Source organism: Erythrolamprus reginae, chromosome 2 (genome assembly GCF_031021105.1).
Source record: "Erythrolamprus reginae isolate rEryReg1 chromosome 2, rEryReg1.hap1, whole genome shotgun sequence".
Lineage (NCBI taxonomy): Eukaryota > Metazoa > Chordata > Lepidosauria > Squamata > Dipsadidae > Erythrolamprus > Erythrolamprus reginae.
In genome coordinates, this window is record NC_091951.1 from 319,903,770 (window position 1) to 319,975,858 (window position 72,089).

General features: G+C 38.2%; 1 protein-coding gene across 1 annotated transcript; it reads right to left on the bottom strand.

Annotated features, from left to right (window-relative positions):
• Positions 1-3,318: 3,318 nt before the first annotated feature.
• Positions 3,319-54,762, bottom strand: RNF180 (ring finger protein 180). The gene is given in 9 exon segments (XM_070736905.1): positions 3,319-3,581; positions 14,884-15,009; positions 16,908-17,121; positions 29,792-30,483; positions 30,486-30,642; positions 30,644-30,705; positions 32,341-32,383; positions 52,818-52,866; positions 54,620-54,762. Coding segments are annotated over 9 exon segments (1,686 nt in total). The 3' UTR covers positions 3,319-3,381.
• Positions 54,763-72,089: the final 17,327 nt, after the last annotated feature.

Here is a 72,089-nt window from a genome sequence, read left to right on the forward strand (position 1 = left end):
CAATTATATCATACATTGTCAGCAATACTGTTTTTAATTTGTTTCTAATAAGTGGCAAAATGGTTAAGGCACCATTGTAGAAACCAAGAGTTTTAAGTCCATTTTAGGCATGACATCATCTGGGTGATGTCAAATCAATTGCTGTCTCTTAACCCCCGAAGGAGGCAATGGCAAACCTCTTCCAAAAAATTGCTGTAGGTATCTTCAATCTTTTCTCATAATAATCAGATTGTTGTTCAGAAACTAGCTTGTTGGTTTTCTCAGGATAACAATTATCTTAATTATGCTGGCAGAGCTAGCATACCCTGATCATGCAACTCTTTTTGATTGCCTTGAACAGGCCAGATATAAATAATCTACCCTGTTTTTCCCAAAATAAGACATCCCCTGATAACAAGCTCAATTGGGCTTTTGAGCAAGTGGCAATAAGGCCAAGCGCTTATTTCAGGGTTCAAAAATATATAAGACAGGGTCTTATTTTCAGGGCACATTTGTTCTTTTCATCTAGTTACTCTCTATTGTCTAATTTGACCAGTTCTACCATTTTACTATATTTTCACAAGCATTCATGCATTTCCTGGTCTTCTTTTCAAAGCTGATTTTTTGTAGTAACATTTCCATATCATTTTTAGATATTTAGGTAATTTCTCCTTTTTATAAATATTTGTATTTTTAGGTTAGCATATTGAAAAATAGTGAATTAGTTTTTACCTGCTAGAAGGCAAGTATCCCAACAAGCTATTTTCTCTTCTTAAAGTGAATACTGTAATAACCTTTCTATGTTAGTGCTGCAAAACAGATATGCAATGGGAATTTTACAACAAAATTAAAGTTTGTTGAACTTCTTAATCTTTCAGAGCTTACATATCATTAAATTATTTTCATTTTATATGAAAAGCATCTCCTTCTTAGTTCTCTATGCATAAAAAATGAAAGTTAACACTATATATTTACAAAAAATCTTAGTTTAATTGCTCCAAACATTCAATAACACTCTTAATGGTGATTAAAATTTTAAAGTTACTATGAGCACCATAACATTATAGATAAAAATATACAACCTAGATAAAAAATATTCCAAAAATTAAAGTCTAAGAAGGCTTACTAGGATATCAACAGCATATTCATGATAGTTTACTTAACAAACAGATTTAAGCCTAAATATTTGAGAATTGTATTTACAAAGAATTAAAAGAATACAAAATAAGTTAATACTGTTTCCATTTCTACTGCCAAAATGTCTGGCTTTTCTCAAATTGGAAGTAATATTCCCGGTTATTCAGTAATATATACCTGAATCCATAAGTCATTTCTTGCTATTATAATTTAAGAACTTTTTTTTACTGATTATGATTACTGTATATCATTTCCCCCAAAATAAAACATCTCCTTATAATAAGCTCAATTGGGATTTTGAGTGCATGGTAATAAGGCCAAGCACTTAATTCAGGGTCCAAAAAGTATAAGACCGGTTCTTATTTTGGAGAAAACACGGTGGTACATATCCAATGTTCTGGATTCAGACATTTGAGAAAGTCACTGTATTTATTGGAATCTAGAAATAACTATTTTAGAGATGGGAATTCATAGATAAACTTCATTTACTTAACATCTTGATAGAAAGGTTAAACTGTATCTTTGAAAGTAAATTAGGCCAAGAATTTTAGAGAATTGTTACTTATATATGAAGAATAGCAATTAAGAATATAATTCCAACATTTATCAACTGCAGGTACAATTTTCAATCATTAATACTTTCAAGACTGACACTTGTCATCTCCAACTCCTACAACCAATTCACAATATTCCAAACTGCTAAAAGTATTTCCACAATTTACTTCAATCTGTAAAATATTTTAAAGACAATATATTGCATAATTATACATTACTTAATTGAACTTCATCTTTTACTTTCTGTTCATGTAACTCAAGGCAGCTGGAAATGGTATCACTCTGTAACTTCTGGGGAATGGAGACTGTTTCAGAAGTGGAAAAAAAAGTTGATGACTACTGGAGAAAATCTGGTCCATAATCCTAAACTTAGGCTTTCCCCAAAAGTGTAGTCCTAGTATACCATGTAACGTGGACTCCCACAGATTTTCACTTAATTCTGGTTTTAACTTTTGAGTCAGACTAATCTTGCACCTATCTTTACGTTTCAATCACACACACATGTGATTGCTATGGAGATTAGCAATTTTACTTCTAGGCAGAAGCAAGAACGTAAACAAAACAGACGCTTACTTGAAGAGTTAGCTTTCAATAGGAACATAAAGAAGAATAGTCCATATCCAAGCCAGAGTTCCAAGAGCCAAATCAAGGTTGTTAGTTAGCCAACAAGTCAGAAGTTGAAGGTTTCTTACAAACAGAATTTATAGGAACATCATATAAGAGTCAGGGATCAGACATTTCAGCAACTTGGGTCAAAGGTGCCTCTGAGTTTCTCTTTCTGGCCATCTTTTTTCTCTCTCTTTCCTCCTCATCTTCCCAAATTCGGGGAAAATGGGTTGATGATCACAAAACATTAGATCAAATTTGAATAAAGTGCTCCTTTCTTTTCTTAATTATTCTTAATCAATTATATATAGGTAGAAAATTGAAAATCTGATTTTTGTGTCTTTATTGTCAGTTCTTAATATAAACACTGATGATCAATAAGGCAAACCAATGTGTCTTTTGAGTAATTTGATAGACACCAAATAAAAAGGCAGCTAAATTATATCTGTTGAAAAACTGACCACCATAGGCACTATACATATTTCTCTAACAATTTTTTCCAAAATCATACCCTATATATCTTAAAGTACATATAGTACATTTTACTATTTAAAAAATATCTCATGAAACTCTTGAAATGATTTCAAGAGGTGGAAAGCGGAGACTCAACATGACCATTATATGCAATAAGCACTGATGTAAAGAAAAATACTACACTGAATTCCAAAGTTGATGAGAATTTTTTTTAACTGAATGTAGGCATCTAATATGTGAATTATCTCTACAAAAACCATTAAGTGCGGGGTGATGGTTTGTATATGTATTTTATACATACCAGGTAGCAGTTGAAGTTAATCAGCAAAGTTTCATTGCTTTATATTCTCATGAACCTGCACAAGTTTATGTACAGATTGCAATTATAGACTCAAAGCACCAAGTCATCTTAATAGGTATTAGAAAAAGCAAGCTAACATTTTTAATATGCAAATGTTTTTTCACTTCAAAATATTAAAAAAATAGTAAACCAAAACAGTAAATTATTGTTCTGCAGTTTTATCATTGTTATACAGGAGATTCGAGATTGTATACTATCTGCATTCTTTAATCCAGATTTGTCTATTTCTTTGTCTTGTCGCTCGCATACAAAATAGGAAACAGAAATCCTTAAAAAGGAAAGAAAAAATAGCAAAGAAAACAAAACACGATAAATCCCAAGACCCAGTTGATGGCGTAAATGTAGATTATCACCATGTCCATGTCAAATCGCCATCCACGGCTATCATCCTCAAAGTCCATATAATCCATTCTGTGAGCAGCATGTGGAAAATGCCTTCGTGTAAAGGAGTCTGTACTTTGAAAACCTGCTGAATAAATATAGTAACAATTTGATAAAACAGCTTATGGGAAAAAATGGTTTTATAACCTTTACAAGTATGTATAACCAATACATGGAAATGAAAATGCATAAAGGAAAAGGAAACTTGTGTGGCCCTCAATCTTTTATTCACCAGGGACTGGTTCTGTGGAGAGAGGTTTTTCTATGGATGCAAGGGGGGCATAGTTTTGCATATTGCCTGCATCCGGTTGCTGGCATGCCATGGGCCGGGACCAGTCCATGGACTGGGGCTTGAGGACCCCTGGGTTAATTTATGGTTTCTATAAAACCTTTACTAGAAACCAAGAGTGAAGTAGGAAAGACTTAGAACTTTCAATCAAAAGCCCTATAGCAATAGAGCAATAACAATTAATACTTATTATTATTATTATTATTATTAATAATAATTTATTAGATTTGTATGCCTCCCCTTTCCGAAGACTCGGGGCGGCATTATAGCTTTATATAAAGCCCATAGTGTTTTACAGCAGCGACCCCCAACCTTTTTTGGTTCCATGAACCAGCATTGGCGAGAGCAGTGAGCAGTAGCTGGGGAGATGATTTTGCATGTGCAACCTAGATCTGCTGCTTCACATACTCACCTTCCGTTTGTGCGGCCCAGATCCCTTTATTTCCCTTTATTTAAATGAAAGACTTCATTGTGCAAGTGAAGTGACATCTCAATATATCCACCCATTATATATTTTAATATATATAAATGGTTAACCTTCTCAATAGTACTGATAATATCCTATGCTGTTGCTATTAATTAGCTATAATGAAACCAATTACATGATAATAATTTGCTTCAATCTACAATCCACTTTAGGCTTATTTTCTTGCACCAAATCAGTTTCAGATACCGGTAATTGTGTCTCATTCGCTAAGTTAAATGTATCTTTTGAGAAAAACTCCCTCCTTCAGGGGTGATGCATATCAACATGATGATATCCATATTTAAATTTCTTGGGCCAAGTAAGAGATTCAGTAGAAGTTCTAACCAGGTCCGGATGGTGAAAAATATCTATTCATTTGGCACATCCCAGACAACTGAGAGACTCCATGTGGTTGCAAAGGGACCTTGGTGTCACCCCCCCCCCCCCCCCATGAAGCATACTGCATGGTTCAGTTAAGGTCTTGGTTGTAGTATGGAAAGGAGCCCCTTATCCAATGCCTTTTTACTCAGGATTCAGTTGAGTTATATACTGAGACAAAATAAGTTGAACTTGTGATTGATTACTGGACCAACCATCCTGGACCTCTCAGATCTCTTGGCAGCCTATGATACCATTAACCATTTGGACTGGCTTCAAGGACTGGGAATGGCAAGAACTGTTTTACAGTGATTGTTTATTCTTCCATAGTGGACAGAAGGCCTGATTCTATGCCCCTTCTAAGTGGTTTGAGTCCCTCACTGCTTCACTTTTAGCATCTACATAAATCTTCTTGGTAAGGTCATTTGACAATAGAATGCAATTATCATCAGCATGCTGATTCTGCCCAGTTGAATATTTTCACTCCTGGCTGGGACAGTGATGCTGTTCAGGTACTGATTCAGTGCCTGGAGTTTGTGAGGGCCTGGATGGAGAAGAATGAGCTGTCACTCAGCCCTAACAAGACAAACTTGACAGGTGCGAAAGATCATTCCACACATGAAAGTCCAATTAAATTAATCTATTACTAAAACCCTATGGATAGGAATATTTTAATCAACAACTATCTCCTAATGCAGGTAGATAAATCAATGAAATTCAAGGGGATTGGATTTAGTCCACTTGTAGCTAAATAGGGATTCTAGGCTGCTGTCTGTTTTCACTCTGAACCCTGGTTCTAGTACTCCTTCTGCTACAGGCTTTGGAACTTTAGCCCTTCTCTCCTACACAGAGTTGGTGTGCTATTGTGGGTTATCTAACTGGAGCTTTCTTAAAAATCATGGAAGTTACAACTGGAGCAAAATGTGATGGCACACACAACTCCTCATGTCTCTTGGCTTGCTCAAATTACACTACTTCTGCATGAGCCGTACTGTATTTGTACAGTACAGCTCATGCAGCAGTACCATTTTGTATTACAGGGAGAGGTTGTCTGCAAGATTGTGTCTCCCTGATAATATTTGCCCATCGTATTATGTCAGTTAAGCAGTTAAGGTAAACATGCTTAGATTCTTTCCCTAATATGTTGGGAACCTAGGACATCTGCCTCCTAGTAGCAGTTCCCACCCTGAAAACCTCCCACGGAGATCCAAAACTTCCCTACTCTTCTAGTCTTAAAAATCTGGCTTCTCCCCAAAATAGTGCAATAGGTTTGGATTGGTGTCCAGGGATCGTGACTGTTTATGTATTGGGAAGTGGTTATTTTAGAATGCCAACAATTGGAAAGTTTTTGAGAAGGGGAGCTAATTTTATTGTTTATTTTGTTTTTATTGTTATAGTTGTGACTCACCTAGAATTATGATACATGAGATGGATGACTATATGTCTCATTAAGAAAAAAACAGTTTCAGACTCAACCAAAGAAGACAGAATAACCATTTCTTTAGAAGGCTGTTGACTCTGAGGCTGTGCCATCTTAATATAATAATGGAAGACCAGACTAGCAATTTGGAATTGCTTCTGAACTCATGGCTCCTGCTGAAAAAGCAGATGGAGACCATGGTCAAAAATAACTTCATCTGGCTCCGCTAGGGCAACTACTGTGGTTCTTATTCTCAAAATGAGGCACTGCACAGGCTTGTTCCCTCCAGCTGAATTACTGTAATTTGCTTTATGTGGAGATGCCTATGCAGAGCACCTGGAAACTCAGTTGATACAAAATTTAGCAGCCCATATGCTAGCTGAGAAGCATCCCTGTGATATAATATTTCTGCTGAAGACATTGAACATTGAACATTCTAACATGGTTCCATGTATAATTCAGGATTTAAAATTCACATCCCAATCAAATTCTACTACCCTACTCAGTCTACTTGACCAGAAGATCCCTGTAGAAGATCTCCACCTTCTAAGAAATAAAATGGGAGGGTACTCAAAAAAAAAGGCATTCTCTGTGGTGGCTTGCATTTATTGCATTGCTGTTTTGACTAAATTGCTGATGCTTCTAAACTAGCAAGTCTTTGAGACTGAGTTGACTTACAGATTTCTAACACAAATAAAACTATCACTATGCAGTACAATTTCTTTGCCATCTTCCTAAGTCAACATGGAAAGTGGTCTTTCTAACTCTACACCAAAAGAAGAAAAATAGGTCATTCCATCTGCTTGGCTGAGAAACTTCACTTAATACCCTAAAATGTTTTCATTCAGGATGGTTTGAATTTACTAACAAGTGAACTCTTAATATAGAAATAAAGAAAACCAATGGCAGAAAAAGACCCAGTGGTCCACTGAGTCTACCCTTTGAATTTGTGTTTTCTTTTTAATTTATTATTTTTATTTATTATATCCCATTCAAATGATTAAGCTATTCAAATCAACAAAGACATCATATGTAACAATCAATATTTTATTCCAAATTTACCAAATTTAGCTTGATATTATCAGAGTGGTGTTGCTTCGAACATATTTGATATGCTATGTTAATGTAGCTTTTAAGATTTAAATTACAAAGATAAATATGTTTGATTTTATATCCATCTTTTTCCAAGCTCTTAGTGTGTTTCAAATCTGTGCTGATTTACATCCTAAAGCCTCTATAACCTGTTTTTTAATTTGATTTCCGAGAAATGAATTTTGTAGCTACAGCTGAAAACACTTTACTATTTACTGGCCACATAGAAATCCTCTGTATAATATATCCCTAGAGAACTCAAATCAAATTGGCCACAAGTGATTCTTTATTTATTTCTACTCTTACAGAAAATAATACACAATTATGCCAAGAGGCTATTTTTACATCATCATCTTAGAATCTTCTTGTAATCTCTAGTTATATTTTGCTATGTTGCTTCAGCTGAGAAGATTTGAATGAATAAATATAATAGCTGATTTGTATCTCTGTTGGTTTTACTTTAAGCAAATCTACATTAAATTTAACCTAGATTAGACTTTATAATGTAATCATTCTTCATTCAATAGTAATTTTATTACTGTAATTGTTTTTGCTGTAGGAATCTGAGATATCTAATATTGCACTAGTTAATTGCCTGACCTAATTTTTCTCACCTGAGAACACATGGTGTCCATCAAATGAAGAAAACAAACACAATCACAAATCTGAAGTGTAAGTTATAGGCTCACATTTTAAAAAGCTTCAAAATTCTAACACATGCTCTGGGTTTAAGATCTGTGTCATGTAAGCACAGTGAAGCTATTTTGCAATCTCCAGAGGAGTTGAGTCTTGATAGACCTGAATATTAGTGAGTGATACGATAGACCGGAATATTAGTGATCCACCCATGTTTGTGGTTCAAACTATATGATCATGAATAAGCAGAACATTTTTCTTAATTTTATTTTTCATAAATATTTTAATATATTTTAATTGTTTTTTTTACCCTGCATCTTAAAGTTAAGTCATATAATGATCCAATTCAAATCAAGGCTCTACATTTTCAGATTTTGGTATATAAAATCTTATATGCAATGTTGAAATAAAGATTTCCAAAGTGAACTGCATTTACTGAACTGAAAAGAGTTGGGCTTTGCTCCAAGCATAGAACAGAGATTCAATTAACAGTCTGCTCCCATCTTCTTTCCTTCAGCTCCTTTCATTTCCTTGCATTGATTTTTGTAGCATTTAAGAAAGGAACAATTCTACTCTACCCACCCCAGTAAAGAAAATGATAGTCAAAAATCCATTAGATGGCATTAAGGAATGTGATGGAAAATGATAACAACAACAACAACATAGTATTTTTGTTTTACTAAGAACAAAAGAAAGTGAAAGTGCTCTTCAAAGCAAACCAACATTTTAGAACATTCTCAGCAACATCTGCATTTTTCAGTTAAAAAGTATTTTTATCAAGTGAGATTTACCCTTGTATTATAATTGGGCAAAGCAAGTTATATTTAGATGTGAGTATGATGTGATGCTGTGAAAAATCATGTGGAAAACAGTCACTCAAATTCCTTTTAGGCTTTACGTAGCCACAGCTGTTAATGAACATAACTAAAGCTTTATATAAGAAGACAGAAGAAAAAAATAGATAACATCTGAAAGTTCTATTGAGATGAAAATATTAATCAAGCAATTGGTCAATTTTTTTAAAATGAATACTATATGTATGAAATGCAATATTAGCACTAAGAACAGAGAAGCAGACATATAACTGTGCACCTGCTCCACTGCTCTTTATTATTATTATTATTATTATTATTATTATTATTATTATTATTATTATTATTAACTCTCTAAGTTCCCAACTTTGGACTTTTCCATAATCTGTTATCTGATCATTTTTACTTTAGATGCCAGAGATTAAAGTTAATAGTAACTATATGTAAATCATCCTGAATTGTTTTCACTGACCAAGCATTGATAATCTTGTATCTTGGGAAAGAGAATCATTCTACTTGGGACCAAGATAGTGGAGAGAAAGGAGCCAAATTCAGGCCTTCCTCTTGACTGATTTTGTCTCTTCATCTGTCTGTGTACATGCAAAAGATTTTTTTTTTTCATTTTAAGAGTTCCTACCTGGATGGAAGCTGTTTATATTGGAAAGACAATGGCTCAAGGGCAGATCAGACTATATCAAAGAGCAGCGTACCAGAGGCATACCAGTGGCAGAGAAGCATTTGTCATTTTGCTCTGTTCTTTTTCCTGCCCTTGTTTGACTTGTTGCATTTATTATTTCCCAGCATTTTGCAATATCTTGTTAGCTGTGCATGAGGAGCCAGTTTTGTTTGTTTGCATTCTGCCATGCTGTTGTGTTGATAATGGGTTTATTGGTTTTGGAGGCTGATTTTGAGGACTTGTTTTGGGGAAGATGGCTGCTGCTGACCTTTAGAGTGTTGCTGGATGCTAAGGAAGGACTGTTATGGATTGTTGTGGAATGTTTCTGATAGACACTCTTGCTGTCAGGGCATCTGTTGGAATTTTTGTTGGGGATTCTGTTCTTGGATGTCTTTGGTACTCCCTGGTTTCTCCTAAATTTCTGAGTTTCTTCCTTTGAGGAATGGTATGGATGACTCCAAGAAGGCGGGATGTAAGTAGGAAGAACAAATAACGTGATTCTATCTATCTCCATCTGTTTTTAAGCTCCTTGTCTTTGAGTGTTTTGTGAATGGATAGTTGACTCCTGTGGGTAAGGTAAAAGTGGGAAGGGAGCCTTGCTGTAATGTGGGTATATGTTTTGTAGTGGCTGGATATTCTGGTAATGCTGAGAGCTGACATTGGGAAGTTTCTGATCCTAGGTCTTAAAGAGCCTGGTGGGAATGGGTTTCCATGGATGAGGTAGGGAGATGGGCCACAACATCATGGTGGTATCAGGCATGGGGAGTTAAGGCAGGACATTGGAAATTATAATAGATGTAAGAATTTCAGTTTAACCCAATTAAGGGCATATAGAGAAGAAATGTAAAGGATCTCAAAGAGTGAATTCCTGAATGTTTCCCTGAAAATTTTTGGGGCTCCAAAATAAGCACTAGGGCTTATTTTCAGGGGTGCCTTTTTCCCCTTTTAGGGGAAGGTCCTCTTCTGCTTGCTCATGGCTGCAACGGGGCAGGATACTGCACTACGTGCCAATGCAGCCGCCATCAGGCGAGGCAGTGGAGCTGCCCCATGCACCCCACACTGACCTATCTCAGGGCCCCACTGCCAGACCATCCATGCACCAACACCTGTCTCACCTCGTGACGGTGGCTTAAGCAGCCATTCAGCAGGACCCCATGTGGCCCAGTTCTTCTGCTTACTCGCTGCCGCAATGCAGCAGGCAAGCTGAGAGACGGTGGGACAGAGTGGCCGGCCAGCTTTGGGAGGCTTGTCTTCATGTGTGTCAGCTTTCACATGGCCCACAAGGCACATCAGGATCCGCCTGTCTTCCCCAATGCATCTCTACCTCCATCTGCTGCTGGTGCGAAGGCAAGTCTCCTGTGGCCGCCTGCCCGCTGAAGTCCAACTCTTGCATTTTCCGCATCTTATGTGGCATATGCAGATTGCGTACCTCCCCCTGCTTCTGTCTGCTGCTTGGAGGGGTAATCAATTCACCTGTGCTGTGCAGGCTGCGGCTGCTGCCAGACACCATCGGCCTCCATGCCCTCCAATGCTGGCTATGCCCCTCTGATGATGATGACATTAACTAGGGTTTATCTTTTGGGTAGGGCTTATATCAGGCTAGGGTTTATTTTGGGAGGAGATCTTGTTTTCAGGGAAATAGGGTATTACGATAAATACTAGAAATATTAGATGAATAAATATATCTTGCAATGCTTTGGGTAATATGTATAGTATCTATACATCCTTTTTCTAAGTATTTACATTTAGATTACAAATTACTGTACATTAAAACAGAAATTTAATGTGTAATCATCATGGAGATATAGTATGCTTCTTTGTTCCCTACATTTTACTATAGATAGTCTTTGACTTAGGACCATAATGGAACTTGCTCATCATGGTTGTAAATCAAAACAGCCATAAATTGACTCAAAAAAAGGTTCTATTTCACAGATTTTGCTGTCAATTTATTTTAGGATGTCAATTTACATTCAAAAATAATGCTTAATTTTATACTACAGATTATTTCTATTTTCTACTGATTTTTAGAAACAATTATCCAAAAAAGTAAAGAAAAAAATTAAAAAAGAAACTTAATGAGAATACTGTATAGCTATTTTAAAAAATCAAAATGTGTGGAACAATAAAACTTATGTACTCTGAATGTTTTGAAAGTCTAGAAAGGTGAGAAAAGAAATATAATCCATTAAGTTTAAAATATAACCCACAGCGCCTTTGAGATGAATGACCTAAAAGACTTTAGAGACATTATAAATATTTAATCAGATGTAAGAGATACAATTTAGAAAGAATAGATGGCAAGTAATTTCCCAACAAGTATACAACATTACAGAGATACTCTTTAAGGGTTTTGCTTAAAGCAGCCAACTGAATATAACTTGATAGAAGTGCACATAACAATCACCATTTTGAAAAATACCAGGAATTGTTTTAATTATCAATATTTAAACTGGAGAGAAAAAAGGAAAAATGTATTAAGAGTAAAATATAGTTAAAAACTTCACCTAACAGAAAACATGATATATATCCAAGGCAAAAAAGACATATGAATTAATATTACAAGGACATATGAATTAATACTACTACATTACCAATGTTTTCCTAACATTTTTTAACACTGGAAAACTGGTATCTAGCAAAATATCAATTGACAAGACACAAACTATGTCAGAAACTATGAATCTTTTTGGTTAACCCTAATTTTCATTAATCTTGAAGATACATATTGGCACTTCTACAATGTGGTGGTAATATTTTATATTTCCAGTACTTTGAAGTATGGATTTACATTCAAATATATATAAGGAAATGTTTAATAAGGAGGATATATAAATATATATATATATATATATATTCGTAAATTTTCACGGGTATATGTATGTAGATTGTTCTGAGTTCGGGTTTTGCCCTGTGTAATGTTTTGCATGTCTATGCGACGTTTCGGCGAAATCAAGATGGTGAATTACATTACACAGGGCAAAACCCGAACTCAGAACAATCTACATATATATATATATATATATATATATATATATATATATATATATATATATATATGGAAATATATATATATATATATGGAAATGTTTAATAATGCATTCAAATATATATTAGGAAATGTTTAATAAGGAGAAAAATAAGTGTTGAACAGAAAAGGGTATCACAGTCAGTAAGTTGAATGTACTAAGGAAAACATAGTATGTTTCACTTTCAACTGGCTATGAAAAGTCTGCCTTCTAAATCATATATGGCACAAGTTCAGTTTTATTTAATTTTTCTTCCAGTTTTCACAAGGGTGTTTTGAAGCTGGAAAGATTACCCAAACTAACAATTAAAAATATATTGAATCTGAATGAGGAAAGTATAAATGTATTTATATGCCGCTCCGAGTCTCCAGAGAGGGTGCGGCATATAAATCCAAATGAATGAATGAACGAAGGAATGAATGAATGTTAGGATTATAATATTAATATTTGTTGAAGTATTATTTATTTATTTGTTTGTTTGTTTGTCATACAAATGTAGTATTGTATTGTAGCATGTTTAACATAATATAAGTATAAAGTAGAGATAGAAAAGATAAAAAGACATTAGGACAGGAACGGTAGGCACGAAGGTGCACTTATGCATGCCCCTTGTAGACCTCTTAAAAAAGGGGAGAGGTGTATTGTAGATAATGTAAGGTTGAAGATTTTGGGATTCGGAAATTAAATTTGTTTGCAGATGACGCTACAGTGATGTCTGAAACCCCAATTGAAATGATGAAAAGAATAATGATATTGCTCCAGGAATTTAAAGATCAATCTGGACTTAAGGTTAATATAGAGAAATCAGAGATAATATGTTTAAATACTGGCCCTAAAGAGCAAATCGAGATTCAAAAAATATCAGGATTGAAATTAGGTTGTAAAAAAATGAAATATTTGGGAATTTGGTTGTTCAAGAATCCAATAAAAATAGTGACGGCCAATTATAACCTAATATGGAAAAAAAATCCAGAAGCAGATAAAAAATTGGAAGGGTAAAAAGTTAGGAAGAATTGCTAAGATTAGGGCCCTTAAGATGATGATAATACCAAAAATGATGTATTTGTTTCAGGTTCTACCGGGTAGTTTTCCTGAGGCAAAACTAAGAGAATGGGACAACAGATTAAATTTTTGGATTGAAGGAGACAAAAAACCTAGAATAAGGAAGCATTGGCAGTTTTCACAAGAGAAAGAGGGGGGTTGGGGCAGCCCGTGCCTAGTATTATATAGAAATGCATTTCAAATGGAAAGGTTAATGGAGCTACAGTTATGGGGGGGAAAGAAATGGGTAGAGTTAGAAAAGGAAATTAATAACATAAATAATAAAGAATTATTATTTAAAAATTGGAGTAGAACAGAAACTAGTAACTTAAGTGATCCTTTTAAAGCATGTTTAGAAATATGGCTTAAATGGCAGAGGAAAAGTGGAATAAGAGTATCCAGGCTATCAACGCTATATGTATTGAATATAGGGGATGATGTTAACTTAAGTAGAATTATCAAAGTATTAAATAGTAAAGGGATAACGAGAATTGAACAATTATATGAGAAAGATGGAAGAGTCAGTAGAACTCGATTGGAATGGTGGATTGGTAAACAGAAATGGTTGCAGATTAATGCAATAAGCACATATTTAAATAAAAGTGAGAATAAAGAAGCTTTCTTACGAGAAGAAAATTGCTTAGAAAAAATAATAAGAGAAAAGATAAATGAGAGTAAAGCACAAGCCGGTAATATATACAGAATGCTAATGCAGATGGAAGAGGAAGTAACAAAAAGTTTGACAAGATGCTGGCAAGATGATTTACAAATAGATGAAAGGGAAATGAAAGAAATAATAGAAAATATATATAAGATTAAAAATATGAGAGTTAGAGAGATGAGAAGGAAAATTTTACATAAATGGTACTGTACACCAGTACAAATTGCACACTTCCAGGGGAAAGAGAAGGGTAAATGTTGGCATGGGTGCCAGGAAAAGGGAATTTTTATGCATATGCTCTGGGAGTGTGCAGAAATTCAGAAATCCTGGAATGTAGTGCAGAACGAAATTAATAAAATGTTAAACATTAACTGGAGTATTACAAAAGAAATAGCAATTTTAATTAAATATAGGGAACTAGGAGAATTCAAGGAAATTAAAGCCGCAGCATTGGAAAGTGCCCAAGCGGTGATGGTATTAGGTTGGAAAGATTCTACAAAATGGACATTACAAAATTGGTACTGGTATATGGTGGACCACATACATTTTGAAATCATGGAAATAAGATTAAACAATTTCGATGAGAACAAATTGGAGAAGTTGATGGTGCGATGGAATAAGGTAAAAGATTATATGTTAAGTAGAATCTGTGATGTAAATATGAAAAATAAATTGCAATCACTCTTTTAGTAATACTTGATCAAGATAGAGCCAAGGAATAATAGATAAACAATTAAAAAAAATTGAATCCTCTGGTATGGGTGGTGGGGGTGATGGGGTGTGTGTTGTTGTTAGGTGATGGGCACATGCACTGTGCACTGTTATATGTTTGTTTTATGTAAACTTTTAAAAATCAATAAAAATTTTATTAAAAAAAATAATTTACTTACCATCAATAACTCTGAATACTTTTTTGCAACTAGGAAGAGGCGAATTTGATAAATTTGATTTTTGAAAATTTTCCTTTAATTTTGAATATTCCATTGGAAAGAAAGTTTCTGTGGAATTGTTGAGTTCTACAATAAACAAGAAGAAAAAGCATAAACATGTTAGCAATCTTTATTAAATATCGATATCAATTTTCCATTGTTTTTTATATTTGTAAAAACTTAAAAGAGAATCAGTTCTTGAAGATAAGTCTGCTACTTTCCAGAAGTATTTATTATATCCATCAAGATGAATGAGACAATCTAGAGAATCACGTGATGAACTCTTAGATAACCTCTTTTATCTTTTTGAACAGCTGCCAACTGTCCTACTTGACAAATGAGATTTGAAACTTTGGGCTCTTTCAAAAACATTTGCAAAGCAATTTTAAGAGAATTTGTGGGGTTCTCACCAAATTTGGAGAATCTGAAGACTATAAGACTATACAGAGCAGAAGTTACAGTATATTGGCTGGATATAAAGCAATAGGTATTTTTAAAATTACATATGTCAAAAAGAACAGTCAGTTGGACAGATAAGGCCTTCTGCAGTGGGGTCAGTCTAAAGTCCAGTAGGTCCACATCTTTGCCATATTTAAATATTTTTTTATGCATTTCCATTCACCACTCATTTCCCTGATAGAATTCTACGATAGGTTTCACTCATCAACACTCAATTGATGAATGCATTTGATGGAATACTAATGAGAATTTCTTCTATTGAAGAAATTTCTTCTATTGAATATAGTTCGAAGAATGATACAGAGTGTAATTTGTTCTAGGCCCTTCTATTACGCAAAGCCATCTAAAGTGTAAAAATACATAAATAACACTACTTCTCATTTTCATTAACTTTGCAATAAATGAGAAATCTTTATCTCTATCACAATCATAGGTGTAATTACTGTTTCAGTCATAGTTTTATTAAATCTTGTAACTAATGTACTTTTCATTTTATAGAGAAAAAAATTAATATGGAATAAGAAAAAAAATCTTGTTGTCTTTGGCTTTCAATGCCCTCTTTTTTGAGTGGGCAAAGGAAAACCCCAGGAAACTGGATGCCTTGTTAGACAGCTACCCCTCTTGGTCATTAGTGAGTTGAGGGGTTTCCCCTGGACTCTCCTGCGTAAGGGAAGCCATTGGAAAGCCGGAGTGCCTTATTTCTGCATAATTTCTATCAGTAAGGCTCATGGGTGAGAGTCTTCCTGGGCGAACTAGCACCCCTGGGAGAGATCGCGCCAAAGATGGTCCCAAAAAACAATCTCAATAGCGCTGGTAAGGCAATTGTATCTGTGCCCCTTTTAGCGCCGATCAGCTGGGAGGCAGTGATTGACAGCTGCCTGGGAAAGGTGTGAGATTGCTGTAACGGTTAGCCGCCGTGCTGAGGAAAAAAATTTGCAGGCTGGGCAGTTAAAGAGTCAGACGCCAAGGCAAGAGTCCTCTCACAGGAACAGAGAGAGGCTAAAGCATTGGTTTTAAACTTTCTAACTTTGCTCAGTTTTTTGCTGGTCGCTGATTGCTATTAAGGATAGCGGCCAGCCAGAATGGCCTGGGGCAGGAATTCCTCTGCCCTGTCTCTCCCTGAGCCGCCTCTCTACTGACACAGAACGATTTTTTAAAGGGAACTGGGTAAGACTTACAGTTAAGGGAGTAGGAAAATCAGAAAGGTAGGTAGGTTAAAGAAGGATAACAACCAGAAGAGTTGACTTAAAAAAAAATTGAATAAATATATGACATTGCCATTGATGACATTCCCATTGATGACACTAATCACTGAGACAATTATATTTTTAGAAACTTATATCAGCTGGCATCACATTGATTTTGGTTATATTTTGACTGGCTATATATTATTAATATATATTCTGGTATTTGGAATATATTTCATACCGAACATTTTCTTGAAAAGGATAGATATTTTTAATATTAGTACTATTTTGGAAATATAGGCAACAGTTACTGAAATGTATTTTAGGAAGTCTTTTCACCTGATTGAAAAAAAACGTGGGTAATTGCAGTACGGCAGAGAGGACATGGAGTGCTAGTTGGATTATCCTTGGCAAGCATACGTAGGCAAGGTTCGCAGAAAATATGATGACATGGGTAGCACATGTAAGGATTAAAATAGATATCCAAGCAAACTGCACAGAGGTAGCTTTCCTTATCTTTTCTATGTTCATATTCTTCTTTTGTATTCATTGTCTACAATGGAATAAAAATATGAAGCAATGTCAAAAACTATTTTAATTATTCAAATTAAAGATGCAATACATGCTGTAATGTCATTTATGACAATGGAATGCTTATTCTATGTTTATTTTGCAACATATTCTTTGATTTAAAATAATATTACTAAAATAATATGAAAAGTTATATTGTGGCTGAAATAACCAATATTAATAATTGAAAAAATAATAAAACAAAATTACTTGGTTAATCATTATTAACTCTCATGATAAACATACTTTATTATATCATTAAGTTTTAGATATAGTTATACTGTATACTGAAATATGGTTATGTCAAAAAGACTAGAAAAATATAGAGTTTTATCAATATGAATGGATCACTCATTAAATTAAGTAGTTGTTCACTGATGGAAACAAAAAGCTGGAATAAGACTGGACAGGTCCTGATTCACCATGCTATTATTATGTTCTTAAGGCCCATCATTTTGTAAACTAGATATCTATTTCTAGCTTTTTGCTTCATGATCATAATGGTAGCAAGACAGATTTTGAGAAGTTTTAGCTTGTTAAAAGCAGACTAAGAACTTACAATGTTTAGTTCTGGTCTACAATCAGTGATGGATATGGTCAGGTACACAGAACTGGTAGAAAATTTTTTATTTTTTTTATTTTTTTCCTTTCTGGGCTCTGGGTATGTTTTTCCTATCGCAGTAACTGAGGTTGAATGTGTATAATTTTAGAAAAGCTGTGTGTGCATGTGTGTGTGTACGTATAAGTGCAGTTTATATAGTATATTTTTGTGTGCCTGTGTGTAATATGTATGTACACATATGGCATATATATATATATAGAATTAAATAGTAATAGTAAAGAGAAATTGTATCTCTTTGAGGCGAGGAGAGGCCAGGCACCCTAACCCTTGACCTGCGGTGATGTCAAGTTGGCCACCTTTAAGCCAGTCACATGACCTTTAATGATAATAATAATAATTTATTAAATTTATATGCCGCCCATCTCCGCAGACTCCACTCCCGGTCACATGATCATCTAACCACTCCCACCTGGTCACATGGCTGGCAAGCCACACCCACAAAATAAGCCATGCCCACAGTGTGGTAGTAAAAATTTTGTAGCCCTTTACTGTCTACAATTTATATGACACTGTATTATTAGTGATAATCCATACACTTGCATACATTATTAGAGATACAGTGATCCCTCGATTTTCGCGATCTCGATCTTCGCGAAACGCTATATCGCGATTTTTCAAAAAATAATAATTAAAAAATACTCCACGGTTTTCCCCATCTGATGACGTCATACGTCATCACCAAGAGTCACTTCTCTCTCCCTTTCTCTTCCTTTTTCTCTATCCTTTCTACCTCTTACTCTTTCTTTCTCTCCCTTCTTCATTCAATTTTCTCTCCCTCCCTTTCTCTCTCTTTCCTTTCTCTCCCTCCCTCCCTGTGCCTGCCCTGCACCACCCAACAGGGACGGACAGCCCCCGATCGTCGGTTCGTCGCCCCCCCCCACAGAGGGAGATCGGGCTGCGAGGGCAGTGGATCCGCGTCCCCAGCCACCGGCTTGGATTCCCCTCCCGGCGGCATTGGGCTGCCCTGCATCACTCACGCGCTCGACTGCGGTGGCTGCTTTGGCAGGGAAGGAGGAGTTTGGGGAGAAGATGAAGGCAGCGGGCAGCAGCTGAGGCGAAGCGAGGCGAAGGCGGCGAGGAGCGGCGAATCCACCTCCCCAGATTGGGCTGGTGGGGGCGGCAGCCACCGAAGGGAGATCGGGCTGGTGGGGGCGGCGAATCCACCTTCCCAGCCACCGGAGAGAGATCGGGCTGGTGGGGGCGGCGAATCCACCTCCCCAGTCGGGCAGCGGCCGGCCGAGCAAACGGGAGAGCGGCAAGTGAGTGAGCGGCCGGCCGGGCAGGCGGGCGAGCGGCGAGCGGCGGGCGAGCGGGTGCTGGGGGGGGCGGGGGCAGCCGACATTGAAAGCAACCTGTCGGCTTCCGAACTTTCGTCGCTCCCCGGCTCCACCATCTGCGCATGCGCGGCCATGGAAAAAAAAAGGGCGCGCATGCGCAGATGGTGTTTTTACTTCCGCACCGCTATATCGTGAAAAATTGATTATCGCGAGGGGTCTTGGAACGGAACCCTCGCGATAATCGAGAGATCGCTGTATACATATAAAATTTGACAATGCAAAGATAAACAGAAAAAATATTTTTTTTTAAAAGCTCAGACAAGAAAGTGTGAAAATGCATATATAAAGGAAAAAAATATAAAGGAAAAAAGAGAGCAAAAAACTTTCCTTGGTTCAAATAAGTAAAAAAAATGAACATACTGTAAGTTTAACATTTGTATTATTTCCATAATTCCATATATTGTAATAATCAAAACTTTACAATCAACATTTTATTTCTTTTAGTTTCTCATAAAAAAACAAAAATGGTTTCCAAGTAGAAATAAAATTTGTCAAAGCCTTCCGACCCTCCCATAAGATTGTCAATTTCATCATCGCTGACTTGCACTAGCTAAGTCTTCTTCGCCTGACTCTTGTTTCAGTATGGGGAAAATAATAGCTCATTGGGTAAAAAGAATGAAGAGATGTTGTTTTTACTTATAACATCAAGAAACAATGATTCATGTACCCTGGAAAAATGAAAGGATGGAAAATTACAGCAGCATTAGTTGAACACATGGACTCTGTACAACAACAAAAAAAGAGTAAACTGAAGCAGAAGTTCTCAGTTAAAATGTATCTCTATTTAAACTAAAATGATAGCCTTTAGGAAGTTATTTGGATTTCCTGTTTCGCCTATATCACCTAGTAGATAATAGCTTAACTTACATGGCTGTTATAAGGCATACTAAAGAATTGTATATAAATCATTATACAGAATAAATTCCCTAAAGCACTAAAGCTAAGCATTAAACTTGCACATGACTGAATATTCCCACAGGTACCTTGTTAATAGCTAATAGGATTGTTTGGGTCAATCCACACATGCTTAATGCATTGACTGGAAGCATGTCAAGTGGATATGCACTTCACCAAGTCATTGTGATGGTTGAAGGAGCAAGAACTTCACAGGAAGAGAGCCAGAGAATATCTATTGATCTTGAATGATTCTATGAAGCCATTCTACTCCATTCCAAACTTGCATCCTTTATTACTGAGAAGTTCAGGAAAATGAACTTTACAAAGCATCAAATGATTGGAAAGAAGCAAAGTTTTGCCCTAACTTCAAAATGGAAAAAAGACCTTTTCAAGGAATTAGAAACCAGTCCTCTAAAAATTGACAATTGATCAAATGTTGTTATAAATTATTTATTTTTAAATACCCTAGAAACGTGCACCAGTTAATTAGTCTGTAGAGGTTTGATAAAAATTTGTGTCAGATGATTTCCCCCCCAACAGGTAACTTTCTTAGTGGACTGTAAAAATACTAAAGCATTTGCCAAATATTTTCATGTCATTCTGACTGGTTCATTGATTATATGACATCAGGTCAACATTGATTCGTAGTGACCTGATAGATAAACCTTCTCCAGAATGAGAATCAGATAACATGAACTAATAAACATGAGATTCCTATTGTACGGAGAGGGGCAGCATACAAATCTAATAAATAAGTATGTATATTTATTAGGATGATTTGCAGATGTCAAAAATGATACACTTCTCAACAAACAGAAATAAGATTATCATGTTAGATGTCACAGTATTCAATCAAGGGCTGAATACTCCTCAATATTTGCATTAAATTTGGGATAAAAAAGTTTTTTTAAAAATTTGCAGAGATCATAACATTCTGCAGGATAGCTAATATTCTGAAAACAGAAACAACATTCCAAACAATTGCTCACTGGAATGTCTGAATTGAACATTAAATCATGATTTTTTTAAATCCAGCTCTTGTGTTCGAGTATTCATTCCCCCCGTCCAACGCAAATGGATTTTTTTCACAAAACCAAAAAAATAACACTGGTTTGATAACAGAATATGTGAAAAGGATCTTAAAAATTTCAATTTATTACAACCTGACAGAGAATCAGCAATGCTAAAAAGCAAATACGATTTTATGTCTGATCAATAAAGGAATACGGTACCTTCTAAGTCAGAGAAATTAACTGTTTCAAACATTCTTGTTTGATAAGAACTCATCTTTAGTTCTAGATACTTTTTTAAAAATGAGGGAAGCTGGAACAAATATAGAAATGTTTAAAGATGGCTAGAAGATTGGAAATTAATGCTATGGGGGAAAGACTGAAAGGGAATGTTTAGCCTTGCAAAAAGAAAAAAAAGTTGCTAGTGAGCTGTCTGCTTTTTATCATTCCAAAGTGCCTGATTCATTGTAAATAACTTAAGTTTCAGGAAAACAATTTTTGGTTGATTGTGATGAAAACTCATCTGATAAAAGCAGTTCAACAGTAGTACCAATTACCAAAATGATCTTCTCTTTTGATGTGAAACTGATCTTTGGAGGATGTTTTAATTTGGTATTAGGTCTTGGAAGGCAGGGATGTTGGACTCAATAACCTCAATGTCCCCTTTAAAACAGGTAATTTGTATAACATTAAAAAAAATAGTAAAAAACAAAGTTTCATTGAGATTTCAGAATCACGTAATTCTAGGTTAGTAGTGTAACACAAGACTTTTTGATGGGATTATGACCTAGGAAGAAAAGGTTAATTTCTCTGACATTGTGTTCATCAGTATTGAATTATTTCACTTCCAGGTTCCAATGAAACGGTAAACATAGATTCACTCTCAAGTAATATTTCATTGTCCTATGTAATTTGTTCAAAAGAATTCAACAAAATCATCTGTCAACCCTGAAGCAAACCTGGCTGAGGCCATCTTAGAAGCTTCAGGGTTGCCACAAGGCAGCAGACCGGACAGGGAGGGAGGATAATAGATAGAGGGGGTTTGTACTTAAAATAACATTAAAATTAAAGTACTGCATTAAAGTAAGGTAGGTAGGTTAAACATGATAACAGTAATCTAAAGTGATTTACCTTTACGCACACACACACACAAAAAATACATTTAATAATTTTCAAATGCATATATACTTACTGAACTTTATGGAGACATTTCTAAAGATTCATAATTATTATAATTACATAGTAATTAGTAGTATTTTGTTAAGAGCAAATATAAAAATGTTTAAGAAAACATGTTTCAGAAAAGTTGATTAGAATGTATAAATTCCTTTTGCAGCTGTCATATACAAAACATATTAATGTTTTGAGGTAGGCTGGATCAGGAAACATTTTATCACATTAATAACATTTGCTGTTCTATAAAGACTACAGGACAAAATCCTAGAAAGATGAAAACTTTTAAGTTTGAATATATTTTTATCAAACTGACATGATTCATATATTATATTATGTGGCTTTTTAATTGGACCAGTATGAGCAACAGTTTAAAACATGCTGACTTAAATCAATATGATTTCATTTTGCCATAATTTATTGTTTCATTGATTTTAATAGGCTCTTTACATATATAGAAATTTAACATTGCTAACAGTCGCAGGCTTTAAAAGTAAATTTGACATGTTTAACTTAAATTTTCAAAATGTTTGTCAGTAATATTTTACCAATAAAAACAAAACTCTGGTGACGAGAGTAATCTGGGCTCTGGGCTCAAGCTGCTGCTACTCAATGCCAGGTCGGTGCTTAACAAAGCTCTCCTCATCCATGATTTGATCCTGGATGAGGAGGCTGACCTGGTATGTGTGACTGAAACCTGGCTGGGCCCAGAGGGAGGAGTTCCTCTCTCCGAAATCTGCCCAGCCAGGTTTCAGGTATGGGACCAACCGCGACCCCAAGGAAGGGGGGGAGGAGTGGCTATTATAGCCAAGGAGACTTTTTGCCGGTGTGGACTCATTGCTCCTGAGATTGCGGGTTGCAAGTCCCTCTGTGTGAAGTTGGACCTAGGGGTCCAGGTGGGCTTGTTGCTCACGTACCTGCCTCTCAGCTGTGTGTCAACAGCCCTGCCTGTGCTGCTCGAGGAGGTAGCCGGGTTGGCAGTGGAGTTCCCCAGACTTACAGGCTGGGGGGACTTTAATCTGCTATCACTCAGCGAATCCTCTGGGCTGGCACAGGAGTTCATGGCCGCTATGGACCTGACTCAAGTAGTACAGGATCCGACTCCTGAGGGGGGGCACGGACCTGACATGATATTTCTCTCAAAGCAATTGAGTAATGGTCTGAGTTTAAGGGGCTTAGATGTTTTGCCTATGTCATGGTCAGACCATTTTATACTATGGCTTCACTTCGAGGCTCCAATCCTCCCTTGTGTTGTGATTCAGCCTGAGGCTCCTCACGGACCGGCTGGATCTCTGCCGGATCCATGCCCAGAGGAGGAGGACCGTGAACAGGAGGGGGAGGACCAGGCAGACGGGGGAGAGGAACGTCAGGAAGAGGAGGAGGGAGAGCAGCCTGAGACCCCCGGGGGGGGGGGGCTCTCCCCAGCTAGTAGCCTGGATTCATTGGATGAAGACGCACAGGCTATAATAGACATGAGGCAGCGACGAGCAGCTCAAAGACGGGGCCAATTATAAAGGTACAGTATTTCCATCCCTGAATTGGCAACAGCTGGGTTTGGGTGTGGTTCTCCTCAGCAGGGTTGAAAAGGCAGGCCCGCCCTTACAGTCTTGTGGAGAGTTATCAATTGGGAGTCCTGTGACCTTGCTTTGATTCTCGGTGTCTCTGATCTTGGCTTGTGGCCTAGAAGTCTGGAAGACTTGGGGGAGGCGTGGGTTTTATTATCTCCAGCGTTGTTTTTGCCAGCAAGAATCCTGTTTTATTGCCTGGCCTTCGTGAAACCTCTGTGAAGCTTCATAGTGTTCCTGTCTGTAAGAACAGTTTTTGTTACCTGTGTTTGCTTTGAATTATATAAACTGCCTTTGCTTTTTACCAGTGTGTCTGGCTACTCTTTTTGGTTGGTGTTGGCGTCTGGGGGGACCCAGACAGAACACCTTGCAGGGAGGCGGAACCGACTAGGTGGTTCCGCCCCAGGAGCCTGATGGATCCAGAGGGTTTTCAGAGGGCACTTGTGGTTTTACCAGATTCACTCTCCACAGCTCAGCAAAGTCTCTTGCCGTGGTCTGGAATAGGGCTGCAACAGAGGATCTGGACCGAATTGTGCCATTGCGACCACTCTGTGACACTAGACCCCGGAGGGCCCCTTGGTTTACCGAGGAACTCCGGGTGTTGAAATGCCAGAAGATACGTCTATAGAAGCGGTGGAGGAAAAGTAAATCAGAATCTCATTGCATCAGCTGAATCCCGTCTGGCCACTCTGTTTAGGGTGACCCGCTCCCTCCTTAATCAGGGGGGAGTTGGGGAGCCCTTGCAGAGTAGTGCCGAGGAATTTAACTTGTTTTTCGCTGATAAAGTCACTCAGATCCTTGACTCCGATTGGATCGCAGTGTCAGCTGACAACGAGTCAGTCGAGGTGACTGGGGCCCATCCTTATCCATCTGTCTGGGAAGAGTTTGTCCTGCTGACACCTGATGAAGTGGACAAGGCCATTGGAGCTGTGAGTTCCAGCACCTGTTTGCTGGATCCGTGTCCCTCCGTGTCCAGGAGATTGTCAATACTTCTTTGGGGAGGGGGTCACTAAACACGAGGCAACAGGATTGGTTTATTGTTGTTATGATGAAAGAAATGTTTGGAAGGAATATATAAATGGGATATATTTGAGTGCTGCAGAAGACTGAATGCTGTCACACATCCTGTCCGCGCTCACCAAGCCACACCCACTCACCGAGTCATTAAGGCAAACAACCAGTTGTTTAAAAAATTGCAGCCCACCACGGGTCAATACAGAGAATAAAAATATAAAATAGTATTTAGAACTATTTCAATAAATCTACATACCATATTTTTCAGAGTATAAGATGCACCTTTTCCCCTTAAGGGAGGGTGGAAATGTTGGTGCATCTTATACACCGAATGGAGCCATTTTTGCTATCCCAAATCCCTCCCTTCTGGGTGCTGGGAAATGGCAAAAATGCCTGCTTTTGCAGAAAATGGGCTGGGTTTTTTTTTTGTTGCAAAAATGGGGTGGAGAAGGAGTCTGGGGAGCCTGCAGACAGCTCTTGGGAACTGGGGGAAGGCAAAAATGCCCCTGTTTATAAAAATGGCATTTTTGTCATCACCCATCACCCAGGAGTTGCCTGCAGGCTTCCCTTACCCACCCATTTTTTTTGCAAAAAAAAGGGTGAAAAATGCCCCCCCCCCTTTTTTTACAAAAAGTAGGTCTGTTTTTGCCTTCTAATTACTCCATCTAGCATGACTGGAGGAGGAATCCTGGGAGTTGAAGTCCACTAGTCTTATAGCTGTCAAGTGTGAAAAAGCTCTGGGTTAAGGATTAGGAGTGCAAGGTTATTCAAACTTGGCAAGTTTAAGGCTTGTGGACTTCAACTTCCATTCCTGAGCTAGCATGACTGGAGGAGGAATTCTGGGAGTTGAAGTCCACAAGTCTTAAAGCTGTCAAGTTTGAAAAAGTGTACATGGTTGTAAAAAGTATACTGATTTGTAGTAGTAATAATAATAATAATAATAATAATAATAATAATAATAATAATAATAATAATAATTTATTAGATTTGTATGCAGCCCCGCTCCGTGAACAAAAAGTATTCTGCTACACTGGTATTTGATTAAATAATTTATTACTACAGTATTTGGTTCAGAAGACTTTTTTACTTTTTTCCACCTCTAAAATCTAGGTGTGTTTTATACTCTGGTGCATCTCTGAAAAATATGGTATATACCTCAAGCTCATTTGCTTGTAAAGAATGATGCTTAATCAGTAATTTTATGCAACAAGACCACATATAACAAAATTTGGAGTTTTTTTTAAATTTTTGCAAGAGAACTTCTGTTTATTATCATGAGGTTCACTTTCCAAATCTATAATGTAAAATCAGTATATACATTTATTATTGAATATACCATTCATTCCAAAGTAGTTATATAAATTTCACATTTTAAAATTTCATTGAGCATAATACTACTCAGGAAAGAATGTTGGCAGATGGCTCTTCCTTTTGCATTGATACTAATAGTTTCTATGCATCTCTTGTCATCTCATTAATTTACTATAATTTTATCCTCCAATTATTCTTGAATAACCTTTAAATGAGATCTATTTCTGGTGTTTTCATAGTTTCAGATATCTTCATGAATCCATTCATGACAATTTTATGGTCATTAGAATTATTATTTGCTATATAAATTTACTGTCTAGCACAAAAGAAAAGGCAGCTATAGTATATTTTCAAATCCTATATCCATCAAAAACTAGGTTAGCCTAGAATCTCTGATCAACAGAGACTAGTCTTAATAATAGATGACAGCTGTAGTTAAAAAAATGCAAAGCCATCAACTGAATACATTAAAGAGCAGCCATATGCTAAATAAATAAAATCAAAGTGGAAACATAACAAAAATCTAATATTATTGGAAGGGAACCATTTAAGCACTCAAGAGAGTGTCTAAAGTAGAAGAAATAAGATATTACTTTTTAAAAACTTCTCCATTCTTTTCCCTTACATTTTTGCTTTATAATTTCCTTTTTAAGCTAGGATTATCAAAACACCGTATTACAACCATGGGTGTATTTTACATTTCATTACAATGACACTTTTACTTGCAACCCCTGTCCTATTTTTTTTAAAAAAATCAAATAATTTAAATGTCATGAAAACGAATTTCGAAATAGCATGGCAGGAATGAGGACTGCTTTCCTATCATTTATCTTACTAACAATTGCATTAATTCTTCTAACTGCAATTATAGCACTGCTATAATTATCTGTACAGCAGAACCCATTATCACCATTTGGTGGAGAAACATACTTACTAATTGTGTATCCCTTGTCGTTTAATAAGCGATATTGTCATGGACCACATAGCTTTGTAAGTCACCATTTCAAAGAAGGCAAATATTACACACACAGAATATAGACCTGTGAACTCAATAATATACTGTAGTTCATTCTATTGTGACAGTACCTTTGAAAAATCACCATTTTATTTCAAATTTTATTTCGAAAGTAACTCATTGATAATAATGTAAAGCAACAATAAAAAATATAATAGAGGTCCTGTTTTATAACTTCTGTAAATTTCAGCCAATAACTAAATGGTATTGAGAATTTTTGACATCGACTTTTAAGAAACAGAAATGCAATTCCTTGACTAAGATGCTACACATATTTATCATCAACATTTTGGAAATGCAATAAAATCAGTCACAAGAAACAGCAGATGCTGCATTTCTACACCAGGTGTAAGCATTATTATGTTTAAAATCTGTAGCCAACAAATGAAATAGTGCTAAATTTTATTTTATAAAACATTTTGAGCATAATATAGCATATGGCATCTTATTTATTAAAGTTTACAATCTTTTGTTGCTTGGTAGTTTGAGGAAATTTGGTGCCCCCTGTTGTTAGGAAAAAACCCACATTTTTGTTAATATATACCTACCGGTACTTAATAATTCCTTTATTTAAAAAAAATAGTAAACAAAAACAAAAGAAAATGTAACTCAGACATAATTAACTTATAGCATGCTGGCATGCTACATAATAAATGGCAGCATTAGTGGGATATTTTTAAAAAGTATAATTATATTCAGGAAATTAGAAATAACTACCATTGTGTGTTAACATGCTAAAAGGGATTTTTAGAATGGGAGTTTCAGTGTTGCAAATTGGTAGGAATGCTGATGCAACTGCACATATCTTTATATTTTTAAAAAATGTATAACTTCTTAATGTACAGGGTGAATTATACCAATGGTTTAACTAAAAGGATAGAAAAAAGGGGGAATGGAAGAAATTGAATGTTCCAGCATACTACATAGAAGCTAATTTCAGCAGAATAGAAACTACAGGTCCAATAAAAGCAAGATTCTGCAGATGTTATGCTTCTTCAATTCTCACGGTATTTTATCATAAACAAATGAATCATCTTTTTCATTCATTCCTTTCCATTTGTACCAGAAACAAATTTAAACTCTGCATTTGAAACTGACAGACATTTTTCAAAGAAGATATTCAGAAAACAATCATTATTTTCATTCATTCTCCAATATTTTTTCTGCAGTCTCTTATATCCAACAACCTGCCTTCCATTGAGGACCTGTATACTGCACGAGTCAAAAAGAGGACGGGGAAAATATTTACTGACCCCTCACATCCTGGACACAAACTGTTTCAACTCCTACCCTCAAAATGTCGCTACAGAGCACTGCACACCAAGACAACTAGACAAAAGAACAGTTTTCCCCCCCGAAAGCCATCACTCTACTAAACAAATAATTCCCTCAACACTGTCAGACTTTCTACTAAATCTGCACTTCTATTCTACTAGTTTTTCTCATCATTCCTATCACCCATTTCCTCCCATGTTGACTGTATGACTGTAACTTGTTGCTTATATCCTAAGATTTTCATTAATATTGCTTCTTCATTGCTTATTTGACCCCTATGACAATCATTAAGTGTTGTACCACATGATTCTTGACAAATGTATATTTTATTTTATGTACGCTGAGAGCATATGCATCAAGACAAATTCCTTGTGTGTCCAATCACACTTGGCCAATAAAATTCTATTCTATTCTTTTCTATTCTATACATGGTGTCAGGCATTACTTGCGGGACCGCCTTCTGCTGCATGAGTCCCAACGACTGGTTAAGTCCCACAGAGTTGGCCTTCTCCAGGTCCTGTCAACTAGACAATGTCGCTTGGCGAGGCTTAGGGGACAAACCTTCTCTGTGGGGGCCCCAGTCCTAACTTGTATAATTTTTCTCCAACCATATTTAATTTATTTAAACTATTTGTATAGTTGCCCATCTTAAAACAAACTCTGCATGGCTCACAGTCAAGAATCATGCAACACTTTCTTTCATACTTATATCCTGATGTTGGACATTAGTACATAAACTACAGTGTTTGTATCATGACATTTTTGCACTTTTATGCTTTTAATGTTTGTCACTTGCCACCCCTTGTTTTTGTAAGAGTCCATTACAAATAGCTCATCTAAAATTAGAAAGTTAATAACTGTTCTGTTTTTGCAAATACTTTTCAATGTCTATTTTATTTTTCCTGACGTTTTAATTTTATTTTCAGTGAACATGTTGATATTTTCTTAGGTTGGAATTTGTTTGATTTTATTTCTGCTTTTGTTGCCACTGTATCGAGTTCAATTCCTAATGACTGTATGGACAAATGTTTGCTGTGCTCCAAGGACAGACCTATAATTGATACTATTCATCCATTTTACTCCTTGTTGCCATTGTCTTCTAATTTTACAGTTTCTGTTGTGTATTTTAACCCATTTTTACACTTCTACATTTCAGTCAAAATGTTTAAAAAAATACTAAGAAAACTTTGTCTGAAAGAAAGGCTTTACATTGCAGAACAGATACCAAAATATAAATAGAATAGTGAATGTATATTTCATGACAATTGTAGAATAGTTCTATTTAAAAAATGCTGGAAATATTGATTTTTTAAAAAAATTATATAAATAGTTACTAAGTATGAAAGGTTATTTTTAAGTTTATAAGTTCCAAGGAAATTTTCAGAAAGAAAAATTCTTCATCTAATATAATCTATAAATTGTTGTAATACATACCTGGTCTTGCCACCTATGTTTTCTCCCCAAATTGTTCAACTGATTTCTTTTTTTCTTGTACAACTCTTGATCAATAGTTGTGAAGGGCTGAAGAAGATAAAAAGGTATGATATGCAGCTGGAGAGTATTTTCTTTTGCAATATTCTCTGATGAAGGTAAGAACAGCTGTTGATCAGTAACAGCACTCTCAAGATAACTTTTTGAAGCTTTCCAAACAGGATTAAACCCAGTTTCTTCTTGTGCTAATATCCTGTAAGAAGTAACTAAAAAATTCTTTGAATGCTCAGAAGAATCTGATTCAAGTCGGAACTGAAAATAATTATGTACTTTGTTGGATTTCAATGGTAAGTAGTTTTTTGAATTAAAATGCTGTATCTCACATTGCCTAATAAAAACGGGTCTCTCAATTGTGGATATTCCATAAAAAGTAGGAAGCAAGACAAGCCTCTTTCTCAAACTCTGTGTTATTCTATAAAAAGCTTTTACAACGTATCCGTCATTCTGAGCCAGTGAAGCTGAAATACTTGCTTTTAGATTAGACACTTTGAAGCATATTTTTTTATTATTCATCTCAAAGTTAGCTGATCTCAACTCTAGGCAAAGTGCCTCCATTAATCTTCCAGTACTGTCATTACTTTTAGCCTGATATGGAACTCTTTGATTTTCAGCTCTCAGAATTCCACTTGTAGCACACTGTGTATTTCTTTACTAGAATCACAATTGCATTTACAAAGTGACAAGTGCTTTAGTTCTGATTTTGGTAACCTAGTAGCTATCTGGCAGCCAGTTTGTCTTTTACAAAGATGTACATCTGTAAACTGTCCACATAAACATGTTGTATTACTGATAAAAGTTATATTCTCCAAGGCAAGCCTCACAGAATGGGAAGTTCAATTTTCCAGTTGTCCATTTGCCTATGGGAGAAAATAAGCCATTAATTCTTCATAATTCATGAGATAAGAATTGGTCATGAAGTCAATTTTTTTCCAAAAAATATGAAAGACTATATACATATCATTTTATAACTGAAAAAGAGCAAATAATAAAACAACAAAATAAAAAAATCAAACACTTTTGAAAAAGTTCCTTGAGATAAATACATCTTAGAAATGTTCACATTAATGATCCATTTTAAACATTAAAAATATTATCTGATACTACTAAACACATTCATTGTGTTTATTTATATTACATTATATTTATATAAACTATTGGTTATTTTTGAACATTAAACAGAGTTAAAAACATCATAGATATTATAATACAATATACTGTACACTTAATATTACCTGATAAATAAGCTATACCAAAATTGAATAGCTTATGAATTTATATTGCTTTCAATGAAGTATTTCAGAACTTAATAATCTATCAACATAGGGGCTACTGCAGGTCCCTCTCCTTTTGAGTTAGATAGATCATGGACAAGGTAACAGGTCTCCTCAGTGGCAGTCCACAATTTATGTAGAACAATGTTTCTCAGCTTTGGCAACTTTATTATGTGTAGACCTCAACTCCCAGAGTTCACATCCTAAAGTCGCTATGGCTGAGAAATACTTCTGTAGAGATGGCTACATTCCTTTTAGCATTTTACAACCAAGCTAAAGTAAAGTTCTTTCAGCATGTATTCAACCCTTTAATGCTACGAATCATGATTTTGATGATTTTTCATGCAGCTGGATCACCAACAGGATTGCCAATGTCTGATTGCACAACAACAAGAAGAATGTTAAGAATGCCTATTTTTTATCAAAGCTTTAAATTATATTAAATGATTAAATTGAGCTTTTATTTTTTGTTCTGATTTTGGCAAAAGTTCTTTCAAGGGCTCTGTAACACATGTATCTGCTAATGGTAGCAGATACATGTGTTAACCATCAATGGACTTGCTGATTAAGACCAAATGACAAGGGCTAAAATGTTGATAATAGATGTGATAGGGGAAGAAGAGTTTTATTGTATTCAGAGAAAGTAGCAAATTAGTAATGAAATTACCTGTACTTTTTGTGATAAGGGGAAAGTCATTTCTTTAAACATTTTGTATTTTTCCTCCTGCATTTTTCTTTCATTTTTATATTTTTTTAGTTTATATTCTAAACTTTAATAAAATTATTATTTAATGAGACAGGAGGCAGTTTTACAATATCTTTAATGAACCTGAAACCAGAAACAGGCATGGAAAAAAGGAAAGTCTTTGAAACTATCTCTAAATTCAGGAGGAGAATTCAGCCTTAAATTGGTATGCTAAAGGATGTCAATGGACAGATACTCAAAGATAAAAAAATATAAAAGAAGACGACCAGCATCAAGTTGCATAGACTCAATTAAAATAGCAATAAGTAAATCATTAGAAAACCTGAAGCACGAAGCTGGGGACAGATTATCCTAGGGAAAACCTATTAGTGTGGTCACTAAGAGCTGACACCAATTTCATAGTACATAATAATAATAATCAATCACCAAAGCACAGTGGAAATTAGTCTGTATGGAATCTGCATGGAAATACTATGATTCAATATTTTAACTCATAATTAAATTGGGGCTCTTACCTTTTATATTATGCAAATCACCCAATATGGAAAAGCTTGTATGCTCAGGTGCCGTAAATTAGATTTATCCAGGGAGGTAATGGACAATCAAAGTCACTATAAAATAAAATTCAATATATTATTAGCATTGTATATATTTTCAATGTGTACAGTTTAAAAAAATATTTTTACTCCCATAATCCTATTATGGGCTCATTGCATTTTTTATTTCCCCTTTTCACTCTTTGTTCATCCTCAATATTTCTATGCACAAGAAAGTTTATTTTTAATAAAGCTCTATTTTTATACTTCTTCCATACTCTTTCAACAAGCTTAAACAAATGGCTGAGATTAAATGTCTTTTCTTTGCAACATCATCCTAATACTTCAAACAGATTTATTTCTTGCCATTCAGCAAGGAAGGAAATGTAAGTTTCCCATAAGTTACCTGTCAGGTTTTAGACCAAGCCCAAGGCTGATTAGTTTCAGCAAGTACTGACCAAGCCCAAGGTTTCACATTCAGTTCTTCATATCACAATACAAAGCATACTGTTTTACCATTGGATCCAGAGTGGGTTTCTTCTACAGAACCGGTAGTAACTTGGCAGGCTGGATCGCTAGAAACGGCAGCAACCCAGACCTGCCATGCCCCCAAGCCAGTTCTCCCACACAGCAGCTTTTTAAAAGTACTACGCATACATGTGCACATGTGTAGAGCGCATAACACGCATGAACCCCTGTGGTGCATCCCTGAGTAAACCAGCAGCAAAGAAAACCGGAACCCATCCCTGATTAGATTGCAAATTATAAGCACATTTTTAATGTTTTGATATAAACTGTCCTGAAGGGATTACTCTAAACTTTAATTATCCTAAAGGTGCTTTTTCAGGAGTCAACTGGATTTTCTTGTTTTTTCTTTGAAGACAATTAGCTTCTCATCCAAAGAAAGAAAAAAAACAATTAACTCCAGTTGCCTCCTGAAAAAGCACCTTTGGGATAACTATGACCTGGATGGCTGAGAATCTCTGCAGACTTTTAAGTATGATTAATTTTTAATTTATAATAAATTAATTTTATTATAAACAAGATTTATGGGATGATATTTCAGAACCACTGAATTATATCTTTCAAAGATCCTGGAACACCAGTGAACTGCCAAAGGACTGGAAAATAGCTGATGTAGTTCCCATCTTCAAAAAAGGGAAAAAAATATCAAGGAAGCTACAAACCTATCAGCCTGACCTCAATACCAGGGAAGATTCTGAAAAAGATAATCAATCAACAAATCAGTCAACCCCTAGAAGCAAACAAAATAGTAACCAAAAGCCAACATGGATTTGTCAAAAACAGATCATGCCAGACTAATCTTATTACACTCTGATAAAGTGACAAAATTAGTGGACCAAAGGAATACTGTTGACATAATTTACTTGGACTTCAGTAAGGCATTTGATAAAGTAGACCATAACCTAATACTGGATAAAAGTAGAAAAATGTTGGTTAGACAACATCACCACCAGATGGATTCATAATTGATTGACCAACGCACTCAACGTATATGCAGTGGAGTACCTCAAGGCTCTGTTTTAGGCCCAGTTAGAATAGTACATTCAGTTTTGGTTGCCACGATGTAAAAAGATGTTGAGATTCTACAGAGAGTGCGGAGAAAACTACAAAGATGATTAGGGGACTAGAGCTAAAATATATGAAGAAAGGTTGCAGGAACTGGGTATGTCTGGTTTAATGAAAAGGAGGACTAGGGGAAATATGATAGCAGTGATCCAATATCTCAGGAGCTGCCACAAACAAGAGGAAGTGAAGCTATTCTCCAAAGCACCTGAGGGTAGGACAAGAAGCAATGGGTGGAAAATAATCAAGGAGAGAAGCAACTTAGAACTAAGGATAAATTTCCTGACAGTTAGAACAATTAATCAGTGGAACAAATTGCCTCCAGAAGTTGTGGGTGTTCCAACACTGGAAATTTTTAAGAAGATGTTGGATAACCATTTGCTTGAAGTGGTGGTAGGGTTTCCTGCCTAAGCAGGGGGGTTGGACTAGAAGACCTCCAAGGTCTCTTCCAATGCTGTTTTTCTATTTTTATTTCTAATTTTCCAGTTAGAAAACATACCTAATAGTTTTAATTAGATATTACTGAATCTGCAACATCTCTCTAATGAACTGAAAATATAAACTATATAATGTCCGTTGAAGATATACTACAATTATACTACAATATGTCTTATAGCATAATGGTTTATTGTGAGCTTTGACATTCCAATTTACTGCCAACTAATGGAATATTATTCTTTATTCATATAAATAAATTTTATGAAAGAATTTGAAAACAGTGTATTATATGTTTTAAAGAGTATACCCTTTTAGATGCAGCCTGGGAAAACTCCCCTTGGAAAAGTGTTGGACCAAGGGGTTATATTTAGCCAAAATCATTTTTGGGTTCAGGTGGAAGGGAAGAAGGACTGAAATACTGGTAATGTATGTTACTTTGGCTTATAGTGTCATAATTATGGAGTCTAGAGAAGGAAGAAAATAAAATTTAAAATCATTTCACATTTCTGAAAGTGTGTCTGTTCCAAGTGAACAAGCCAAGTGAACATTTTTGAGTAGGCAGGAAAGACATTTGAAGAATAGAGGTGAACTAGATTGCAACATGGGACATATCTACTGGGAATATAGGAATACTATGTACAAGAGTTTAAGGAAAACAGTAATTACTTATATTTTCAATTAGTTACCACATAGAAAACTACAAGCCTAGATATCACCTGCAAATAGTCAGAAATCCTATTCTTGTTGAGTATGCTCAATATCTTATATAGTTATTAATCATAATTTCATTGTGACAAGATGAGAATAAATTAGAAAACCATCAAAAGGAAAATGGAAAATATTAAACAGAATCAAACTACAATGAATTGTTGACAAAAAATTATGAAGGAAAAGCTCAGACTAAAAAAGATAAGGAAAAAAATGGATAGCAAGTTAAATTTTACATCTTATAGAATAATGTAAAATGAAAACATAAAAAAGGAAAAATATAACAGAATGCACCAGAGGATTATAAGAAAAATTGATCTATAAAATAAAAATATTGGACTGAATGTATACAAAACAAGTTGGTCCTCTAAAAATTGGGGAAAGAAATTGTGAATACAAACCTGGAATATTTAGAATTCATAATATAAAACGGGAACTATAAACTACTTAAATGAATTATCTAATGAAAATTTAAGATAAATGTAGTCTTGGCAGATGCAAATTTTGGCTAAAAAAAATTCTATATAAATAATTAGGCAAAATGAACTAGTTTTGGATGGTAAATATATCAAAACAACAAGTAACACTGGTATTGCCAACATGCAGTAGAAAACAGCACTAAATGAAGTAGCATTTAAGTTGATGATATTTAAGGTAGCAAAAAATATTTGAACAATAATAGATAAGATATATTGTTATGTTGTTTTGATATGTTGTGAGCTGCCCCAAGTCCTCGGAGAGGGGCGGCATACAAATCCAATAAATGAATGAATGAATGAATGAATGAATGAATGAATAAATAAATGCAGACTAGATGGACCATGAGGTCTTTTTCTGCTGTCAATTTTCTATGTTTCTATGATACTTTGGGGGAAGGGATTTTTTATTTATTTTTCTGTCCAAATACAATACAATATACCATCTGTTTTCAGTACAATAAAAGGAAATATAGTATTAATACATCATATATATAAAAAGTTCTCAATTCATCCATTTTAGTATCAATCACTTCCCTTTGCTGCCAAATTTCTAATTATTTTGTCCAGATATACCAATTATCTTCTAATTATATTTCACCATTAATATTCCTTCATGTATTTAATACAAACACTATCTCTAACCTGTCAAATGTTAAGCCGTAGTGCCTTTCTTCTTTCTATACATTTTTCTGAAAATGCTAATAACCCTTATATAACCTTTATTATTAACCACTTAAAAGAACAAATAGAAACAAATTTCAAACTTTCCCCACTCCCTCTTAGTAATATATGTTTACTAATTCCAAATTTAAATATAATTCCAAATCTAATTAACATTCAGCTCAATAATATTTGTATTTGTATTTATTAGATTTGTATGCCGCCCCTCTCCGAAGACTTGGGGCGGTTAACAACAATAAAAAAAGACAATGTTTATTAATTCATATCATCTTCCTTTTAATAGTACATTTTAGCAGCAACTTTAAATTTCTATATTTACTATATTAACATTCAATTTACACATATCCATCATGTGTTGAATGATTTTATTAAAAAATAAATTAAACAAGCACCAATGTTTGATGCTATTTTTAAAAATTGATATAACCTTTCTGTACCAGTGCTTTGTTAATATTCGGTCCAAAAATAAGTCAAAAAATTCCAAAACTCAAAAAAAAAAGGTTAAATGCTTTCTTAGAGAACTATAAATTAACATTTCACAGAAGTCATGCCTTTGTAGAACTTTCAACAAATTTATAGACTGCTCTTTAGGAAGAAAAGAAACTTTTGCATAGTTAAGCAGCTTTTTCACACAGATAACACTTTAACAGACCTGGGTAAGACATTCAGAATAAATATTGTAACTCCGCCTTGATTCTGTTTGGTCAAAATGAAACAGCAGGCTTTCAAGATTCTTTTATTATAACAGAAAGCAACAAAGAAGCATTCCTGTAATCTTTGCAACCTCAGTTTCCTGACCTGGTCTACCTCAAAAAGCCAATAGTGTAAAATTAATTTTCTGAAGATGAATTCAACTCCATTTTCTCCCAGATACTTTGATTCAGCAATGCAAGCAGAAATTCTTGGTTTGAGCTGCTTACAGTTTGAGTAACCATTAAAACACTATTTTCAACAAATTTACTAAATTAAATGGTGCAGGAGCATTATCAAAAAGTAATTATTTCAGGATAACTTTTTATTCTGAAATAATTACTTTTTGATAATTACATCATTTAATTACATCATTTTTAACCTGTTTTAATTATTTTTTTAGATTACTTCACTTGAAAATAATATAACACATGGGTATTATGCCTATTGACAGTGTGGAACCACTAGCTGTGTCAAGGACAGTTGTCTTACTAACTGCTGTGTCTTTAAGCATGTAGTGGAGGGCACCAGCAGTGAGAAATCACTGGGACATGATTACTGGATCTAATTCCATCTTTTGCCTGCCCTTGGATTAGAGGAGGGGTGCTTCTCCCATTCCCCCCAAATATAGGAATCTATATGGATCAATATTTAACAAAAACAATATTTAAAAGAACAATTTTAAAAATAATTACAAAACCCTAGTAAAAGCCATATATATATCTCAGTATCTCTCATGGCTGGATCTAGACGGTATCTCATTCAGTCAATGGCCCCAGGACTGCCGGAAAAGCCAGATCTTTACAACTTTGCGGAAGACCAGGAGGGTGGGGACACCCACAATAGTTTGTATGGTTGCATTCTGGACTAATTGAAGTCTCCGAATGCTTTTCATGGTTGGCCCCATGTAGATCGCATTGCAATAATTGAGACGTGAGGTAATAAGGGCATGAATGACCATGCGAAGAGCCTCCTGGTCCAGGTAGGGTCGCAAGTGGTGCACCAGGCAAACCTGTGCAAAGGTCCTCCTAGCTACTGATGAGGGGGACGGTTGTTTAATTCAGTTCAGGGCAATGTGCTTAAAGTTTCTGCCAGGAATTTGACCACTTGGATCTTTCTCTACTTTCCTCTCAGGCCTCTTTCACCACCTTTTCTCTGAGGCCTCTTGGCTCGTAAAATGTAGCTAAAAACAAATTGGTAGCCTCACTATATACTGTACGTTCGTGTAAAAAATCAGATATAGATTAGAAATGGGTCAAAAGTGAATTAAAAATGTAAAGGAAAAGGAAAAAAACCTCTTTAAATTGTGGAAGCGTTCGTTACAGCTGTTGCAGCCTGTCCACCATCTTGGATTCCGTTAGATACAAAAACAGGATCCCTTTCAAATGTATATAACACTGTAACTGTTTCAGTTACTTAGATATCAACTGTTTGGGGAGGAGTAATTGGTCTGTATTTTCCACTCCTCTTTGCATACTTTCCTCTTAGGCCTCCTCCACAACCTTTTTCCTTAGGTCTCTTGGCTTGTAAGAGGTTACTTGGCAGTTAAGGAACCCATCAAACCAGTTCCTTAATGTTGCCAAGGTTACCGCATCAATACAGGTCATTTACACAAAGGTGCCTTACAGCATCTCCCAGACATCCTTGAAATAATATAAACCTGCCCCAAAATTACTGTTGTTTTGGGACAGTGCTGATTAAACTTACACCAAATTATTAGTTACTTCATTAGTTAGCAGCCTAGTTTATGGCCAGGGATTGTGAAGATGCTACAGCCATTAAATAACTTTTAATTGCTACCTCACAGATCGACTTAAATCTCATTATTACTTTTAAAAAATCCTTTGTTATTTGAAAGTTTCCTCCTACAATTTACGATACAAATATCTCCCACCCACCAACCCCCTCCCGGCGCACAGTTCAATAACACTGGGGAACAATTTGTAACACAATTTCTGTTAAGTTTGATTTTTGAGCTTTTTTATAGTTAATTAGGCATGCTGGTTTCAAAACTGTAGTTAGTTTTCTTCTACCACATCAAGTTTTTTTCTCTATACCTTATATATATAATATAGTTAATTAAACAACATGATAATCAAATTACATTTTTGAAATAGCCATCTTGCTAACTTCCCGGAAAATCTTGGTGCAGTCAGTGATGAGCAGGGTGAGCAATTCCACCAAGGTAGATGGGATATACATACTGTATGATGGCTGATTATTGTTGGAGCATCAAGAGAGAACGTCCACAGATTAAACATTCCAGAAAAAGCTATACTTTTTGTATACAATATGTATAAAAAGGAATTTTTTTTAAACCTTAATATGTATAATTACCATTAGATAAAAAACCAACTATTTGTATGTTGAAATGGCGCAGTGGGAAGAGTGCAGTACTGCAGGACATTAAAGCTGACTGCTAGATTTAAAGGTCAGCAGTTCAAATCTCATCACTGGCTCAAGGTTGGCTCAGCCTTCCATCCTTCCGAGGCGGGTAAAATGAGGACCTGGATTGTGGGGGCAATATGCTGGCTCTGTTAAAAAGCGCTATTGCTAACATGTTGTAAGCTGCCCTGAGTCTAAGGAGAAGGGTGGCATAAAAAATCGAATAAATAAATGTACGCAATTGTATGAATAAAATTATTCTTTGTAAACAGTATATTAGGTAAGTTTTTACTTTCCTTTCCTTTATATGCACAATTTGTATGACTTTAGAGGGCATCCTGTAGCTTAAAAATTTGAGGTGATAAACAAAAACAATGGTTATCTTTGGATCTAGACACCAAAAGTTAGTTAAAAACAAGTCACAGATTTAAGACAACAAAATTGCTGTTCCCCAGTGTAATACACCTAAGGAGAGCTGAGACATCTTGCAAAATTCAGAAGACTCCCAACTCAAAGGATAATCAGATCTGCAGAAAAAACAATTGCTGCCAACCTGCCTTCCATTGAGGACCTGTATACTGCACAAATCAAAAAGAGGGTGGTGAAAATATTTACTGATCCCTCGCATCCTGGACACAAACTGTTTCAACTCCTACCCTCAAAACATCACTACAGAGCACTGCACACCAAGACAACTAGACACAAGGACAGTTAAGGGGCAAGTACAAGTGCACTAGAGTGCCTTCCATCCCCTGTCCTATTGCTCTCCTATATCTCCTATACCTTTCTTCTATTCCTATATTTCTTCTTCTATTCTTTCATTGATATGTTCTATTACTATACAGTACCTTCTTTTCTATTATTTTTTAGATATATTTTACTATGAGTATCTCCTCTATAACCTTCTTCATGTATTTTACTATGTGTATATAGATATATAGCCACTAAAACCCTCATTGTGTATTGGACTAAATAAATAAATAAATAAAAGTTTTTCCCGGAACGCCATCACTCTGCTAAACAAATAATTCCCTCAACACTGTCCAACTTTTTATTAAGTCTGCACTACTATTTCTACTAGTTTTTTCTCATAATTACTATCACCCATTTCCTCCCACTTATGACTGTAACTTGTTGCTTGTATCCTAAGATTTTTATTCATATTGATTGTTTCTTCATTGCTTATTTGACCCCTATGACAATCATTAAGAGTCGTACCACATGATTCTTGACAAACCTATATTTTCTTTTATATACGCTGACAGCATATGCACCAAGACAAATTCCTTGTGTGTCCAATCACAATTGGCCAATAAAGAATTCTATTCTATTCTATTCAAAATAAAGAGATTTGTTTTTCAGGGGCCCACCCTGAAAGCGGTCCGGTCCCTATCCCCACCAGCCTTTCCGCGTCCTGCTATAACCAAAGCGGCGTTAAAAACGAGCGCGGCTCTTCCTCGCACCAGCGGGAGGGAACCCGGGGCGCCCTGAACTCCACAGCGGCCTTTGCTTCTCGCCGAGAAGCAGCAGCACCTCGCCTGACAGCATCTTACTTTCACGCTGCCGCACCAAGGCCGCCGCCCCGAGTAGGCCTTCCCTTCGACAGAACGGCGGGCTGAGCCACCGTTGCTACCTGATGAAAGGCCCGCGCCCGTTTACCTGCTTCTGCCTCCCGCCGTCGACGCCGCCGCCGCGCGCGGTCCATGCCGGAGACGCTCCGAGGGTGCGCTGGCAGGTGGGCGGGCCGCGGTCGGGGAGGGAAAAAACGAGGAAGGCCGCCTCAGCCCTGTCAGTCCGCCGGGGTCCGGAGAGGGGTACAGTAGCGGCGGCGGCGGCGGCGACAAACGGGAAGAGACTGGAGACAAACGGCACGAAAAGCGCTCAGTTCCAGGCGAAAAGCGAAACGCTTGGTTCGCCTTTGCCCACCTTTCCTTCGTCACCGCCCCTTCCCCAGTCGGTATGAGGCGGGGGAGGGGACAGCTTTTCATGTATTGGGCTGCCTTTGGGGGGCGGGAGAAGGGGGGGTTCACAGCAGAAAAGGATCAGCTAGAGCAGTGTTTCCCAACCTTGGCAACCTGAAGATATCTGGACTTCAACTCCCAGAATTCCACAGCCAGCGAATGCTGGCTGGGGAATTCTGGGAGTTGAAGTCCAAATGTCTTCAAGTTGCCAAAGTTGGGAAACACTGAGCTAGAGGATTGCCACATAACACCTTTTTAAGGAGGGGGGCGGCAAAGTCAATTAGCGCATTTTGAGGCCAAGGACGGTACTCAAAACGGGGAACTTGACATGGGATGTCAAACCTTGCAGGGAGGGGAAGTCAGAAAAGTCAAGATGGCGGTGAGAACCATGCGATGGAAGCCCGCCTTTTTTTTTTTTTTTTTTACAGAGGCAAGTGACAGATCGATCGTCAGGGGGGGAAATCTCTCTATGTGATGGCTGTGAGTCAAAGACATAATTATTAATTACACAATTACAGTATTATAAATATCGGCACACAATCACATAGAAAGGGATGGATGTAGAAAGAAGAAGGGCTTTTGCTGCCATTTTGACTTTTTTGACCTCCCAAGGCATCCCGGCAAAGCTGGTTAGTCCTGGGAAGGGAAATTCTCAGGTAAATACCATTTTAGGCTAGACTGGAAAATTGACGAAACATCCTTAAGAGGCATTGTTGCTAAGAAGATTATATTGTGTAGCTGTGTTCTTGAAGTCACCAAGAACTGAATGTATGACGATTTGTTTTACCAAAAGTGAATGAAGAGTCATGGCTGCGGTTACAACTGGTAGTTAGAAATCATTTAGGAACTGATCAATATATCTGCTTCTGTTTTTTGCCTATGGTTGGGATGCTTTTTCCAGTTCAGAATATGGGAACTTGTCAGTACATTATTTTTTACTATTCAGGAAAAGATGCTGGAAGGGTCATTTGTCCTCTTATCTCCTAATCTAATGAAAGTTGTGTGAGGTTATTGCGTGCAAATAAAAATTGACATTGAAAATTAGCTGTGAGCAGAAGTAGTGGACCACAGCCAGGAAGATCGTGGGTCAACATCTGCTATTCTGAACATCTGCTTACCCCTCTCTGCCTACCCCAATCTAAGATATTAGGCAGATTGGAATTGAAAAGTAATAGCACAGAAACAAAACACAGACAGTTAACTGAAAATCAACTATTAGCATTCTTCTAGTATTTTATATTTGTGAGAACAAGGATCCCAAATTTTAGGGGATTCCAGTTACTTTCTGGGGAAAAACTGTATGCTCAAGGCTTTACAAGGATGGGCTCATCCTCTGAAATAGCCCAACCCACGTATATCTGGACTACTCTCTCCTTATTACATGTTTTCAGGGCTATGAAAACATGATTTTTCAAAAACACACATGATTTTTAGGGGATTCCAGTTACTTTCTGGGAAAAAACTGTATGCTCAAGGCTTTACAAGGATGGGCTCATCCTCTGAAATAGCCCAACCCGTGTATATCTGGACTACTGTCTCCTTATTACATGTTTTCAGGGCTATGAAAACATGATTTTTCAAAAACACACATGAAAAAGATTTTAAAAATCTTGCTTTTTGCTGTTTGTTATGTTATTGGTTTCTTATATTTAAATTTTACAATGATACAGAATATAATAGAACACCTGTCGGTTTCCTACTGTGGAATCATATAAGAACCATAAGATTTTTAGGAATGGAACTATAGATGGGGCAGAAAAGAGAAACTTGTTTTGCTGTTTTAGTCTTATTTCTCAAAGAAAATTATGTACATGTTGAGCAGGTAATTAAATCACCAATTTTAAAAATACATTAAAAAAACACAGAAACACACACACACCCATCTATCCTTACCAGCCACCTGCGGACTCATCGCATATAGCCACAACCCATTTAGATGTCAAGGTCCTCTTTGGACACGATGGACAAATATCAATGATATCCTTACATATAGGAAGGGAAAGGCAGAGGAGAAATCTTTGATATTGCTGGCATAAGAGATGAACTTCTAAAGGGGCATTGAAACTGGGATACTGCTACCTTCCTTTATTCTTATTGTTCCGGAAATAAAATTGTCCTAAAACAATTTGGTTGTTTCAGTGAATCAGAATGATCTTTCCATCCTTTCTTCAATAACAGTCAACTGTAGGTTCTTTAGGTAATATCAGTAGCTAACAGCAATTAGCAATCTCAGCAAGTCAAGCAGGGTGGAATCTGGTTAGTATTTAGTATAGCGTATGGAAAACTTTGCAAAAAATAAACATTGTAGACAAGATTGAACATTTAAAAAAAAATAAAGATGTCCAAAAACACATTGGAAAAGTATTATCATTGTCAAGAAGACAACATGGATGTCATTATATAATCTACCAGGAGTTTTCTCTCAGATTGACTGAAAATCTCCATAAACATCTACCTGGAGTTGCTCCTATAAATTCAAGGATTTACAGGTTCCTTCATTCCAAAAAGGAGGCAGAATGCATCTCCTACACTGACAGTTTGTGCTCTGTCAGCTTCCTATTTAATTATTTTTAATTTAAAAGATCTAAACAACATCAGAAAGGACATGGAAGCAACAAAGGTGCTATTGATAGTACCATATAGCTTATTCAATTCACAGAATTTTTAGGCATTTACTGACTGATGCTTTTCATAAATGGAAAATGAGACGTTAATCAATTAATAAAACAAATGCTTAAATAAAATAGTACATTACTTAAAAATTGGCTGTCTGAATTGCTCTCAGTAAGTGGAAAATCTAGCTTCCCCTCATCGAGCTCACAGTTAGAATGATAAAACCGATGTGTGTGTATTGCTTTCTGTTGCCAGTGCTCCTGATAAATCATATTACAGACTCTAAAATTATGTGAGATAAATATTTTCATTTTGAAGTCTATTTTCTCTCATATTAATATAAAATGTAAACCTTTCTATGTCAGTGATGAATTGTATCTTATTCGCAGAGCAATCCTTTGTGTATTTATCTTAAATTCCCTTTATATTCTAGGGCAGTGTTTTTCAACCAGTGTGCTGTGGCACACTAGTGTGCCGCGAGACATGGTCAGGTGTGCCGCGAAGCTCAGAGAGAAAGAAAGCAAGAGAGAGAGAAAGAAAGCAAGAGAGAGAGAGAGAGAAAGAGAGAAAGAAAGCAAGAGAGAGAGAGAAAGCAAAAGAGAGAGAGAGAGAACAAGAGAGAGAGAAAGAAAGCAAGAGAGAGAGAAAACAAGAGAAAGAGAGAGAGAAAGAGAGAGAGAGAGCAAGAGAGAAAGAAAGCAAGAGAGAGAGGGAGGGAGGGAAGGAGAGAGAGATAAAGACATAGAGGGAGGTAGGGAAGGAGAGAGAAAAAGAGCAAAAAAGAGGAAGGAAGGAAGAGAAAGAAAGAAAGAAAGAGGGATGGAGAGAGCGAGAAAGAAAGAGGAAAGAAGGGAGAGAAAGAGGGAGGGAGGGAGAAAGAAATAGAGTGAAGGGGAGGAAGAGAGAGAGAGAGAATTTTTTTGTCCAACCTTTTTTTAGCTGTCCCCCCGCTCAATGTGCCCCAGAGTTTCGTAAATGTAAAAAATGTGCCGCGGCTCAAAAAAGGTTGAAAATCACTGTTCTAGGGTAAGGCTTTTTCACTGTTCCACAGTTGATAAGATTCTCTAAGAGTCTGAAGACCAAAAAGCCCAACTGTCTATCATTAAAGTTTTGCGTCTTGATTGGGGGTCAAAAAAATAAAGATTTTTTTTTTCCTAACTAACTTGAAGAGCAGGAGAGATATGTTGGACAACATGGAAAAGGAAATAGTGAGAAAATACCTAGCTGCTTTTAATTCAAGATGTCAGGACCAGGTGGATTATGTGCCAGGGTGCTAAAGAAAATGAGCAGATGTTATGTCAGAACCAATATGTATAAAAAGGGAAAAAAATAGACACAAGAAACTATGGACCAATTAGCTTGAAATCAGTCTGGAAAATCCTAAAAAAGAATATCTAATGGTAGGTTGGCACGCAGATAGAGAGGAACAAGGCAGTTACTAAAAATCAGTATGGGTTTATTAAAAATAGATTGTGTCAGACTAGTGATACTGCTTTTTAAAACTACCATATTTTGGGGAATATAAGACACATCTAGATTTTACAGGAGGAAAACAAGGAAAAAAGTACTATTCTGAACCCCAAAATTTAGTAATATGTTATTTAATAAAATACCAATATAACAGAATACGTTTTACAACTTTTTACAAACTTCAAACGTGACAGCTTTAAGATGTGGACTTCAATTCCTAGAATTCCTCCTCCAGTCTAGCTTAGGAATGGGAATTGAAGTCCACACGTATTAAACTTGCCAAGTTTGAAGACCCTTGCACCCCTAACCCAGGGGTCTTCAAATTTGACAGCTTTAAGACTAGTGGACTTCAAGTCACTTCCGGTTTGGACCGGAGCTGCAGTGGGAGCTCCAGGACAGGCCTCTGTCCTCGGCGCTTCCTTTTTTCCCCTCCAAGGGTCGCTTTGTGCAATCACATCAGACCCAGACGGTCCGATCGAAGAACAGGGGGCTCCCCTGACCCCGAGGAGCTAACGGCAGAGCTCCGAAGGGGAGGGTTTGCCCCGCAGCCTTGGAACTGGAAAAACTGAGTCTCGATCCAAGAGATCTCGGCCATTGCAGCTCTACCACACGGGCGGAAGGAATGACTAGAAGAAGAAGTCAAACTACTGCAGCAGAAGGAAAAAGAAATTGAGAAGAAAAGTAGCAAAGAAGAAAATTAAGGTACAAGTTTATTGTGGCAACTTAAAAACAGGGTAATTAGAAGGCAAAAACACTTCCATTTTTTGCCCATTTTTTCACAAAAATGGGGTGGGCAAAGGTCTAGAAAGTCTGCAGAGAGCTTCTGGGTTTGCCATTTGTTGCCTGTTTTTTTCTCTCTCACAAAAATAGCATTTTTGCCTTCCCCCAGTCTGCGGGAGCTCTCTGCAAGCTTCCCAGACCTTCTGTTCCCCCCCATTTTTGCAAAACTGGAATGTGGGGGCAGGGCTTCAGGAGGCTAAAATGGCTGTATTTGGTATATAAGATGCACCAACATTTCTACTCTTTTTTAGGGGGGGGAGGTGTGTCTTATACCGTATATGTTGTATAGCTAGTATGTAGTAAGCTAGTTGAGAAAGGCAACCATGGCTCCCTTTTGATAAAATGGAGCAATATGCGATGGAGGGTCACACCCAAATTCACAGTTAAGTTGAACAGCAATTCATGATCTTTGATGGATTTATTTATAAACGGAGTGAGATATACAGTAGGGCACTCAACAGTCTGTTCTAAGGCCAGTGCTTTTCAAATCTTTATAATTTATACAAAGGGATATAAAGTATGCTCAACGAACTTGAAAATGACAAACCCTTTGGAAGGGGATTGCTAACACCATTGGAGACTGAATTAAGATTAAGGAGGATTGTGATCAATGTGCATATTGGGTCTTTTCCAACAAAATCTGGTTCAGGGTCAAAAAATGGAGAGGGGTCTACCATTTATTTATTTATTTATTTATCTATCTATCTATCTATCTATCTATCTATCTATCTATCTATCTATCTATCTATCTATTTATTGGATTTGTATGCTGCCCCTCTCCACAGACTCAGGGCGGCTAACAACAGCAATAAAACAGTATATAACAAAATCCAATACAGTAGTCCCTCATCTATCCCTGGTGTTACGTTCCAGACCTGGCCGCGATAGGTGAAATCCGCGACAGGGAATTTATCGACTGATAGTACTTATTTAAGTATTTATATTGTAATTGTTTGGTAAGTTGTCATTGTTTTAAGTGTTTATAAACCCTTCCCACACAGTATTTATTTTAGATACAGTATTTAAATACAATATTTACAATTTTAGATTTTTTTTTGTTGAAAAACCTGCCGATCTAGTTCGGTGGGCTGTTTAAATCTGCCGATCAACTTCCTCAGAAACCCGCGATGAAGTGAAGCCGCAGTAGGTGAAGCGCGGTATAGCGAGGGACTACTGTACTAAAAACAGTTAAAAGCCCATTATATAAAAACCAATCATACATACAGACATACCATGCATAAAATTGTAAAGGCCTAGGGGGAAGTGTATCTCAGTTCCCCCATGCCTGGCGGCAGAGGTGGGTTTTAAGCAGCTTTGGAAAGGCAAGGAGGATGGGGGCAAATCTAATCTCTGGGGGGAGTTGGTTCCAGAGGGCCGGGGCCGCCACAGAGAAGGTAGAGAAACTGTGTGTACAAGTACACTCTGGAAGGAATTGGAAGTACACTCCAGAAGTACACTCCAGAAGGGGTTGGGTGGCCTATAAGTATAAATAATAAATAATTAAACAAATAAAAAGGGCTCAGCACTGGTCCCTGTGAAGATCTGGGTGTCCTGATAGACCACAGTCAGTAAGCACATTGCATTTGCAAAAACACCCAATGCAATTTTGTATTGCATTAGCAGTGTTATAATGCGGACAGCACAGTTCCATTCTTTTTTACACTGGTCAGAGCCCACTTGGAATACTCCATCTAGTTTTGGTCCTCATAATGCACAAATGATGCTGACAAAAGAGTGCAAAGAAGAGAACCTAAACCAGTGATGGTGAGCCTTTGGCATGTGTGCCACAGATGGCATGCAGAGCTGTGTGGATACATGGGAACTAGTGGTGGGGTGTGCGTGCAGAGTGCATAGTCTCCTTGAGCATACATGTAAGATAACAGTTCCCTGACAGTTCCTTGCCTCCCTAACATTCCTTATCTTGTTTCTTTTCTTCCTAGTTGGGGAAAGTTTGCAACACTTTGCAGCCCCTTTTGCTTCCTCCTTACTTTTTCTCTTTGAAGTTGTTGCATATTTGTGTGGTTTTTATTGGTTGCATTTTGTACGCCTATTACGTTGTCAGTTTGAATTGGTTTTATGGACCCATGTGAAATGTAACATCACATAAGCCTGCCTTCCTTTGTTTGTTTTCAGTAAAAGAGCTTTCCTGGATTTGATCCAGGTTGTGTCATCGGCTATTCATGAGAAACCTGCCGGTAGCAGCGTAAAGCTATATGGAGCCATATCTGAGGGCACATGAGGCATTGCCCTATGAGAACTTCAGTGCACCAGCTGATTTTCAGCCTTCTTTTTGGCTGTTTTTGTGCTCCCCAGGCTTCAGCAAAGCCTCCTGAACTCTGGGGACAGTGAAAAATGGCCCAATGGGCCAAACACAAGTTTGCCCGAACTTCCGGTTGGCCTGTTAGGCTGTTTTTTGCCATCCACAGGGTTCGTGAGACTTTTCTGAAACTTGGTGAGAGCGAAAAACAGCCCAATAGGCCTACCTACCAGAAGTCCAGAGGCTTCAGTGAGGCCTATGTGAATGTGTGCGTAGGGTTGTACGCATGTGCAGAGGGCAGCCCCGGGGTTGTGTGAATGCATGGAGTGAGGGCATTGCATTATGAGTGTGACCCCCGAGCCAAAAATGGTTCACCATCACTGACCTATACTTTATTCCATCTAGTACTGAATGATTTGTTTTTATCCAGTCCACAGCATTCTCGGCTATTTAAAAGTACAGTATTTCCTTTTATTTGTTCAGCCTTTTTGATGTTCCACCTTTCACAAATATATATTGCAATTGGGAACATCATATCCTTGGCATTAAGTATCTGTTGTGAAAATGATATCTCTGCACATTAATATTTTATTTTAAATGTGTCATAGTCTTTGTCCCAAGCAGCAAGACCTCTCTTTGTTATGACTACACTCAATCCCTGTGAATTTTTGAGCTTAGAAGGATAAAATTGTCCTCTATACATAGCTAGCAGTGCCTTTTTTCTAATTACAAAGCATTACACCAGGATTTAGCAATAAGAGATTAAGTAAGCAGTGACATTGGGTGGTAGTCATGTCAAGGGGGGGGGTGCAAAATGACAAAAATAGTGTCATGTCATGGTGCAAGCTTCATCCCTTTGGTACACAAACACAGAGAGCGTGATGGGCTGCTATGGATACGGTCAGGAACGCAGTACTGGTAGCAAAATTTGGAGCTCCACCCCAGAGCACCCAATTTGCACTGAAAGATGTTGAAACAAAATGCATAAGCCATACCCATAGTGTGGTAGTAAAATTTTTGGTAGCCCATCACTGCACACACACACATATATACATGAACCAAAATGGTTAAACTGGCAACAAAGCAAAAATAAAGATCTTTTTGAATTCCCATGCCTTCTAAATTGTTGTGACTTTGCTTCTTCTGAAACTGGTTTGTACAGCGTTCTCATGCCATCTTTTGATGAACTATTGTAAAATTTTGACCACTCTTAGTAACATGTGAAACAACTTTGTGATTCTTTACTTGAGCATTCCTTAGCACTGCTTTGGAGTATTCAGAGAAAAAGGTACCTTTTCCAGACTTTGGTCACTGCTGTATCTTTCATGCTTTATTTACAAACCACATGTAGCACTTTAATGGCTTTAGCTTGTGAAATTTTAATCCGTTATGAAGATATTTCATCAACTCCTGCAGCTTTGTTATCAGCAATATTTTCTAAGGCCATTTCATTTCTCATTTCAGAATGTCAGGCTCAAACATATCATTGATTTTGGGATCTTTTGGGGGACATAATATCTCTATGAATGAATTGGCAGGGAAGACTGAAATATATCAACACTTGCTGATCTTTAAATAATCTCTGCTACATGCAGAGAAGGAAGGAAGAAAAGACCAACTAGCAGAAGATCTAAACTGCAGTTGCTTCTGTATTCCAAAATTCCTTGCCTATTGGACCTTGCTAGCATTGTATTGGTGGGCCAGGCTGCATGGTATACATGTCTAGAGTGATGTAATATTTGAGCTCATTAAAAGCTTGTTAGAAAGCTTAATTTTTTTCTCCATATGTCCTCATCTGTCTTATATTCTTTATTTCTAATATGATATTCAAATATACTAATTCCTTTCTGGACACAAAAAAGAAAATAATGGGGAGACATGAAGAATAGGAATAAAACACATTGAAACAAGATTTTAATAGGTTCTAACATGAAATAAAATCAGTTATTCAGAGTTTAATTAAAACCTTTCTGTAGGATCCATATTCTTTACATTAGCTTTCAGAAATGCATGCTTATTATAATACAAAACAGACTTAAGAATAGAAAGTAAAATCATATATGGATTTGGGTGAAAGCTGAACTATATTTTTACCTGTCCTGTATGATACTGAAAGTGTAACCTTTCCAAACTCACTAAATATCTTGTGTATTATTATAGATTAAGGACATACTAAACTCTTTCTTTTTTTAAAAAAACTAAAAAATGCAAACATTTGCTATTTTGTTAACAAAAAATAAGGTGTTTTTTTTAAAAGTGTGAACAGATGCCTCCTGAATTATTTGGTCCAGTGATTGCAATGTATCTTCAAAACAACAGACCTAAAATAGTATATTTATTTATTTATTCTTTGTCCAATATACAATACATATGAGAGGGAATAGACAGTGGTATCTCTACTTAAGAACTTAATTCATTCCATGACCAGGTCCTTAAGTAGAAAAGTTTATAAGTAGAAGCAATTTTTCCCATAGGAATCAATGTAAAAGCAAATAATGTGTGCAAAACCATTAGGAAAGAAATAAAACCTCGGAATTTGGGTGGGAGGAGGAGGAAGAAGAGGAGGAGGACAGTCGCTGCCAAAGGAAGAAGGCGAGGTGAGAGGAATCAAAAAAATCCAAAACTTTAAGGCTTAAGAAAAAAAGAAGAACTCTGAGACAGCGAGGAGTCAAAGCCTCCCTAAGCGCCAACCAGAGTTGAGGGGGAATGGCAGGAAACTGACTGGGCCCTTGTACTGCTCTCAAATTTCCTGAGAAATTTTTCCAGGCTCGGGTTTCTTAAGTAGAAAATGGTTCTTGAGAAGAGACAAAAAAATCTTGAATACACGGTTCTCATCTAGAAAAGTTCTTAAGTAGAGGCATTCTTAGGTAGAGGTAACACTGCATTTAATTTTATACCCACATCTGTATATATCCATAATTCCATTTCTTTTCAAAGTGCAGAAAAAGAGTAGGAAACAGCAAACAAATAATCTTGAGAGAAGATTAAAAAAAAGGAAAGGAAATGCAACTAAATCTAGTTTATCTCAACTTTCACTATGTTATTCTATACTTATAAAGAAAAATATTCATAGCTCGGAGTTGAAATGAAGGGTCTTTGGTGCTCTCTGAGCTTGGTTGTTTTCTTACATACATTTCATTATTCAACTAGGTAACATATCGTAATCAGATAACCTCTTATGTTCTATAGTTTTCTATCTTTGCAAACTACCTTTGGTTTTATACATTAATTCAAAATTTACTTTTTTTTCTTAAACTTTTTCCCTATTTGTTTTTGACGATCTTATCTACATTGAATCTTAATGATACCTTTAGGATTCAAACAGTTTGCCAAGAGCAGTTAAACTTTTGTTTCCATATTTCATATCACTTGCTCTGATCATTGTAAAATCAGGGCGCACAATCCAGTGGGCAATTTCAGCCCTCTTTCGAGCATGAATGGGTTATATGTAGAAACACAATCCTTAAGATTTCTGCACAAAGCTTTCTGATGGAATAAGTCCTTAAGCACAGAAGAAAAATCTCACAAGGGGGTGCTTGAGTGCGAGAGAGATTTTGCCGAATGGGGAAACAGTGATGCACGTTAGCAAGGTACAAGGAGCCCACCCCTGGACATATTCCTTCTTCCTGTCAACATATGCTATAATGCTTTCCTAATTATGCCCATGTTACACCAACACTCCGCAGTCTGCATTGGTTGCCGATCAGTTTCCTTTCTCAATTCAAAGTGTTAGTTATGATCTATAAAGCCGGACCAGAATATCTCCGGGACTGCCTTCTGCTGCACGAATCTCAGCGACTAGTTAGGTCTCCCAGAGTTGGCCTTCTCCGGGTCCCGTCAACTAAACAGTGTCGTTTGGCGGGGCTCAGAGGAAGAGCCTTCTCTGTGGCAGCCCCAGCCCTCTGGAATCAACTCGCCCCAGATATCAGAATTGCCCCCACCCTCCTTGCCTTTCGTAAGCTCCTTAAAACCCACCTGTGTCATCAGGCATGGGGGAATTGAGACTTTCCCTTCCCCCTAGGCTTATGAAATTTATGCATGGTATGTCAGTATGTATGATTGGTTTCTTAAATTGGGTTTTTTTAAAAATTAACTTAAATATTAGATTTGTTTACATTGTATTATTATTGTTGTTAGCCGCCCCGAGTCTACGGAGAGGGGCGGCATACAAATCTGATTAATAAATAGATAGATAGATAGATAAATAAATAGATAGATAGATAAATAATGTCACAAAGTATGATCGTAGTTACAGGTAGAGAAATAAATCTGATATAATAATCCCAGAGCCTTGCAAAGAGATTCAGTGCCTGTCAGGTCTCAGGAAAGTAAAGCATATTTTCATTAAAGCATCTGTTTAATCTGTGTGGAATTCTTTGCTCCCCATTACGTTGATGACTTTTATACCGATAACATTTTAGCAGCTTCTGACAAATCTTCCATGAATCTGGTAATCCTATTAGCAGTGATTTGTTAAAAGTAATAGTAGGTCAATATTTTTTGACAAGTGCTTCAGTTACTGGAACAGAACTGAATTCCTCTGACACTGCTGTAGCTGCACATTTTGAATTAGATGTGGGAAATGCTACTTTCAAACATCTTCAACCAAATAATCGAATCCTCTTTCTTTTTTTACAGGCTATTTCCCCGACACACTTAACCTGTCATTAAATGACCCGTGACTTACTCAGTTAACCTAATTTCTTCTGTTTTTCACATCTTGTGGGCTGACCTTATTATAACATATTAAGACTGAAATGGGCTTGGTTAGTCTGTTGCCTCACTGTGTGATCTGTGTACTCTGGAGGTACCATATATACTCACCATATATACTCAAGTAAAAGCCGACCCGATTATAAGCCACGGCACCTACTTTTGCCACAACTCCAGTCAACGAAGCAGTGGAAGTGATGTGCCGGTGCCTGGAGGCTGTTGGGGCCTGGATGGGTGTCAACAGACTCAAACTCAACCCGGATAAGACGGAGTGGCTGTGGGTTCTGCCTCCCTAGGACAACTCCATCTGTCTGTCCATTACCCTGGAGGGGGAAGTATTGACCCCCTCACAGAGGGTCTGCAACTTGGGCGTCCTCCTCGATCCACAGCTCACATTCGAGAAACACCTTTCAGCTGTGGCGAGGGGGGCGTTTGCCCAGGTTTGCCTGGTGCACCAGTTGCGGCCCTATTTGGACTGGGAGTCATTGCTCACAGTCACTCATGCCTTCATCACCTCGAGGCTCGACTACTGTAATGCTCTCCACATGGGGCTACCTTTGAAAAATGTTCGGAAACTTCAGATCATGCAGAATGCAGCTGCGAGAGCAATCATGGGCTTCTCTAAGTATGCCCATATTACTCCAACACTCCGCAGTCTGCACTGGTTGCCGATCAGTTTCCGGTCACAATTCAAAGTGTTGGTTATGACCTATAAAGCCCTTCATGGCACCGAACCAGAATATCTCTGGGACCGCCTTCTGCCGCATGAATCCCAGCGACCGGTTAGGTCCCACAGAGTTGGCCTTCTCCGGGTCCCATCGACTAAACAATGTCGTCTGGTGGGACCCAGGGGAAGAGCCTTCTCTGTGGTGGCTCCGACCCTCTGGAACCAGCTCCCCGCAGAGATTAGGATTGCCCCCACCCGCCTTGCCTTTCGTAAACTCCTTAAAACCCACCTCTGCTGTCAGGCATGGGGGAATTGAAACATCTCCCCCTTGCCCATGTTGTTTTGGTGTATGATTGATTGTGTGCTTGTTTTTTATATATATTGGGGTTGCTTTTATGAATCTTTTAACCTAAAACTGTAATTAGATTGGTAAATATTAGATTTGTCACAATGTACCGTTTTTGTCATTGTTGTGAGCCGCCCCGAGTCTGCAGAGAGGGGCGGCATATAAATCCAATAAATCTAATCTAATCTAACTCGAGTAGAAGCCTAGGGTGGAAAATGCAGTGCCTATTGGTAACTTAGAAAAATGGAAACCAATAAAATTACATTAACTGAGGCATCAGTAAATTAAATGTTTTAGAATATTTATTTCAAAGAAAACCAGTAAACTAGCTCTGTAAGTTTAAAGGAGGGTAAACAAAAATAATCTGGTATTAACAATAACTTTAAAAGTTTTTAAAAAGTAGCTCAATCAGCAACCAAGCTAAAACCCAAGAGTTAAAATCCTTCAAAACTGGATTCCTCCTCCTCATCTGTATGTCCAAACAGAGCTTCAGCATTAGCTGTTGTGAGGTTATCAGCATAGACATTGTCATCATCACTGAGTTCGCAGTCATCACCATCATCACCTATATGCGCTCCTTGAGGAGTCGCGTATAACTGAAGTGTTCCTGCCAGTGCTCGGGCCATCGCAGCTCCCGAGCACCATCACTGACTTGAGTATAAGCCGAAGTCAGATTTTTCAGCACATTTTTTTTGCTGAAAAACTTGGCTTATACTCGAGTATATACGGTATTTCAAACATAACATGTACAAAATAATGTTAGATTTGTACACTGTAATAACCCATCGAAGCAAAAACAATTAGTGGCATTATGAATACAGTGGTACCTTGACATACGAGTTTAATTCGTGCCAGACCTGAGCTCGTATTTCGATCAATTCGCATCTCGAACAAATGCCTTTAGACTTTGTTTTTCGCGCCGAGATAACAGGAAGCATGGAATTCTTGTGCCACCTAGTGGAAGCTCGGCTTGTATCCCGAATTTGAGCTCGGGTGTCGAACAGAAATTTTGCTCGCGTCTCGGCTCGTAACTTGGAATACTTGCATGTGGAGCAGCTCGTATCTAGAGGTACTACTGTACTTGTTAAAAACATGCCTGTGACTACTTAGTATCCCGTGGTAGGTTCATAATAAAAAGAGCATTTATCGATTGTGTAACAGTGGCAACCCCCTATTTGTTGGCAGGGCACAACATTGCTCTCCAAAATATCTCATTGGTTGAGATCCTACTGAGAAAACTGAATAGAAAGATTTTCTCCTTTGTTTCACAAGAAATCTGTCCTGCATAATCCCATTTACCTAGTGACACAAGGAGTGAAAATTAATCTATCCTCTAATATACATTCGTAAAATGGGTTAAGTATGTTAGTGCTTCCTATACTTTTTCCTTTATTATTCCAAATCACTTATGAGAAAGTCTGTTTTACCCAATGTAGGTTAAAAACTTTAAGTCAGTATAGATAGCCCTCTTGTGATTGCATAATGGGTTTTTGTGTCACCCCACCCCAATCACTTTTTAACCACAATTTTGGGTAATTTACCCAGATTTGGGAAGCACTAGGTTAAACTGTTAAAAAAGTTTCTGATTTGCTGCTCTTAAGCCAAGACATCAGAAACGGAGCATTTTGCTTGATAGAGAACAATCAACAACCCCTCTACCAAAGGCTGTTTTTCATTTATATCCTTTTTGTGAACATAGCCAGAATGGTAGCCAGCAAACTCAAAGCCACAATCACAAGGGTAAGATAGTCCCTTAACACTAGAATATACCCATATTCTGCCTCTGTTGGACATAAGAAATATTTTTTTGCTTTAAAAAAAGAGGTTGAAATATGTAAGGAAGGGATTAGTGAATACAGGGCTTTTACTGCCCTCAAAAGCATGGCTGAGAGACTGGCTAGATAATGAAGAACACCTACGGTCTTTCTTCCCACAATCCTGGCTTGTTCTTTATGCATGACCTACTTATCATGGAATGTGAAGCCAAGCCAGGCTGCTTCAAAAAAGCAGGCTGAAATGTGGGCATGGCTATTGCTGGCAGGGAGAAAGCTGCCAAAAGCTCCATCCATCTGTCATCTGTTGATAAATTCCAGGATAAGAGGTTGAAGAGAGAAAGCCAGAAACACGGAATAGTTTTGGCTGCCGCAGGATTCAAAGAAGGCTCAAAGGTATCAAGAAGATCAGCTGCCATGTTAGAGGGTGGACAGGCAGTACATAAAAAAGTCCAGGGGAGAAAGTGGCTAGGAAGCCAGCTAATGGTGATACAGATTAGGGAAGCTGAGATTTGGCTAGAGGAGATTGACTAAAAAGAAAAACATTAGCGGCGGACCAAAGATGGCTCCATGAAATTCTTTCTTTTCTTTTCTTTTCTTTCTTTCTTTCCTTCTTTTCCTTCTTTCTATTTCTTTGTTTTAGTTTTTATTATTGCAATAATAGTATTTAATGATTTAAAAAGAAAGAAACAGCTGTGAAAAAAGTCAGGATGGCAGCACACACAAAAAAAGTGCACAGGCAGCCAAAGCAAAGGTGAAAATGGCAGCAAATCAGAACAGAGATTGGTTTCTCCCGGTTCGGACAGGTTCTAAAGAACTGGTAGCAACTTGGCAGACTGAGCCGCTAGAACTGGCAGTGACCCAGGCCTGCCAGACCCACAAACTGGTTCTACCGTAGATGGCACCCTCTTGTTTTTAGCCTCTGTGCATGCATAAAAGCTGTTTTAAAGTACTGCGCATGCAACGCCCATGCGCCCACGCAGCGCGTCCTTGAGCAAATCAGCACCGGGAGAAGCCAAAACCCACCCCTGAACCAGAATCTGGGACAGCAGCAGCAAAGCTGTCAAACTCTAAGCCTCTTCAATCCACTATTCCACCCTACTCAATCCCTGTCTTGGTTTTATTGATTTTGATTGATTTGGGGGGATGCATAAAATTGTCCTTGGCATAATACATTTTATTCTATTTTACTTTAATAAATACAGTGATCCCTCGAGTTTCGCGATCTCGATCTTCGCGAAACGCTATATCGCTATTTAAAAAAAATATTAATTTTTTAAAAAACCACTTCCGCGTTTGGCTTTGGGAGTCAGCTGGGAAGCGGCGCGGCTGTTTTAAAAGGTCACAGCCGGCCTGGGGGGCTTCCCAGCACCCCCCCGAACCCCCAACCTGGGTCTTCCCGGCCGCCCACGCAAAGGGGAAACCCCGGCTCCTCGCTGATGCCCGCCGCTCGCCCGCCCGCCAGCAAGAGGGGGAAGACCCAGGGAAGGTTCCTTCGGCCCCCCAGCAGCTGATCTGCTCGGTAGCGCAGCAGCAGCGAGGAGCCGAATCGGGGTTTTTCCTTTGCGTGGGCGGCGGGGAACGCAAACTCCACCATCTACGCATGCGCGGCCATAGAAAAAAAGGGCACGCATGCGCAGATCGTGTTTTTACTTCTGCAACCCTACATCGCGAAAAATCGATTATCGCAAGGGGTCTTGGAACAGAACCCTCGCGATAATAGAGGGATCACTGTACACAGTTTACAGTGATGGCAGAAGCACCAGCAAGGGTAGAACAAAGGCAAGAAAAGATGAATGTAAAAGAAAATAACTTCTCATACCCTAAACTATTTTAGGGAACAGCCATAGTCTACCAGCCCTGCTACAGATTTAACAGATGTTGGCTTGGGACTGACCGCCATAGTAACTAAAAGAAAGGGAATATGGAAAGTATACTAATTGACAACAGGTACAAAGGAAATACCAGTCTAGACCTTTATGAAGAAAAAGCTTTATTTTATACAGATGACTTCCATTGGCTGTTGATCTGCACAAGTCTTGAAATTGTGCCATCACCAAAGGAACCCTGACACTGAAATCTCCATAAACTTGGAGAAATCTTTAAGCTCTTCTTCTGATTTGTAATATTTTGAGCAGAAGACCCTTCATTTGTAGTGGGCCATCACCACTTCATGGTCTAATTTTTTCTTTTGGATTGTTCTTTTTAAAAACAATTGTCAAGCTGTTACTTCAATTTGAGGAGCTGTATATGTATACTGAATGCACAGTACACAAACTCTGAAGTTAAAAAGGGTAAAAACTTTCAATAGCTTTATCTCTATTTTCATAGATCTAAGCTGAAGGGAATGTTTTTGGAGGAAAAACTAAGAACATCTCAGATAGATAGATAAACATAGGAAGACATATCAGGAGGTTCAGCTTGGCTGATGGCAGTTTATTGTAATTACCAGTACAGTGATCCCCCGCTCGTTGCGAGGGTTCCGTTCCAGGACCCCCCGCAACGAGCGGGTTTTCGCGAAGTAGCGCTGCGGAAGTAAAAACACCATCTGCGCATGTGCAGATGGTGTTTTTAACTTCCGCAGCGCTAGCGAAAAGCCGAAGATTGGGGGCGGCGCGGCTGTTTTAAAATGTCGCCGCCGGCATGGGGGGCTTCCTAGCAGTCCCCCAAACCCGGGTTGGGGGTCCGGGGGGTGCTGGCAAGCCCCCCATGCCGGCGGCGACGTTTTAAAACAGCCGCGCCGCCCCCAATCTTCGGCTCCTCGCTAGCGGGCTTTCGAGATGAGTCCTGAAGCGGATTCGCTTCAGGACTCAGCTCGAAAGCGGCGAGAGCTAGCGCCCAGCCCCGTGACATTCGCTTTCCTGCCGCCCGCAGCCGAGTGATCCTGGGCTCCTTCGCAACCTCGGAGAGCTTCCTGGGCATGAAAGCTCACGAAAACCAGGAAGCTCTCTGAGATTGCGAAGGAGCCCACGATCACTCGGCTGCAGGCGGGAGGAAGGCGAATGCCACGGGACTGGGCTCGGTTATCCCCTCGGCTCCCCTCCTACCAGCCCCGCCGCGGAAGGCTCCATTCTGTTCCCTGAATGGAGACCGCCGGCCGCTCAATCGGGCCGGCAGGGAACAGAATGGAGCGTTCTGCGGCGGGGCTGGGGGAGCCGAGCCCAGCCCCGTGACATTCGCTTTCCTGCCACCCGCAGCCGAGTGATCCTGGGCTCCTTCGCAACCTCGGAGAGCTTCCTGGGCATGAAAGCTCACGAAAACCAGGAAGCTCTCTGAGGTTGCGAAGGAGCCCACGATCACTCGGCTGCAGGCGGGAGGAAGGCAAATGCCACGGGGCTGGGCTCGGTTATCCCCTCGGCTCCCCTCCTACCAGCCCCGCCGCGGAAGGCTCCATTCTGTTCCCTGAATCACTTTGAATCCAGCAGCTTCTGCTGGATACGGGCGGTGGGTGGGACGAGCGGTGAGGAAGCCAGGGGCTGTGGCAGCTCGCCCCCCCATCGCCCGTATCCAACAGAAGCGGCGGGATTCAAAGTGCTGGGGTGGGGGGGTGTCCCGACAGCCCCCCACCCCAGCACTTTGAATCCAGCAGCTTCTGCTGGATACGGGCGGTGGGTGGGACGAGCGGTGCGGAAGCCAGGGGTGTGGCAGCTCGCCCCCCCATCGCCCGTATCCAGCAGAAGCGGCGGGATTCAAAGGGATTCAAGGCTAACTTCTGCGCTTGGCTTGAGGACTCAGCTGGGAAGCGGCACGGGTGTTTTAAAAGGTCTCCGCCGGCATGGGGGGCTTCCTACCACCCCCCGAACCCCCAACCCGGGTGTGGCCGGGCGAGCAGCGAGCAAATGGCGGGTGGCCGGGCGAACGGCGGGCGAGCGGGTGCTGGGGGGGGCTTCTCGCCCTCCCGCCAGCAAGAGGGGGAAGACCCAGGGAAGCCGCCCAGCAGCTGATCTGCCCGGCGGGGAACACCATCTACGCATGCGTGGCCATAGGAAAAGGGCGTGCATGCGCAGATGGTGTTTTTACTTCCAGGTTGAAAAATCGCGATGTAGCCCGTTCGCAATGGCCGGGGACGCAATAACCGGGGGATCACTGTAATACTTTTTTTTTTAAAAAACTGGGAAATCATGAAAAAGGGAAGCTGCCAGACAGAATTTGGTTAATCTCTTTCTCATAACAGAAAGGTAAGATAAAGTTAGAACATCAAAAGAATTAAAATCCTCCTGAGTAGTTATGAATCCTTTCTAGTGACAAACAGAGCAATGAATGCACAATTACTCTTCTGTTTTATTTTTCTGCAGCATAATTTGTCATTTGCACATGTAGGCAATGCTTGTTCTTTGGATGTACAGTATTTAGGTTGGGGTTAGGAAGGATAGAAATTGAAGACCATTCAAATTAGGAAAGACTGGATTAAGATATAGCAGAGGTAAATCTCTTGAAGGCTCTACCTGAACGGATGACTAAAGAAATTTACTTAGTTAAAAGCAGGATATCTTAAGGGCAGTTAATTTTAGCTAAGGTCAGTTGGATTCATAAATATTCCATACTGATCGCTTATCTTTGCCAATCTGAAGATGAGATAGAAACATGAAATATTTTTATCAGGTGATGACCATCTTTTCAGGGCTGCTTATTCCAAAATACAGTAGTACCCCTAGATACGAGCATAATTCGTTCCAGAAGGGAGCTTGTATCTCGAGCAAACTCGTATCTGGAACAAATTGCTTTAGACTTTGTTTTTCCCCTCCGAGATAACCAAAAGCAAGGATTCTTGCACCACCTAGTGGATGCTCGGCTCGTATCCCGAATTTGAGCTCGGAACTTGAACAGAAATGTCTCTCCCCTCCTGGCTCGTATCTTGAAATACTCGCATGTGGAGCAGCTCGTATCTAGAGGTACTACTGTATAAACTCAGAGAGAAACCAACAGTGAAGCAAGTGAGAGTTTCGGTGGAGGGAACTATAGAAGCAGTACAAGATTGATTTAAGTGTACAGATTGAGGTATGTTTTAAAAAACGGCAACAGATACCGTATTTTTTGGAGCAAAAGATGTACCTTTTTATTCCCCAAAAGAGGGTGAAAAGGGTGCATCTTATACACCAAATGTAGCCCCACCCAGCTACCCACACCCTTTGGCCTCTGCCTCCCAGCAATTTACCTCCTTGCAGCAAACAGCACAGAGCCTGACAAGCAAATGAATTGATTGCCTCCCGGCACAACAACTGATTCAGCACAGGCAGACCACATGCTAGAACTGAAACTTGTGAAACTAGCTGTAAAAAGGCAAATTGCTAGAGGTGGACTGCTGGCAATGTTGGACTACTGAAACTGCAAGGAGGTAAATCAATAACTATAAATGTCTATAGAATGTTCAAATTATTAGACTTATATTTTAAAGACTGCTTTATTATTGTTCCAGATAACTTAACAAAGTGAAGAAGCTTTTAAATACTAGTCAATTAATACTTAGTACAAACAAAAGTCCATTAATTTGTAAAGTGGCATACAATCTTCACCAACTGCTAAAAGTTTTTATTTTAGTTGGTACAAGATGTGTGCTTCAATTTGGTCGTCTTCTTCTAGTTGCTACCAAGTTCCCAACAAAGGTCCAAGTTGGTGTCCCACCAGGATATGCTCTTTATCATAACTAGCAGTCCTTGAAGTTGAATGACAGTCCTCTTGCTTGCTTACAATAGCTGGTACATTCCAGTTGCCACTGTTTCCCCATTTGCATGCTGTTGATTTATCACCAGGGGTGGGTTACTGCCTGGATGGGGAGGAATACAGTGGGGTAGCAAAAATGGTGCTCTTCCCCAGAGCACCCAATTTGCACTGAGAGATGAAAAAAAAATGCAGGGCATCCTACATAAGCCACGCCCACAGTATGGTAGTAAACATTTTGGTAGCCTTTCACTGTTTATCACCATTCCTCCTACACATCCCTCTCTCTTTCATGGTTTGCTTTTGTAACTAAGAACCTAGGTGGGTGGTGCTGTCTCTAAACATCTCATCAAAGTGTGGTTCAATTATCACAGGCAGCTGGAATAACTGGTGTGGAGGCTTGTAAATAAAATTGTAAGCCAATGAATAAGAAAGTGAGTGAGTGAAATAAGGTGAGATTTGAGTATTGCCCACAAGATCATATGCTGCAATGTCCTACCAGTCAATGACTACTTCAGCTTCAACCGCAACAACACAAGAGCACGCAACAAATTCAAACTTAATACGAACCGCGCCAAACTTGACTGTAAAAAATATGATTTCAACAATCGAGTTATCGAAGCGTGGAACTCATTACCGGACTCTATTGTGTCAACCCCTAACCCCCAACACTTCTCCCTTAGACTCTCCACAATTGACCTCTCCAGATTCCTAAGAAGCCAGTAAGGGGCGTATATATAAGTGCACTGGAGTGCCTTTCGTCCCCTGTCCAATTGTCTTTCCTTTCTTTCACCTATCTTATACAGTATATTCTCTTCCTTTCATATATCCTCTCCTCTAAGCCCACTTTCACCCTCTTTTATATGATCACATGTCTATTTTTCTTCCTATGTATTTGTGTATTGGACAAATGAATAAATAAAAATAAATTTCTGCTTGGCTACAGATACTTTTCCCACCTTCATTCCATCACAGCCCAGTCAGTCAGTTCACTCAAGCTAATTCCCCAAAATGCCACTTTTGTGTATAAAGTATGAGCTTAGAATACAAAATCTGAAATCTTGCACAATTTAGAAACTATGAAGCCTGACACAAACTTTAAATCTATAAAATATTTTCTGATGGAAGTATTCAAGAGTATGATTTGCAGTGATGCCAACATAATGAAAAAGTGGAAGTTGAACTAGGGGTATAATTTTAAAACCACTGGACTGGGGCAACATTTATTTTCAATGATTGCTACAAATCAAATATTAATGAAATAAGATTAAGATATTGATGGGGCAATTTATTTCACCATTGGAACTTTCAGTTCTTCACGTCTGTTCCTTAGATTATAGCCTGAATAGTTACATCTTTTAATAAAAAGATATATCGGCCAACATGAACCATTTTTCAAAAGCTGTCTTTGGCACCAGAGAAGAGAGATGGTTAATAAGATAGATTGAATAAGATATATTTCACTGTGTAAATTATTTGCCAATGTCAGTCTGGAAATGCCAAGATATTGCCTTTCCCTTAACAAGGCCCTGAAGAAAAAAAGAGAGAGGTAATAACACAAGGGACCCCCCCCCAAACATGGTGTAACTTCATTTTCATTCACTCATCAATGAAGAGAAAGACTCCGAGAGCCAGTTTATCTAGTAGAAAAAATTGAAGACGAAGGAATATTACTCATATTTGCCACCTTGAATTATATATAATTATATATAAACATTATAAAGGGAGGATAAAAATAAATAAACATAAGTGCCTGCAATCCGAAGGCTGCACCATTTCTCTGGAAGAGGCTTTTAAGTGCTGGCCTAGCATGCAACTTTGAGAGCCAAGGCCTGTCTTAATCCAGAATTTTGCTCTAGAGTCCTCTGAGGTGCTTATAAACAAGATAAACTTCTACTCCTCCCTCATCTTTATTCCTGTGAAACTGGCATTTCAAAGCATGCTATAGGGCAGTGACGGCAAACCTATGGCACGTGTGCCACAGGTGGCATGCGGAGCCATATCTGAGGGCACGCGAGACATTAATTTATGTCAGCTCCAGAGCACATGTGTGTGCTGGCCAGCTGAATTTGGGGTCTTTTTTTGGGCTGTTTTCACTCACCCCGGGCTTCAGGAAAGCCTGCTGAAGCCCGGTACTGTGAAAACAGGCCAAGGGGCCAACCAGAAGTTCACTTGTGTACTCACATTGAGCCTCCTTTTCACTGTCAGAGGTCTTCAGGAACAAATTTGGGTTTGGACAGTTGCAGCTAGGCCTCCCACACCTCGGTCCATTTCTTCTCTAGCTGGAAAACCATAATTTGGACAGTGGTGGATGTCTTCTCCAAGCAAGCCGATCAATTGGTTGCTGATCAATTTCCGGTCACAATTCAAAGTGTTGGTTATTGTTGTATCCTGTAATGGCTACCTTGTATCTCTGTAAATAGTTTGTTCCTTGTTAAAGCGCTGTCTGAGCTAGAATCAGGAAGTCGCTCCTGATTGGCTCAGATGCGGCTGCTCTTGCTTTGGCGGGAACCGCAAATATATAAAAGGAGCGGTTTCTCCCAGGCAGAGCAGACGGTACTCGCTGAAAGTCACTTACCTTTTCTGAGCTGAATAAAGGTACCGTGCTCAACCTAGCCCTGTCTCTGGGTCTACTTCACTGGCGATGACGGACGAAAGAAACCACGCGTGCAACATGAGCAACCTCCAAATCGGCCGGGCTCCTGAGTCCTTCGATCCCGAAAAGACTTCATGGGACGACTACATAGCCAGCTTCGAGATCTTCATCGAGGCAGCAGGAATACGGGACGCCGACGCCGATCGGAGATGGGCCATCTTCCTAAACTACTGCGGTCCAGAAATCCGCGCCCTTGCCCAGACTCTCACCGACCCGCTGCCAGCAAGATCCGTCGCTTGGGACGTCCTGCAAGCCAAGCTCGCGAGCCATTTCAAGCCAACAAAACCAGCCATGGTTTTCCAGCACCAGTTCTCCATAATGGCTCAGCACGAAGCGGAATCAATCAACCAATTTGCAACGCGACTTCGAACGGTGCTTGCGAAATGCAAGTTTGACAACCCGGAAGCTCGCCTCACCGATGCCTTAGTCTTTGGCATGAGAAACGCCTCGGTCAGGAACAAACTCCTCACCGAAGACGAACCGACCCTACAAACAGTGATTAAGCTAGCACAAACCGCAGAGGTCGCCGACGCCGCTGCTAAAGAGCTGAAGGAACACGAAAGGAAAGAAGTCATCACCAAGATAGACTCCACGTTTTCCCGCGCCGAGGACCCAGACGACCTCAGCCCACCAGCTCGCAACGAGGACAGCTGTTTCCTGCTGCAAGACCAGCCGAGACAACACAGATTTCCTCACCCCGCCGCCCCCTGCGCCGGCTGCCGAGGAAACCATCAGCGCCAACGTTGCCCCTTCCGGGACGCCATATGCCGCCGCTGCAACCGACACGGCCACATCGCCAAAGCCTGCAGAGCATCTGCACTGGAGGAAACCTTCATGGCACTGGACCAGAATATCTCCGAGACCGCCTGCTGCCGCACGAATCCCAGCGACCGATTAGGTCCCACAGAGTGGGCCTTCTCCGGGTCCCGTCAACTAAACAATGTCGGTTGGCGGGCCCCAGGGGAAGAGCCTTCTCTGTGGTGGCCCTGGCCCTCTGGAACCAACTCCCCCCGGAGATTAGAACTGCCCCTACTCTCCTTGCCTTTCGTAAGCTCCTTAAGACCCACCTTTGTCGTCAGGCATGGGGGAACTGAGACATCTCCCCCGGGCATATACAATTTATGAATGGTATGTCTGTATGTATGTTTGTTTAGAAAATGGGGTTTTAAAAATATTTTTAAACAGTAATTTAGATTTATTGTAAATTGTTTTTCACTTTGTTGTGAGCCGCCCCGAGTCTGCGGAGAGGGGCGGCATACAAATCTAAATAATAAATAAATAAATAAATAAAATAAATAAGCCCATTTTGTAGCCTGTTCTGGTCTTCCTTTGGCTAGGAAGTTGGCAAAATTATTTATTGTGCACATCTATTGCCTTCAAGGTATTCCTCAGAGGGTGGTGTCAAATTAGGAGGTTCAATTTACCGCCAGATTTTGTGGGAATTCCTATGTAGCATGGCCTCCTCCATAGCAAGGTTTAACTGCAGCATTTCATCCTGGTACCAATGGGGCTGTCAAGAGGACGAATGCTATGATAGAACGGTATTTACGGCGCTATATTGACCATCAACAAACAAATTGGGCTGAGCTACTGCTTTAGCATACAGTAATGCCGTTCATTCCAGTATTGGATTCACTCCTTTTCAGGTGGCCACTGATCGGGATGCCCCCAGGTAGTTCCCACAGATAAGGAGTTACAGGGCTGGATGACACGACTCCAAGGAGTATGGGCAGAAGTTAAAGAGGCATTACAACAAGCTGCCACAATTTATAAATATGCAGATTAAAAAAAGTCCTTACAACCTCTTTTCCATGTGGGACAGTTTGTATATTTATCTACTAGATATTTGAAATTAAAAGTACCATGTAAAATACTGGGTCCATAGTTCATAGAACCATTTCCTGTAGCGTGAATTGTTAACTCAGTAACAGTAGAGATAAAACTACCCCAGCTGTTAGGAAAAGTCCACCCAGTGTCCCATTGTAGTTTAACTCATTCCGTTCATACAGCTGGAATCCGAGGAGCCCCTGTCTGACCACTTTCACCAATCATCATAGGCGGCAAACAGCATTATGAAGTGCAGAGGATACTAGATTCACAATGGCATTAGGGTAGGTTACAGTATCTAATACTATGGAAAGGATATCCTCTGGCAGAGTCCATCTGGATTTAGAAAGAGGACAAACTCCCAGAGTAATAGTCAGGTGGGGAGGAAGCATGTTGACCTTGAGGTTCACTTTGGTTTCTATTTTCCAGGTGCTGTCTCCATCGTAGGGGGCTGCATGTCAGCTCCCATAAGCCTGCTGGACCAGAGCTGTCATTCATGCTGGGGGAGCGAATGGGCTGTAGCCTGATACTCGGGCTGTGGGAGCTTGCTACTCTGATTGGCTATCAGTGTGGGTGCATACTGATGATGTCAGACAGCTCTGCATCTTGCTGGAACAGCTGAGAAACAGCTATTCACAAACCTCTACAAGCCTGCTTGCAAGATTGGATGACAAATTAACCACTGGGGTGTGGCGCAGGTAGTATAAAGGTGGTGTGAAGCACACAGTAGACAGCTCTGACAAAACTTACACTTTGCCATTATAGTGTTTGTCAGTTCATGCCGGAGGAGGAGTAAAGGAACTTGTTACAAGTCAGGATTGCCTGTGGACTCTTTATTTCTCTACCAGAACCTGACAGCTTTCCTGAAGGCCTCTATAGCCAATGACAAAGCTCCAGATCGATCGGGAGGTTTGTGACTCTGTTGACCAGATTTGTTTCTCACAAGTTTCTTTGCAAAGCTGTTAAATCTAAATATAGATGTTTTATCTTTCTTAAGAAGCAACAAAAGAAAACGTTTCTACATTTAATCCTAGCAGCTTTTCTCCCAAGGCCACTTTATTCTTTTTGTAATTTTCTCACAATTTTAAAAGCCTTTGGGGAAATAGGGAGGAGGTGGGCAATCTTTATCAGTTTCTTTACTGTAAAGTGTAACTGGGGTCATATCCATTACACTTAATTTATTTTATAAGACTAAAAATGTTTTGAGGTGTCACTGTATTTCTAACTATAGATCTTATTTTTTCCACAGGAGCTGTTAATTGTTGAAAATGTGTCAAGAAAAATGTGTTGACAGTTGAGCTATGTGTTAAATATATACTTTTAAATATCAGATCTATCCAATCCCTTTGTTAGATCCTGAGAAAAGGCATTGTTGCCTAGGTTTACTACTGGGTGTAATATAAAAATATGCATATGTGAGCAATTGCTTTCCATGGGCCACCCTAGTGGGAAAATGTATTCATTTCCTCTGCTTATTAAATAAAAACTCTCCACTTTAGCTATTTAGAATTAGGGGGGGTGCGGGGGTTGTAAGAGAGCATTGCAGTCATTATATGCAAGACAACTCCTTTTGTCATTGTTGCAGATGCTTGGTATCTTTCTGTTTGGAAAAGAATATATTCATGGGTATATATTTTATATTTTTTACTGTCTTCGGCATTATCCTGTATTCTGTTTGCTTTTCCAACTTGAAATGCAATTGGATCAAATAACACCTAACATCTTAGGACTTGTCAAGTGATGGTAGAGCTGAGATGTCAATGTAAAAGAAGCCAATTAAGAATACTAAGGCTCACAGTGCTAAACGCAGACAAATGGTCCATTTGACTCAGTATTTTTTAAATGACACCTGCAATGCTGACACTACTACTAAGACTGACACTGGCAATGTCTAATCCACAAACATGCTCAAGGACATGCCTAATTTAAACTAGGAAAATAAAATCTTAGCTTCTAGCTTATGTCTTTGCTCTAGGGAAAGCTAACCTTTGAACAATTACAAGTTGCTTATTAGGAGAGAATAAAAATTGTAGAAGTTTGGGGAAGTCCCTTACAAAGTTTCCTCTTTCCATTTTATCTACCATATGAAAAATGTGACATGATTGTTTCTCATAGTTATGTTTGCAGCATCATGTGATCAAAATTCAGATGTTGACAACTGGGTCATATTTATGACTTTTGTTGTGTCTCAGGGTCATGTGATCATATTTTGTGAGCTTCTAACAAGCAAAATCAATGTGGAAATCAGATTGACTTAACTATTGTGTTACTAACATATCAATTTCAATTCACTTAACAACTATTGCAAGAAAAGTTGTAAAACTGGGACAGAACTCACTTAACAACTATCTCATTTAACAACATAAATTTTGGGCTCCATAGGTCCAGGACTGCCTATGCTATGCTATGCTATCCTACACTATACTACACTACACTACACTACCATACCATACCATACCATACCATACCATACCATACCATACCATACCATACCATACTAGCGGTTGGTTTCTCCCAGTTCAGCCCGGTTCTTAGAACCGATAGCACTAGCAGTGGGAGGCTTCGTCCACCTACCCGGGATGCTTCTGTGCATGCGCAGAAGCATTGCGCATTCATTTCTTTCAGTAGTAAAGGGTTTTAGAACCCACTACTATATACTATATTATGCTATGCTATGCTATACTATTATAATAGTCTCTAAGAATGATTTTTTAAAGACTATTTCTGCTTTAGTTTCAGTGACAAAATAAGTTTATCAATGCACAAAAGAATGTTAGCATTGTTGTTCTGATATTACTGGAGAATAAGAGATAGGAAGAACTTTGATGGATCCCTTTTTAAGATTCTAAAGTCAAGGATTTATATTCATCTATGGCCAAGAAGCAGAGCAATTAAATCTTTGTTTGAAACTGCCAACAACTTTTATCATCTTCTTGTTTATCTTCAGTTCTTCCAGTTTTCCAGTTAACATAGTCATTGTTTGCTTGAAGTTAAAAAAAAAAGCACTGTTCTATTTATATGCTTCATATTGTTAGAAGAAAAAATTATTAAATCATCATATTGTAGCTGTTTTTTAAAATATTTTTTCTTTTCCCCAAAGGTTCATAAACCACGAACCATGGTGGCGCAGTGGTTAGATTGCAGTACTGCAAGCTGCTTCTGCTGACTGCAGGCTGTAGTTCACCAGTTCAAATCTCACCAGGGTCAAGGTTGACTCAGCCTTCCATCCTTCCGAGATTGGTAAAATGAGGACCCAAATTGTTGGGAGCGATATGATGACTCTGTAAACCACTTAGAGAGGGTTGTAAAGCAATGTGAAGCGGTATATACGTGCTATTGCTATTGCTATAAAAGAAGAAGGAACTTCTTTGTAGTGGATCCCTTCCAGTGGAATATCATTTTTGTGGAGATAAGATTGTTCCCACCTTTATACTCTTGTGAAAGGCAGTGAAAACATTGACTTGCCAGGGTAAGAAAGAACCCACCAAATGATATGTTTGTTTTTGCCTCTCTCTCTCTCTCTCTCTCTCTCTCTCTCTCTCTTTGTCTCTCTCTTTGTCTCTCTCTTTCTCTCTCTCTCTCTCTCTCTCTCTCTCTGTGTGTATGGAGGTTTATTGAATTTTGTATGCAGGCTTTTATTTTGGTAAGCTGCCTGGAGTCACCATGAGTGAGTTGGTCATATAAAGTTTGTAAATAAATAAATAAATCTTAAGATTGTTAGTTTTTTTTTAATTCTTATCTAAAAACAGGAGAACTGTATCCAAGGAGATGTCCAGTGGTGGGTTTCACTTACCTTTGTTACCGATTTGGGAATGGGAGTGCGCGGGAGTACCTTGCCTATGCACAATGCTTCTGCACATGCGCAGAACATTCTGTGCATAACACAGCATTTTTTTAAAAGTAGTTTTTATTAAACAATTTTATCTTTTAAAAACAACATTAAAAACAACTACAAATACAAAAACATGACATAACATAATTTTAACATATTAACTATTCTATTAATTGGGTTAGAAATGTTTTATATATTGTATCTTTTTTATCAAAATGTTGTAAGCTGCCCTGAGTCCATGGAGAGGGGCGGCATATAAGTCAAATAAATAAATAAATAAATAAATAAATAAATAAATAAATAAATAAATAAATAAATAAATAAATAAATAAATAATAAAATAATACCACATACCATATAAAATAATCTTACAGCATTCCGTATCAGTATACATAGTTTGCTTTTGTAACTGTCACTCTCTTTAACGTATACTATTTGTACTTTACATACGTTAATCATACATACATTTACATCTTAACATCTATTGTCTTAGGTCTATAGTTCTAGTTGTATCAATTTATCATCCTATTTCTGTTGGTCTATCTATAGAAATAGATTGACCAACAGAAATATTTTTATTTTTATTTATTTTGATTTTGATTTATGTTTGTCATACCTTTATCTGTTAATTTTACTTTTATGTTGCAGCCAATCATACCATTTGTTCCATATTCTATAATATTCTGTGACCTCACACAGAGCATTTTTGATGACATCTGGGTGGGTGGGCGGAGCTTCCAGCCTCCGCCACTATCAGTTTGCCTGATCCGGAGCAAACCGGTAGCAACCCGGCTCTGGGGATGTCATATTTTTCTAACCAGTTGAACTCTATTGAAATCAGGAAGTTTTAGTTTGTATTATATATGCACAGGACTCCATTGTAGAGGGAAAAAAAATATTCAACAGACTTTTTTTTACATAATCAGGCCCAGTTTGGCAACAGAGAGAAGTTGATGCTCCTAATGTTAAATCATGCTTATAAACGAACTCACAAATGAAATAATTTACTGCTACGTATGGATCAGACAACTATGCCAACTAGATAACAAAAGTGTGAAGTATTTTGAATTGGATATACAGTATATTATTGAAATGAGACATTTAATGACAACTTTCAGCTTCATGTTCCTTTCCTCCTTCATTTTAGCATTTGATGAATTGTTCCCATGAAAAAAATAATCTTAAAAAACTCTTTGAGACATCTGACTGAAAGGAGTATGAAAAGTGTTCTTCATGGAAAATTTATTTTATTTATTTATTTATTTATTATTTGGATTTGTATGCCGCCCCTCTCCGAAAACTCGGGGCGGCATATTTTCTGCTTCATATGAGAGAAGGAAAATCAATTTGTTTGTTATGTACTGAGGTTTGCTCCATAATGTCTTCTAAACAGTGGTTTTGCATTTTAAAAAATTGTGCACCCTTATTTGCAAAATTATCAAAGCAGTCACATAATAAAACATTAAACCAGAAACTCAGAACAACAAAAGAAAGCAATGGCGTCCCAAGGAACAGGTGTAACCTTCATTCCAATACAATACAATACAAGTGCACTAGAGTGCCTTCCGTCCCCTGTCCTATTGCTCTCCTATATCTCCTATACCTTTCTTCTATTCTTATATCTCTTCTTCTATTCTTTCATTGATATGTTCTATTACTATATCTTCTTTTCTATTATTTCTTAGATATATTTTGCTATGAGTATCTCCTCTATAACCTTCATCATGTATTTTACTATGTGTATATAGATATATACCCACTAAAACCCTCATTATGTATTGGACAAAATAAATAAATAAAAATAAAATAAATATCAGGAAGGTCCTCCTCTCCACCCACTATTTCAAGACTCTCCAGAAAAGCCTGGTGTTAATGGTTCTTGAGAAACCATGAAAGAGTAGAAGCCAATCTGACAAGGAATTCTGTTCCAAAGAAGCCTATTCTTTATTCTTTACTCACCAAGTGTCTTTGAATCAAGAAGCTGACTTAGATATTAGCACATGTCCCAAACAAAAAAAATTGCATGAGTAACTTCCAATTATTTTGGAAATCAAGTGTACCTGTAAGAATACCTATAGCCAGTGGGCAAGAAAGATAAGATTTGTTTTCAGAAATGGTGCTATAATAAGAGAGTATGTCAAAATTTAAAAGTAATTGTTAACTACTGAAATCCTAAGGATGAAAGAGAAGGATGAGAACTCATACAGC